Below are 63,926 nucleotides of genomic sequence, written 5' to 3'. Positions count from 1 at the left end.
ACAGACACTTTCCAAGATGGTGACCCCCTGTGACAAGTTTGAAGTCCTGGATCATTGCTGCTATTGACAAGCTCAACCTTTAGCCTCGTGCAATAAGTTCACTCCTAACTCGCGTCTCCTCCTGCCTGTCCGCTATCTCTACCTGGATGTCTCAACACTACCTTAAATTAAACCTCTCTAAAACTGAAATGGTTCTCTTTCCTCCAACTAACACCAGCAACGTCCCGTAAGTATCCATCATAGTTAACAATTCCACTATCACCCCCTCTCCCCAGGCCCGGTGCCTTGGGGTTATCCTAGATTCTGCCCTGTCATTCACTCCTCATATCCAGTCACTTATTAAATCATGTCACTTCTACCTAAGGAACATCTCCAAAATACCATCATTTATCACCCAAGATGCTGCCAAAATTCTTATTCACTCTCTCATCATATCGCGTCTAGACTACTGTAACTCTCTTTTAATTGGCCTCCCCCTCCAGAGACTGTCACCTCTCCAGTCCATAATAAACACTGCTGCGAGGCTCATACACCTCAGCAACCGCTCCTCCTCTGCCTCGCCATTCTGTCAATCCCTGCAGTGGCTTCCAGTACCTTTCAGAATCAAATTCAAATGAATGACACTGACTTTCAAAGCACTTCATAACTCTGCCCCACCCTACATCTCTGAACTCATCTCTATATACTCACCCACTCGCTTACTTCGCTCCTCTACTCACCTGCTACTCAACTCTTCTCTCATTACCTCCTCACACGCTCGCATTCAAGACTTTGCAAGGGCTGCACCCCTCCTCTCGAACTCTCTCCCACGGTCAGTCCGACTTTCTCCCAACCTTTCTGCTTTCAAGAAAGCTCTGAAAACGCACTTCTTTCGAGAAGCCTCCCCTCACTCTGCTTAACTACCAAACACAACACCACATACAGTACCACATTTCTCACCCACTTCATTCGATCTTGCCCACTCCCACACCTTGTGTATCACTCCCTTCCCTTTAGAGTGTAAGCTCTTTTGCATAGGGCCTTCCTCACCTTTTGTACTGGTATTGATAGTGATGTATGTAACTCCATATGTTCTATGTATAGAATTCATGTGATTTAGTTGTATAATCACATTTACTTTACAGTGCTACGCAATATGTTGGCGCTATATAAATACATGTTAATAATAATAAATAATAAAGTTATTTTTGTAAGGCAATGATATTTGTGCTAAGATGTTGGTGCACTTGTCCTATGTCGTGAGGTAAACACAGTCCAGTCTTTGTCCTTGTGCCAAATATAATTTCGCATGGACTGAACTTTGGCTGAGCTTTCGTAGGTGCAATTCGGATGCTGTGCAATACCAGTGGCAGTAGTCTCGGCCATGATCTGTTTTTTTGTTCTTTCTGATGACATAAGTTTGACAAGTCTACTCTTAATTATCCCACTGTACTTTGTGAGTGATATGGGGAATGGAAAGCTTGTTCTAGTCCTAACTCTTTGCATATTTCTTGCATTACTTGTCCTGTGAAGTTCGTACCTCTGTCACTCTCTATTGTTCCAGGAACCCCCATATCTTTATGTTACTTATTGTAGTATTTTCAGAGCTGTTGTCTTAGCATTGGCCATATGTTTGTGCGGCGTATGTATGATTTTACCCCGTTATGCATTATGCAGACTTGGCATTCTTTAATAAAATTCTGGCTTATGTTCACTATGCCCGGCATGTGACACTGGCTGTGGCCCAAGATGGCCTTGACCATGTGCCAGACTCATTAATCTTTACTCCCGTATAGGTGGCATAGCCCTTGCTTAGCCCATAAACCGTCTTTAACAACTGTAACGATCTCTCACTTCTTTATCTTATCTCTACATTCAGAAGCGGAGCCTTCCTGCAAGATTTTAACTCTTGGAGAAGCTCCAATATAGGCTTGGCTCCTATATCGTGTTGGGCTGCTAGCGAGGGACTAAAGCTGGCCATAGACGCAAAGATCTGATCATATGAATTGAGGATTCGTACGATTTTTGAACCGTGTGTGGAGAGTCCCGACATTTTTCGTCCGGCGGAGATCGGTCGTTTGGTCGATCGGACAGGTTAGAAAATTTCTGTCGGCTGCCGATAATATCTCTGTGTGTATTGCCGATCGTACGATTTTCAGTGGGAGACTGTCACTAGTGTTGTCAGACATAAGTATCGTACGATTGCTGTCAGGGGCAGAACATCGGCTGATCTTTTCTTTAACTACTTTATTTCATCTGAATGGTAAGACTTTGATCTGAATGGTTAGTGGCAGGTCGGGAGATGGCAAAGTCCGATCGTACGATGATTCGTACGATTGGATCTTTGCATCTATGGCCACAGGGGCGTAACTACAGAGGAAGCAGACCCTGCGGCTGCAGGGGGGCCCAAGAGGCATAGGGGGCCCCATAAGGCTCTAATTAATTAGGAATTTTAATATATATTGTTAATACAGGGCAACCACTGGATATTTTGGGAGCCCTAAAATTATTTTGCTGTGGGGCCCAGTAACATCTAGTTACGCCACTGTATGGCCAGCTTTAGTTCTGTAGCCGGGCAATTCTCTGTGTGTCTCAGCACTTTTCCCATAGGGGACGGGCGTTGTACTGTCTGTATTTCTCCCCTGTGTCCCAATTGCAGCTGCTTTTCTACCAATTCTTACCTTTTTTCCTCTAAGGTAATTACCTCTGGTGTGCACCTTACTTTTAATACTGCTACCTCAGACGGTAATTCGATTGATTCAAACAATTCCCTGACTTCCTTTCGATTTTTAATTGGAGTTCCCTGTGTAGTTTTAAACCCTCTATTCTTGCAGATCACCCCAAAATCAGTTAAAACCAAATAAGACAATCCGCTGACCCTGTGGATCACAGCATTTTTCTCTTTGGCAAGTTCACAAACCTTGGTTAGAGCTTCCAGTTCTGCCTGATGTGCTGAGTAGCCAGGGGGCAATTACACCTCTGTCTGGTTACAATGAAATAAAAGGTTCTAGTGGTTCCATCTTTGAACCATTCACCTTTAAGGTGGCCATGGACACACAGATCCGATTGTACGAATTCGGATCGTGTGTGGCGTGTGCCGACATCTTTCGTCCGGCGGAGATCGGTCGTTTGGTCGATCGGTCAGGTTTGATTTTGACCCGACCGATCTCGCCGGAGCCCACGGCACATCGTAATCGGATCGTTCGGCCATACGGCTGAACAATCTGATTACCCCCGATATAGCCATGCCTGTTAATGGCATATCGGGGAAAGATCCGCTCATTTGGCAACATCGCCAAACGAGCGGATCTTTGCATCTATGGCCACCTTTAAGATCCGCTCGTTTAGCGATGTCAACACCATGTCGTAACACCAAGTCAGGGTCAGGCATCTGCACCTCCAGGACAGGAGATAATTGACTCTCCCCTTCTATCAGTTGGAGACAATAATGGTCACCTACCCCCATCACGGAATTACCCTCCCCCTCCTCAGGAGGCAGGAAAGCAGTTGGGTTGAGAAAGGGACATCTTTGTATGATTATATCTCCAGATTCTATCAGGAAGGCTTCATACTTACCGAGCCTGGAGGAGGATAATTGCCGTGTTTGATACAGTGAGAGGTTGACCCATAAGGGCCACTTTTTCTGTTAACATTTCATGCCTCCCAACTGTCCCGTTTTTAGAGGGAAAGTCCCACTTTTGACAGTCCCTCGTAGTCTGTACAGAGAGATCCCATAAAACTATGGCAGCATAGGTATTCCACTGTACTAAGCACAATTCAGCAGGAACAGTCCCTAAGTTTGCTCATAGTCTGTACAGAGAGATCCCATAAAACTATGGCAGCATAGGTATTCCCTGTACTAAGCACAATTCAGCAGGAACAGTCCCCTAAGTTTGCTTATAGTCTGTACAGAGAGATCCCATATAACTATGGCAGCATAGGTATTCCCTGTACTAAGCACAATTCAGCAGGAACAGTCCCTAAGTTTGCTCATAGTCTGTACAGAGAGATCCCATAAAACTATGGCAGCATAGGTATTCCCTGTACTAAGCACAATTCAGCAGGAACAGTCCCTAAGTTTGCTCATAGTCTGTACAGAGAGATCCATAAACTATGGCAGCATAGGTATTCCCTGTACTAAGCACAATTCAGCAGGAACAGTCCCTAAGTTTGCTCATAGTCTGTACAGAGAGATCCCATAAAACTATGGCAGCATAGGTATTCCCCTGTACTAAGCACAATTCAGCAGGAACAGCCCTAAGTTTGCTTCATAGTCTGTACAGAGAGATCCCATAAAACTATGGCAGCATAGGTATTCCCTGTACTAAGCACAATTCAGCAGGAACAGTCCCTAAGTTTGCTCATAGTCTGTACAGAGAGATCCCATAAACTATGGCAGCATAGGTATTCCCTGTACTAAGCACAATTCAGCAGGAACAGTCCCTAAGTTTGCTCATAGTCTGTACAGAGAGATCCCATAAACTATGGCAGCATAGGTATTCCCTGTACTAAGCACAATTCAGCAGGAACAGTCCCTAAGTTTGCTCATAGTCTGTACAGAGAGATCCCATAAAACTATGGCAGCATAGGTATTCCCTGTACTAAGCACAATTCAGCAGGAACAGTCCCCTAAGTTTGCTCATAGTCTGTACAGAGAGATCCCATAAAACTATGGCAGCATAGGTATTCCCCTGTACTAAGCACAATTCAGCAGGAACAGCCCCTAAGTTTGCTCATATCTGTACAGAGAGATCCATAAAACTATGGCAACATAGGTATTCCCTGTACTAAGCACAATTCAGCAGGAACAGCCCTAAGTTTGCTTATAGTCTGTACAGAGAGATCCCATAAAACTATGGCAGCATAGGTATTCCCCTGTACTAAGCACAATTCAGCAGGAACAGTCCCTAAGTTTGCTCATAGTCTGTACAGAGAGATCCCATAAAACTATGGCACATAGGTATTCCCTGTACTAAGCACAATTCAGCAGGAACAGTCCCCTAAGTTTGCTCATAGTCTGTACAGAGAGATCCCATAAAACTATGGCAGCATAGGTATTCCCTGTACTAAGCACAATTCAGCAGGAACAGTCCCTAAGTTTGCTCATAGTCTGTACAGAGAGATCCATAAAACTATGGCAGCATAGGTATTCCCTGTACTAAGCACAATTCAGCAGGAACAGCCCCTAAGTTTGCTCATAGTCTTCGAAGTCATACACTATGGCAGGAATAGGTATTCCTTGACTAAACACAATCAGCAGAACATCCTAGTTTGCTAGTCTACGAGATCATCTGCACATAGATTCCCTTACTAAGCACAATTCAGCAGGAACAGCCCCTAAGTTTGCTTATAGTCTGTACAGAGAGATCCATAAACTATGGCAGCATTATAATCACATTCAGTAGACAGCCCCAATTTTCGAACTTACAGAGATCCATACTGGACAATATACTTACTAAGATTCGCGAACAATCCTAATTCCTCATAGCTGTACAGAGAGATCCCATAAACTATGGCAGCATAGTATTCCCTGTACTAAGCACAATTCAGCAGGAACAGCCCTAAGTTTGCTATATCGTACAGAAATCCATAAACTATGGCGCATAGTTTCCCTGTACTAACACAATTCAGCAGAACAGCCTAAGTTTGCTCATAGTCTGTACAGAGAGATCCATAAACTATGCAGCATAGGTATTCCGTACTAAGCACAATTCAGCAGAACAGTCCCTTAGTTTGCTCATGTGCTACAGAGAGATTAAATTCAGCAGGCATTCTGAAACACCAATTACGAACAAAGTCATCCAAGTTTGCTCACTATCCTGATTCCATAAACTTGTGAAGCAATTATTCGAGCCATGCCAATTGCAAACAGTTTAATGTCGTGTCCTGTAAGAATTCCAATGCAATCCGGATACTGGGATTAATACCAAGAAAGGGGGTGACAGTAATATAGCCGAATCCCTATTTGCATCTTTTCATAGATTGATAAAGAAAATCAGAATTCCTTCTCATATAGTCTGATTCTCTCATTTGAATCTAGTACTTATGTTCATTCAATATCCTTGTTCTTCCCCGAGTGCAACAAATTAAGAGAAAATCCACATTAACATTAAGGGGGTTATTTATTAAAGTCTGAATGTCAAAAACTTGAAAATTTTTAGTAGAAATTTTTTTTTTCGAGATTTATTATACCCCGAGGATGGAAAAAGTCAGAATCCGAAAATCCAGCATCTGAGACCTGCCGAGGTTGTATGTAAGTCAATGGGAGAGGTGCCTAACCTTTTTGGAAGTTTCTGAGGTCTGCGCTGGAATTAGCCTGAAAATCTGACTTTTTTGGACTTTAAGGGCAAAGATCCAAAAAATTAAGGCTTTTTGGGAAAAAGCCTGAAGAAATTGAGCGATTTGGAAAAATATATGGAAAAAATCCTACAATTCTTATTTTATAGAGTCTTTCCCAGATCCAATAGGATTGTGCTTTTTAAATAACAAATAAGGTCAAATTGTGGATTGTAGACTTTTTAAAATAAAATGATTCAGAAAAATTTGGATTTTGATAAATAAGGTCCCCATATTTCTAATAAATCCTCATTCAGAAACCGTGGCATGCAGAGCACCAGGGCGGCCACTAGAGGGCATTGAAGTGAGATGGAAAAGAATTCTAAACAACAGGTGGATGTGAGAATGACTCCAAGGCTTCATTCATGTATGTATCCATAACTTTATATAGTGCTCTTATGATACACAGCTCTGTACAAGTTTACAATGCAGAAAAATATGAACAGGGAGGACACATTATAATAAATAAGTATAAATACACCAAGATTAGGAGCTATATGATAAGAGGTACATTAGGAACAACATCCCTACTCCATAGAGCTTACAGCCTCCACCCAAAATCCTTCATCAGAGTTGCCCTCTGTCCCTATTGCTGGCACTTGGATTATGCACTGTAATTAATTCCAACTTTAAAGGAGAATTCAACCATTTAAAAAAAAAACCCAACCCCCACCCCACGTAGACCCCTCCTTCCACCTAACCACCAGCATAGCTGCCCCCGGGGAAATGTCCCTAAGTTTATACTTACCCCTCGGCGCAGATTCATGCTTCAGAGTTCCACTCAGCCATCTTGTCGGTCTTCGGTAAGCTGAGTAGGAGATCGGCGAAATGGCGCATGCGCAGTTGGAGCAATTTGCCAATGTGACAACTGCGCGTGCACCAAAACTTACGAAAATTGTCAAGCACCAGAAGAAGACACGAAGACCCGGAAGATGGCTGCGTGCAGCTACATGTGAGCAGTAACAGAGCAAGTAGTAGCCCCACTCCAGATGCATTTTTTTCTAGCGGCTTTGTGCCCGACGGCCTCTGAGGGGGTGCGATCCCTGGTGCTATTGCCCCCCCTGCACCTCCGGTAGTTCCACCCCTGCTTGTGAGAGATGCTGTATTGCTACACCACTACACCTGATGGCACTATACCAAGCCAACTTCAGCTCCTAAAGTTACCAGTTTCTCAACTTGTCTTATGGCAGCAGCACCCCTGTTACTAAGAGAGATTTGAATGCAAATATTATTATTAGATATCATTATGTTACATGTAGTAGAGCAAAGAGTTTAACTGAGCTCTGTCGCCACCTACTGCTTAGCTGCAGGTATAACACATTTGTTTGCAAAGCAGGAATCCTTGATCAAAGTTCCTTTCAGAAGCGACAGTTGTCTTTAAGGTTTTAAAACCCAGTGGGTTGAACTTAATCCTATCCTAAGTGTTGCATGAAAACAAAAATATGTATTACCAAAAAAATTGGACATTTAGCAAGATTTATCCAAAATTAAATTGGAAAGAGTTCATGATCATGATTGTCCTTCTTCAGGATCCCAATACATTCAAGCCAAGAGCAGTAATAGCAAACTATCTAGATTACAGAGAAAAGTCACTATTATTTCAAGCATATAAGAAAAGTACAATATGTTCCTTTGAATTTAAAAATAATTCCAAGTCAAGATTAGTAATTTTTTCTTTGCCAGATAACCATTCAATAATATACCTTGTATTTGCTGCCAGATTAAATTTCCTGAAGTTTGGAATATTTAGCCCACCTACTGTATATCTCAGATCTTGTTCTTTGATACACTGAATATTTGTGTTTCTCTTCAGTGCCAAAATTCTCCTTCTTTAAATGAAACTAAACTGATTATTTCTCCAGGTCTGATCTTGGTGGTCATGTTTTTTTCCTCAGTTACCTATCCCAGTGAGAGGGAGTAACTTTCATTCTCCTCTGGAAAAAACTGAGGTCAATTGACTGTTGTTAATTTTCTAGTTGAAAATGTTACATAAAAGCAGGTCAAACCAATCGATGGAGATTAAAAATAATCCTTTTAATACCATTTCTACCTGGAAAATTTTATGCAAACAAAATAGATTACAATTTTAAAATTTCTCCATTTTCCTCACTCTTTAAAGGATAAGTAAACGTTTAAAATAAGTGAATGTAAAATTGATGAAGGGGCTGTTCTAAGCACTTTTGTCATTTGAATTCGTTATTTATTTTGTTTTTATTCCAAGATATTAAGGGATACATGTACTGTTAATATGAATGAATTTAGTTACAACAGCGCCACCTGCTGGTCAGTTTCCCACCAGTCTGACCAGCAAGTAGTCAAGGAAGTTGTCAGGAGAAAGAAAGAGGCTGATGTTCTTCTGCTTAGGAAAGATTTGATAAAGGTTTCCAATTGTTTTCCTAAGCAGAAGAACATCAGAGCAGCCTCTTTCTTTCTCCTGACAACTTCCTTGACTACTTGGTGGTCAGACTGGTGGGAAACTGACCAGCAGGTGGCGCTGTTGTAACAAAATCCATTCATATTAACAGCACATATATCCTTTAAGATCTTGGACTAAAAACTAAATAAATAATGAATGTAAATGACAAAGGTGCTTAGAATAGCCCCCTCATCAATTTTACATTCACTTGTTTTAAACGTTTACTTATCCTTTAATATGGAAATATTCCCTAAGTCCTCTCTTATAGAACTAAAAGGTATTTCACAAAGAAGACAAATTGTGGATCCAAACACTGGTGAATTACTTCCTTGGGATTGAATATAATCTCATTTTCTGAAGTGCATAATTTAAATTTTTACCATTCAACATATTGGTTAGAAGAAGTTTACCAGGATAAAATTTCTCTAGCCACCAATAAACGTTTCTCAAAGCCTACATTATAAATAAGTGATTTTAATTAAATCATTTTATTTTTTAAATTATTTAATTTATCTTTAATAAACAGAATATAAATTTAAACCCTCAATTTGTGTTTTTAGCTACCATTCTAATTTCCAACGTGTCAAGAGAACCTTATGTTTATCAAAGGAGATTGAGATTTATCTCTCTATGGTTATGGCCTTTGCTCTAAAAGCTCTTTTTCAACATTGGAATGCGGATTAAGGTCCATCCTTAGATGAAATTCAGTTCCAATTACAACATGTACATCTTCTAGAGGCGATTAGATGTAGAACTGGGGGTCAAAATATTAGAATTAATTTCACAAAGAACTAGGACTTTTATTTAAATTCAGAGGATGAAATGTCAGTCAATTCATAATTAAATTTATTGGTAAAAGTGTGATATGAATTTTTCCTTTCTGTATTTTGTATTATATTCACATTTCGGGGCAGGTTTACATATGGTCGAATATCGAGGGTTAATTAACCCTCCATATTTGACTGCTGAATGTAAATCCTTCAACTTCGAATATCGAAGTCGAAGGATTTACCGCAAATAATTTGATCGAATGATCGAACGAAAAATGGTTCGGCCGAACGATTAAATCCTTCGAATCGTTCGATTCGAAGGATTTTAATCCATCGATCAAACAATTATTCTTCAACCAAAAAATTGTTAGAAAGCCTATGGGGACCTTCCCCATAGGCTAACATTGCACCTCGGTAGGTTTTAGGTGGCGAAGTAGGGAGTAGTTTTTTTTTAAAGAGACAGTACTTCGACTATCGATTGGTCAAATATTGCAACGATTTTTAGTTCGAATCATTCGATTCGAAGGCGAAGTCGTAGTCGAAGGTCGAAGTAGCCAATTCGATGGTCAAAGTAGCCAAAAAAAAAAAACATTCGAAATTTGAAGTTTTTTTTATTCTATTCCTTCATTCGAGCAAAGTAAATGGGCCCCTTCATGTCAGACCGTTTTATGTGATACTTTCTTTATTGAGCAGAGAGACTTTAAAGGTATTTAAAGGTATGATTTTTATGTTGTAGTTTTTATTCCTAAATTAAATTCATTCCTGAACCAGCAAGTGTATTTAGTTGTAATATTGGTGTGTAGGTGCATCTCAGGTCATTTTGCCTGGTCATGTGCTTTCAGAAAGAGCCAGCACTTTAGGATGGAACTGCTTTCTGGCAGCCTGTTGTTTCTCCTACTCAATGTAACTGAATGTGTCTCAGTGGGACCTGGATTTTACTATTGAGTGCTGTTCTTAGATCTACCAGGCAGCTGTTATCTTGTGTTATCGAGCTGCTATCTGGTTACCTTCCCATTGTTCTGTTGTTAGGCTGCAGGGGGAGGGGAGGTAAGGGGTGATATCTCTCCAACTTGAAGTGCAGCAGTAAAGAGTGACTGAAGTTTATCAGAGCACATCACATGACGGGGGGCACCTGGGAAACTGACAATATGTCTGTCCCCTATGTCAGATTTCAAAATTAAATATAAAAAAAAAATCAGTTTGCTCTTTTGAAAAATGTATTTCAGTCTGCTGGAGCAGCAATATTAATTGATGCATTTTGAAAAAATCATGTTTTCCCATGACAGTATCCCTATAATACTTTTAGTATTTGTTGGATTTATATTTACTATATTTATCTTGTTTATCATGGATGATCTACTGTATATATTGCAATGTTGGCATTGTGATTTTGGCTAGTTTATTCTAAAATTAATACAAATATTTGAAAAAGAAACGTGGTTTTGTTTCCCCTGGCAGCTCTTAGGGATGCAAGTGGTTGTATCCCAAACTAGTTTTCAGGATCTAAATGTTTCCACAGGTAGCTTTTGACATTCTTTATATCCAACTGGGTTCTGGCAGGGACAACCGCTGTCATCAATATATCCCATTCACTTTAAAGGGATACTGTCATGGGGATTTTTTTTTCTTCCAAAATGAATCAGTTAATAGTGCTCCTCCAGCACCATTCAATTTTGAAATCTGACATGGGGCTAGAAATATTGTCCGTTTCCCAGCTGCCCCAAGTCATGTCACTTGTGCTCTGATAAACTTCAATCACTCTTTACTGCTGTACTGCAAGTTGAAGTGATATCACCCCCTCCCTTTTCCCCCCCAGCAGCCAAACAAAAGAACAATGGGAAGGTAACCAGATAACAGCTCCCTAACACAAGATAACAGCTGCCTGGTAGATCTAAGAACAACACTCAATAGTAAAAACCCATGTCTCACTGAGACACATTCAGTTACATTGAGAAGGAAAAACAGCAGCCTGCCAGAAAGCATTTCTCTCCTAAAGTGCAGGCACAAGTCACATGACCAGGGGCAGCTGGGAAATTGACAAAATGTCTAGCCCCATGTCAGATTTCAAAATTGAATATAAAAAAATCTGTTTGCTCTTTTGAGAAATAGATTTCAGTGCAGAATTCTGCTGGGGCAGCACTATTAACTGATTCATTTCAGAATTTTTTTTTTTCCCATGACAGTATCCCTTTAATGTTACTCATGCTACATTTACAAAGAGGGGAAATATGGGCAGCTACCAGCACTGTGTATAAAAGTAGTGCCATATATATTAATATACATGAATTCTACAGCTTCACTTACCCAACATCAGCAGCTGCTCAAGAACAATTGGGCTTTCCAGAAGCTCAACAGATAGATGGCTGGATTCAGGCAACTGATAACCCTGGTAAAGTCCTGCCTGACCCAAGGTTCTCATCTTCTCTCATGGGAAACGTTCCCCTGGAGAAATGATGCCTCTGTGGAGGGGATACTGTTTTATTTTAGGGCACAGTGTGTGGAGCTCCCAGCCCTTTGTTCTACATGAACCCTAGGCAAATTAATAATAGGTATTATTTAGATAAGGAACCTTGTTTCCCATTTATGCACCCGTATAAAGGGGTCTGTTGGGAGTTATTAGGGGCTGCAGAGATTTCAGCACAACCTTAAAGGGTTGAAGGGGTTCAGGGGTTTAGAATCTGTGGTTTTTGAGTTATTTAGCTTTTCATTCAGCAGTTTTCCAGTTTGCAGTTTCAGCCATCTGGTTGCTAGGGTCCAAATTACCTTAGCAACCATGCATTGATTTGAATAAGAGACTGGAATATGAATAGGAGAAGACTTGAAAAGAAAGATGAGTAATAAAAAGTAGCAGTAACAATATGTTTGTAGCCTTACAGAGTATTTGATTTTAGATGGGATCAGTGACCCCCATTTGAAAACAGGAATGAGTCAGAAATAATAAAAAATAATTTAAAAAATGACAACCAATTTAAAAGTTACTTAGAACTGGCCATGCTAAACATACTAAAAGGTTAAGTTCAAGGTGACCACCCCTTTAAACAAAGGTGCTTTTATTAGTGCCTTTAAATCGGCCATTTTCCAAGGGGAAATGAGAGTCTAATATAGTTATAGGATCCGTTAACCGGAAGCTTGCTCTCCTGAATTACAGCAAGGTCATCTGCTATAGACTGCATTCTCTTGAAATAATTCAAATTTAAAGAATTTTTATATATTGAATTTTTATATATTGTACCTCTGTAATAATAAAACAGTCACTTGTACTTGATCCAAACTAAGATATAATTAATCCTTATTGGAAGCAAAATCAGCCGATTGGGTTTAATTCATGTTTACATGATTTTTTTTTTTTTATAGCTTTATGGTATGGAAATCCAAAGTATGGAAAGATCCCTTATCTGGAAACACAGAGGTCCCGAGCATTCTGGATAACAGGTCCATGTCTGTGCAAACACAGTTAAAGAGTATCAATAGGAGGTGCCATAATGCCTAATTCTCATGTGCAGAATAAAACTGTGGCTCTGAGATCAATGGGTCAAACACAGGAATAAAGCAGGGTCTGTGTGCTGAATAGCAGTGACAGATACTTATAAACAGAGTATTCTTTCACTATTATTTGCAAAATCTTGTGCTGCTGCTGCTGTAATAAGGGACAGTGTTACTCAACTATCTGTACTTACTTTTGCTTGCCCTTTAAATATCTCTCCCCCCTCCTGCAGTGTAAAAATAGCCCATAACACAGGCCCCACACATCAACCAGCCTGACAGATTCCAGCAAGAATCCCTCTGCCCGTTACTGTCAGCATGAGAAAAACCTTGATATTCACTTTCCTCCTGAATCTCACAACTTGCTGTAAGTCTCCTGCTCTTCCTGCTGCTCATTAATAACAAGAAATATCTGAATATTATTCTGCAATCTGTTTACTAAAAACTCCTGCCAGGGGAGAATCGGGAGGAGGCAACGCCAATGTCTTCTCTGTCTGTTACTAATTAAACTAATTGGTTAAATACTTCTTTCATTATCCAAAACTGGCATGTATATAACTTTTGTATACAGGACTGGTTTAAAGGAGAACTAAAGCCTAAAAATGAATGTGGCTAAAAATGTCCTATTTTATATAGTGAACTTATTGCACGAGGCTAAAGTTTGAGCTTGTCAATAGCAGCAATGATCCAGGACTTCAAACTTGTCACAGGGGGTCACCATCTTGGAAAGTATCTGTGACACTCACATGCTCAGTGGGCTCTGATTGGCTGTTGAGAAGCTAAGCTTAGGGCTCGTCACTAATTATCCAGCAGAAAATGAGCTTCCCTGGCTGTAATATAAGCTGATGCTACAGGTTTGCTGATTATTCAATTCTGATGTTAATTGCACTGGTTTCTGTGCTGCCATGTAGTAATTATGTGTATTAATTACTAATCAGCCTTATATTGTGACATTTCTATTCTATGTGTACTGTATATTGTGAGTGGGTCCCTAAGATCAGTAAGTGACAGCAGCACAGAGCATGTGCAGTGAATCAGCAGAAAAGAAGATGGGGAGCTACTGGGGCATCTTTGGAGACACAGATCTTTACTGCTAAAGGGCTGTGGTTGCCTTGGGCTGGTACAGAAGCACAAAACATCATGTACAACATTTCTAGCTACTTCTTTAGTTAGGCTTTAGTTCTCCTTTAAAGGGATGCTATCATGGGAAAACATGTTTATTTTCAAAATGCTTAATAATGCTAATAATAAACAAGGGGAGAGGGCTGGAAGGGTTACTGTCTGCTCTCTCTCATTTCCCTACAGAAATAGGGATTGGTAACACTAGATAGGTACCTAATATATAGAGACAAGAGGAAAGTGTTGGAAGGGTTACTGTCTGCTCTCTCTCATTTCCCTACAGAAATAGGGATTGGTAACACTAGATAGGTACCTAATATATAGAGACAAGAGGAAAGTGTTGGAAGGGTTACTGTCTGCTCTCTCTCATTTCCCTACAGAAATAGGGATTGGTAGCACTAGATAGGTACCTAATATATAGAGACAAGAGGAAAGTGTTGGAAGGGTTACTGTCTGCTCTCTCTTATTTTCCTACAGAAATAGGGATTGGTAACACTAGATAGGTACCTAATATATAGAGACAAGAGGAAAGTGTTGGAAGGGTTACTGTCTGCTCTCTCTCATTTCCCTACAGAAATAGGGATTGGTAGCACTAGATAGGTACCTAATATATAGAGACAGAGACAATTGAATAGCCAGTTTACTGAATGATAGATTGGGGCGGGGGGGTGAGTTCCTTTTCTTGCATCAGATCTAGTGAATACAGCAAATTCCTATCTGTAATACAATGGCAACTGTATCTCTTTAAAACCTCCCCCTGCTCGTGATGTCACTACATGTAAAGGCTGCAGGGCTGGTGCCGAGGAAAGTCTGAGTCTGCGAGAGTCCGAGTTGTTCCCTGCTCTCCATTACTTTGTGCATCTCCCCGACTATGGAAACCCTATTAACCTTCTCTTTCTTCATCTCCTTTATTTCTACAGGTAAGTGGGTTTCTCTGCACTGGCACTTTGCATTCAGGCAACAATTGTGCATGTTAAAGAGATACTGACATCAGAAAATAACCTTTTTATTATCTATCATAACATTGTGTTTGAATGCTATTTATAATTTTGCCATAAAAGTATTTGCCTGATGCTTTTACATTACCTTTCTTATCCCCATGTTCCTATATGAGGGGGCTGCCATATTTGTGCAGCAGGAGTCCGTTAGCATTAGAAACTTTAACTGACAGTTTGAGAAGAGACAGTCAGATTGGCAAAACAGTCAGGTTAAGGAACTTCAAGTGACAATTATTTCCAAAAGCAGAACTATGAGTAAAAAACGATCAACGTGACCTATAGGTAACTTTTATTGTAGATTCATATTTTCAAAAGAAAATTTTTAGTGTCGGTATCACTTTAATGATTAGTGATGGGCGAATAAATTCATTATTTCTTTTTTTTTTATAGTTTTTAAACTGGTCTGTGCCGAACTGGGTGCGGTCTGGTCAAAATTGGGTGTGGTCTGGTCAGAACTGGGTGTGGTTTGGTCAGAACTGGGTGTGGTCTGTGCAGAACTGGGTGTGGTCTGTGCAGAACTGGGTGTGGTCTGTGCAGAACTAGGTGTGGTTTGGGCAGGGCACAGATGTATCCATAAAATTATCAGTTGATGTGAATCAGGAAATCCTCTCCTATTTTTATAATTAATAAAGTTCCAATCAGTGTTTGTTCTGAGGTTGTTAAAGTTATAGTGCCACCACCAGTTTCTGCTTCCATTGTCCTTCATTATTTATTTATTTATTTATTTTTTATTGTTTTTTAATCTGCTTCTTCTTCTGACTCTTTCCAGCTTTCAAAGGGGGGTCACTGACCCCCATCTAAAAACAAATGCTCTGTAAGGCTACAAAGCTATTGTAATTGCTTATTTTTATTCCTCATCATTCTATTCAGGCCTCTCCTATTCATATTCCAGTCTCTAATTCAAATCAATGCATGGTTGCTAGGGGAATTTGGACCCTAGCAACCAGATTGCTGAAATTGCAAACTAGAAAGTTGCTGAATAAAAAACTAAATAATAAATACCACAAATAACAAAAAATGAAAACCAATTACAAATTATCTCAGAATATCACTCTCTACATCATACTAAACGTTAACTCAAAGGCCTCCCATAGACTCCATTATAATCAAATAATTCACATTTTTAAAAAAGATTTCCTTTTTCTCTGTAATAATAAAACAGAACCTTGTACTTGATCCAGACAAAGATAATTAATCATTATTGGTGGTAAAACAATTATTTTGGGCCTTGTTAATGTTTATTTTTTAGTAGACTTAATCCAAGTAACAGAACGATCCCTTATCCAGAAACCCACAGGTCCCAAGTATTCTGGGTTATAGGTCCCATACAATAAAGAGTTGTTGGTTTGGTTTCTGAACTGAAGTGAAGAGCTGGCTGCATTATGTAATTCCATGGCCACCAATAAGAGTTTGCCTTTATTACAGAGAGACAATGGGCTGTCATAATAGTATAATGGACAAGGGCAGCCATTGATGATCTCCCTATTAATTTCTCGTCTTTCTCTCCTGGTCTAGTAAATGAATAAAAAGATTGGAAATCAAAGAATGATTGTTTCTTGGGTATTAATTGACCTTTTAAACATTTAAATAATGGCCCTGCCGCAAGAGTATAAGATATAAGGGCAAACAGGCCTAAATGTACCAATTTCAATTGATGTTGAACCTACAACCTTCATGTTTCAGAGCTGCATTCATGGGATCAGCAGCCACTTTAAAGGGATAGTTCAGTGCAGTAGGCATTTGCATTCAAAAGGTTTGTGTAGTTTCCACTAAGGCAAGATGGAGTCAGGGTAAATAATAAAGATATACATGCGTTCGTTGTACAACACGGTGGAATAAGTTGACATTTTATAAATACATGCAAACACTCATTAATTTCACTACATATTTTTTATTACTAAATGACATCGTATACATTGCAAATAATTTATTATACCATTGAAAATGTTATTCTTGAACCAATACATTTCTTTTTTAACTTGCAATATTGGTTTGTAGGCAGCCATTTCAGGTCATTGTGCCTGATCCTGTACTTTTAGTACCAGCACTTCACAATAGAACTGCTTTCAGATAAGCTATTGTTATTCCTACTCCTTCTCCTAGTCATGGTCGGAATTGGGTGTTTTACTATTGAGGGCTAGTCTCCTATCTACCACTAGGTGGCATATGGGAGCATTTTAGCAATGCAAGCTGTTGTTTCTCCTACTCAATGTAACTGAAGGAGTCACAGTGGGACATGATTTTTTACTACTGAGTGCTGTTCTTATATCTACCTGGGAGCTGTTATCTGGTTACCTTCCCATTGTTCTGCGTCAAAATTATTTTGACGTCCATTGACTTCAAAGCGTTTTGTGAATTTTGCGCCCATTACTAACCACTTCATAGTTATACTTTTTTTTTGGATGGTTGTTAGCACGGCATCTTCCCTGCCCCAGGCTTAAATCTTGAGGCAATTTAGGCAGAGGAAGGAATCCATTGTCAGGCAGAGGGTGCATGGAGCTCATTCCCATGGTTTTGTTTAGCTACTAAAGACAAGGTCAGTCTAATGCAGTAAAGAATGAAATGACTTAACCAGTGTCTATTTCTTCTCAATACCCCAAGGTACCCATATCTCTCTGTGGTTTGGCTGTATTTGCATAACTCCTGCACCTACAAATAATATATATGAAACAGTATTTCTCTTTTTCTTTTTCAGGTTATTGTCTGTCCTGTGTTCAATGCAAAGTAGAAGGGGAGAACTTCTGCCAAGGGCCGGAATATCAATGTCCCAAAACGGGAGATTTTGCGTGCGGCTCTACTAGCACAGTCACCATTATAGGTACCGTATTGTCTGGGGATCCCAAATTTACTTGGGGAAACACCATATATTCACTATTGCCTGCTCCTCATCTATATGTGATTGTTCATTTACTGGGAACAGACCTGCCAGCTGGATTGTAAATGACAAGGCCCCATGCAGTGTATTTTACCCCTATTTCTAAATACAGTGCCCTGTACCAGCCTGTAAGGAGGCAAAATGTGAATGGTTAAATAGTTAATGTATAATTATTTTGGCCACTAGGTGGCAGTGCTTCCTAAATTGAACTGTGAAAGTTGTTGGTACTGAAGAGTGAATACAGCAAACAGGAACAGGAAATCCGGTGGCCATTTTGGCAGTGATAGAGGAAGGAACAGCAGTCTTCGTTAGGGAAGGGTGAGGAGAAAAGGTTGTGCCGATGTCTACCTGTTATGAAGGAGTCACAGCAATAAACTTCAACTGTTTAAGAGAAAGTTTTCCATACCTCGTGCCTTAAGGTTACAAGCCAATCACCCTGCTGTACTCAACCAGGATCAATCAGCATGCCCCATACAAAGTCAGTGTAATGTATTTATAATATTTTATTACACAGCTGTGTCTTTGCTTTATTCCCAGAGGGAATAGCCAGTAAAACATTCAGCCGTTCATGTGAGAGACGCGCTAACTGTGGGATATCAGGGAGCATGAGTTACCTGCGGGGCAGAATGAAAACCGCAACAACATGCTGTTTCAATGATGGCTGCTCTCCCCCCCCTCCCAAGTGTAAGTAGGACCGTTTGCGTTACGCTCCAGTTTTATATACGGTTTGCACTGTAGACAGCCATAGCTTCCTATTTAAATGTACTGTCTTAGATGTAGACTGAAGGAAATCGTATTTCTCTCCTGAATAAAGAACCCCACAAGGCTCTCTGATATGTGGATAGTGTGTGGGTTTCACAGATCAGAGCATGTCTTAATGATAAGTGGGTCAGAAATTTTCCAGCCTATGTCTGACCACAACCTGCTTCCTCTCAAGCCCAATCAAGTTCTCCAATGACATCACCAGAGGGAACGTTTGGTGCAATGACATCATTAACATTGCACTTTGCATCTCATTCACAAAGGCCTTGAGGATAAAATCACTCTTTCCAACTAGAAGCCACTTGCACTTCTACTTCCTACTAAATTGCTATTTAGCAAGTATTAATTCTAAAGCCTGACCTCCATGATTCCACGGCATTAAGAAGCACATTTCTTACTCAGTCGTATGGGAAGTGACTGGTGGTGGAGAAGACCATGGAAGTGATAGAGAAGTACGGAGAGGTATGATGCAGGCTGGATTTACTGGAGGTCAGGACCAATTTCCCTCTTGGTGTCCCTAGCCTTCCCCTGAAAAGGACCCCACCTTTTTTGGGTAGGTTAAAATGAGGGTGCATGTCTAGTAAGTGAAACCAGGTCCATAATCCACATTCATGGTCTGTGACCATCAAAGTTCAATGTACTATTTGCCCAAGATCTTTACCATAGAACATTCTGTAGATGCCTGTAGGGTAATTTGTTAGAAGATTGTCAAGAAGTAATGAACAATGTTTTATTAACCTAAAGTGCCCTTGGAGAACATGCAGAGGATTGGACTAACATGTCGAAGCTGCACTTCCCTGGATTCCAAATGGTGCAACACCGAAGACACCATAGATTGCTTTGGAGAAGAGAGGAAGTGTATTCTTCAAACCACCACAACATCAGGTACTGACTGCTCAGCTAGTATCATCACCATCATCATCATCATCATTTATTTATATAGCACCAACAGGTTACGCAGTGCCACCTGCTGGTCAGTTTCAACAGCGTCACCTGCTGGTCAGTTTCCAACCAGTCTGACCACCAAGTAGTCAAGGAAGTTGTCAGGAGAAAGAAAGAGGCTGCTCTGATGTTCTTCTGCTTAGGAAAGATTTGAGAAAGGTTTCTAATGTTTTTCCCTATGCAGAAGAACATCAGCCTCTTTCTTTCTCCTGACAACTTCCTTGACTACTTGCTGGTCAGACTGGTGGGAAACTGACCAGCAGGTGGCGCTGTTGTAACACAATTCATTCATATTAACAGTACATGTATCCCTTAATATTTTGGAATTAAAAAACATAATTAATAAATGTAAATGACAAAAGTACTTAGCATAGCACCCTCATCAATTTTACATTCACTTATTTTAAAGGTTTACTTATCTTTTAATGGAAATGTAACAATAAACTGTTATAAAGACAAACATCTAGTGAACATAAGTAAAGTGATAGAAGTTATAGCATATCTCTAACCATTCTGCAATGGATTATGAAGATGGGAGCAGTTGGTGATGGTAGGGAGAGAGCTGGAGGAGTAGGGGGAAAATATTCTGGGGCTATATATTTGACAGTTGGGGTGCCTGTGTAGAGATTTCAGTTGTGCTCAGGCACCAGTAGTAGGGGGAGAAGGAGTATGTAGGGAGCTGTAGCACTGCATTGGGTTAAATCCACCTGGAGCTCAGAGAATGTACATTAACCCTGTGATGGAGAGGAGCACCTGCTGGGCTGGTGGTTGGTGCACCATGTTATAGAGGACTGAAGACTAGAGATTCTCTGCTCCCCTATCCATATCAGGTAACAATCAACACTGTATGTACATGGTAGACTGTTTAAGTTTGACCCCATGAATAATCCTGTACCTTCCTCCCTCTTCAGGGTTTAAGAGTGGCCAGAGAGCGATACGAGGCTGTGCCACCAATGACCTGTGTGCTATGGGCAGCCAGTACCACGACTATGGAGACATAACGGAGTGGACAGAAGTCACCTGCACCAATAGCACAAGTCCTCTGCAGCAGAGCCTTCTCCTCCTGGCACTGGCTGCTCTGCTTTGTATTAAACTAATGTAACCGCCAATCTCTCCCCTCTCGCCCATTCCAGTAACAATCGGCTTCCCAGCAGTAGAGTTGCTCCTATATGGACTGTTGCTTCTCAAGCATTTGACTGCATGGATTCTTGCATCTTCACCTGCTGCATGAAACAAGCCCCCCGACACCTTCCCAATATCCCTTGCATTTGCCATTGCTGTGAATCTAACAGCAGAGAATGGATGGAAAGGCCGGATACTGGGGGGCACACCTTTAATTGGACTGAACTCTCTCCAAACTGAATTCAGCACTGCCAGGAGAAAGTAAAAATGAAAGCAAAAAATATGTTTTTTATTTAGCATGTTAGTGTGATTGTGTCAGTTTAGTTCTGCTGGTTCACACACAGCCAACGTGCAATGCCAATTCATCATATTATTTTTTTTAAAGGACCACTATAGACTAACAATAATTCTGCTGAACCCAAGAGTTATCTCTCTCTCTCTCTCTACAGGGGATAAACAAGCTTAAAGGGGTACTGTCATGGGAAAAAAATTTTTTTTCAAAATGAATCAGTTAATAGTGCTGCTCCACCAGAATTCTGCACTGAAATCCATTTCTCAAAAGAGCAAACAGATTTTTTTATATTCAATTTTGAAATCTGACATGGGGCTAGACATATTGTCAATTTCCCAGCTGCCCCAAGTCATGTGACAATATGTCTAGCTCCATGTCAGATTTCAAAATTGAATATAAAAAAATCTGTTTGCTCTTTTGAGAAATGGATTTCAGTGCAGAATTCTGCTGGAACAGCACTATTAACAGATTCATTTTGGAATTTGAATTTTTTTTCCCATGACAATATCCCTTTAAGGGGCTGTTCCAGCTTAATTGTGCTTAGTACAGGGGACATACCTGAGAGGTGATAGTAAGGACTGTGGATAAAACTTAAAGGACAAGCTAAGCTAATTGCTATCTGAATTGGTTACATAGAGTGGCTTAACAAAAGAGGAAAAAGGCCCTGCAATTGCAGGGGTACCAGGAGTGTAGAGGACCCAGTGAGGCCCTAATTAATTTTAATATATCTTGGTAGAATAGGCCGACTTATCAGTATATTGGGGACCTAAATTGAATTTGCTGTGGGGCCCAGTAACATCTAGTTACACCACTGGCTGCATAAATCAAGAGGAAAATCAATTTAAATTGACAACTTAAAAAACCTAAAAAAGTTTAAAAAATTAAGTTATAGTGGCCCTTTAATTGCTTGGTGTATGGTTTGTTTTCATATTCTAACAACATAATGTCACTTATTCACTGCATTCTAGTAAAGCAACTCCTGCACATGTATAAATACAAATAAATATTCTATGTATACAGTCAGACGTGGTGCCTAAGGGTAACACCATGGCAGCTTTCAGCTCTGCTAATACATAATGTATAACCATTTTATAAAGGGATGGGATTATTTATTGTCCATTCTTATTATTATTTTTTTTTTACACCTGCCTTTTGACTCATCTGATTGGCTGCCCATAACCAAGTCACTTGTAACAAAGGCAGCACAAGAGAAAAGGATTTTTCCATGGGATGATGTTACTGGGGTACTGGGGACAGACTCAGTACAATTACTTATATATATATATAATTACTTATATAGATATTGCTGGCTGCTTTGCCCGCAGCTGGTTTGCATTCATAGTGGACTAATTCTGACTCTCACTGTTACTATTAAACCCACTGTTTACATGATAAAACTGCCAATATTCTCTAAATAAACTACCACTAATAACAGCCTCTCTAGGTATTTCTGTATGATTTTAAGATTCTGGACGGGGAAGGTGCCAGCGTCTCTGCACAAACTGCAACAATTGCACCTTTTTCCAATATAGATGAAAAGTGCTGTGCCCTTTATTTATAAATCCAATTGTTATTTTACTAGTGAGCCTTATTCAAATGTAAAAAGAGTTGGGGAGGAACATAAGCATGAAAAAGCTCATGGGGAGTGCCATATATAGGCTGTTTCCACTTCAGAAAGATACAAAATACATCACTTTTCTATGCACTTTTGTCATCTGCATTGTTTTTTTTTCAGTTTCAGAGCTATTTAAGTTTTGACTAACTGCCACTTTAATGAATTTTGTAACAATACTGCCACCGGCTGGTCAATTCCAATGGCCTTACAGTCAAATAGCTATATCTTCAGAAGGAAAACAGAGAAGTGTTCTTATGTTGATCTGCTCAGGAAAGAGATCAGAAGCCTCAGGAACCCTTTCCCACCTGAGCAGAGCAACATCAGAACAATTCTCTGTTTTCCTTCTGAAGATATAGCTCTTTGACTGTAAGGCCATTGGAATTGACCAGCAGGTGGCAGTATTGTTACAAAATCCATTATATTGGCAGTTAAAGGGATACTGTCATGGGAAAAAATGAATCAGTTAATAGTGCTGCTCCAGCAGAATTCTGCACTGAAATCCATTTCTCAAAAGAGCAAACAGATTTTTTTATATTCAATTTTGAAATCTGACATGGGGCTAGACATATTGGCAATTTCCCAGCTGCCCCAAGTCATGTGACTTGTGCTCTGATAAACTTCAATCACTCTTTACTGCTGTACTGCAAGTTGGAGTGATATCAACCCCCTCCCTTTCCCCCCAGTAGCCAAACAAAAGAACAATGGGAAGGTAAACAGATAGTTTCCTAACACAAGATAACAGCTGCCTGGTAGATCTAAGAACAACACTCAATAGTAAAAACCCATGTCCCACTGAGACACATTCAGTTACATTGAGAAGGAAAAACAGCAGCCTGCCAGAAAGCATTTCTCTCCTAAAGTGCAGGCACAAGTCACATGACCAGGGGCAGCTGGGAAATTGACAAAATGTCTAGCCCCATGTCAGATTTCAAAATTGAATATAAAAAAATCTGTTTGCTCTTTTGAGAAATGGATTTCAGTGCAGAATTCTGCTGGAGTAGCACTATTAACTGCTGCCTTTTGAAAAAAACATGTTTTCTGATGACAGGATCCCTTTAATAAAAACTTAAATAAACTAAAAAACATAAATAATGAATGTGAATGTCAAAAGTGCTTCGAAAAGCACGTGACCGTTTTTACGTAAAATATAGAACAGACATAACAGCAGGGAAGTAAAGCAAACATGATACATCATTATACCTGCCAAATACTTCTCTTATAAAGTTTGGGGCTGATTTAGTAACGGTTGTATTTTTTTTTTCATTTCACCAGATCAAACTTTTTATCTCTAAAAATCATGTTAATTACACTAAACCATGAAAAAGTCATTATTTATTATATATTTATTCAATATTTTTTCAATTTTTTTCAAAACGTATCCATCAAAGTCATGTAGACATCAACAGGGGCGCTCCTTTGAAAATTGTAAAATCTTTCTTTGGTTTGAGTTGTAGACATTTTCAGGTTTTTTTTCCATTTGTAATAGCACAAAAATTCTTACAAAAATTTGGATTTTAAGCCATCCGTATTCTTATTTTTTCTTTTTATTCATTCACGTGTTTTATATACGGATAATAAACAAGTAGATATTTGCGCTTTTTGAAATGTGAGTTTAGTCATGGTGGAATAAAACTCTACTACGGCATAAAGAATTTTGGATGAAATTTATTACAATTTAAGATCATGTTTGTTTTCTTAATTCACACAGAATTAGAGTGCTCACCTGAACGTAATTACCCTCTCGGGTGCCGGGTGCTAAACAGTCCACAGGACCTCCTGCTCAAGGTCCAAATAACTCGAACATCCAAAGAAAACTGTAGCACACCGATCAAACTTGTCTTGTGAAGAAAAGTGTTTTTATTGGCTCACGGCAACGTTTCGGGCCACGCAGGGCCCTTTATCAAGCCTAAACTTACATTCAAAGTACTGTGTTAAATACCAAAGAAAAAGAGGGAGGAGTGGAGAAACAATGGTAGTGATCCTTCACGGATTGGTTAAGATTCAATGCTAATATACATAATTAATTGATAAATTTATTCAAATTTATCAATTAATTATGTATATTAGCATTGAATCTTAACCAATCCGTGAAGGATCACTACCATTGTTTCTCCACTCCTCCCTCTTTTTCTTTGGTATTTAACACAGTACTTTGAATGTAAGTTTAGGCTTGATAAAGGGCCCTGCGTGGCCCGAAACGTTGCCAAACTTTATGTCTGCCGTGAGCCAATAAAAACACTTTTCTTCACAAGACAAGTTTGATCGGTGTGCTACAGTTTTCTTTGGATGTTTTCTTAATTCAAGCAAAAACAACATGATCCCTATAAGTTTTGAATTTACATAAACTATCAATCAAAGATTAGAATGAAATAAATATAGAGACTAAAACCTGTCAAGCTTTTATAAGAGTCTTTTCAACAAGTAAAGAATTTTCTTCAGTTTTTCCTCCTGTAGGTAGAGCTCTTACTCTTTGATGTCGATTTAGAACCAAATCAATGGCAATGATGTTCTCTCTCTCTCTCTCTCTCTAATGAGTAAATCCCACTGATTTTTTTTATCCATTGCCTTATGCATCTGTGAAAATACAAACCACCGATTCCTTAAATCTTTCAGCCGTTTCCTGGATCCTTTACCTGCAAATTTCATAGTTCCATAAATCCTACTGACCTTTAGGTATTGACTATCAAGGAAACCTTATTTAAGGCTTCTGGAGTGAAAAAAAATAAACATATATGTGGTATAAAGTAAATCAAGGACTATGTCAGTATGGTTTTCTGAAACTTCCATTAGAACCAGATACATTTGGCATAGTCGGCAGGATGGAAGAATCTGAAAGCAAAGCCTCAGGGACCACATCAGTGAAGTGGCCAGTATTTATTTGTAGCTTAAAAGAAAACTATATTCCTGAACAATGTAGGTCTCCATAATTAATATGACAAATGAAAAAATGCCTACTGAATCCTGAGACTACAAGGCGCCACCTAGCTGTATTATCTACTGGTGGAATTAAAGGGAGACTAAGCTTGGTGCTTGCTATACAATGGATCAGAGGTAACCACAATAATTGCAGCCTTCTATGAGCAAGATAGATTCCAAGGAATTGAGCAAGAGACTCATAATTACACTTTGGCTGCTAGTAATTTTGCCATTTCAGTGGTGAGGATCACCCTGGTAGACATTGTGCTTTTTCTGGACAGTGCTTACCATGCAAGGAGGTGGTGTACAATTGCTAGTATACACGGAGAAGACAAATCACATAATAAATATATACAGAATCATATCAGGACAAAGAGCTTAAAGGAGAACTAAACCGTTAATTAAAAAATACCCTACCCCCTACCCTACATAGACCCCCTCCCTACTCCCCTCCAGCCTAGCTGTTACCCCTGGTAAATGCCCCTAAGTCTTTACTTACCCCTCTGTGCAGATTTAGGGCATCGGAGTTCATGGGTGCCATCTTCTTTTCTTTGGGAAAAGAGCGGAGTATAGGAGCATGTGCAGTTGGAGCAATCTTCCGTGTCATGACAACTGCGCATGCGCCGAAAGTCACAGAAAGTGAAGGAAGAAAATCTGAAGATTACCGAAGTGCCGGATGATGGTACCCATGAACTCCGATGCCCTGAATCTGCCCTGAGGGGTAAGTAAAAAGTTAGGGGCATTTACCAGGGGGAGCAGAGAGGGAGGTCTATGTAGGGTAGGGGGTAGGGTTTTTTTCATTAAGAGTTTAGTTCTCCTTTAAGTGCTAAGAGACAAAGTAGGAAGGAGGTCCCTGCTCCGTAGAGCTTACAGTCTAAGTGGATGGGAGGCTGACATACAGGCATAAATTGGAGATGAAAAAGTGCACAAGGTAATGCATAGTCAGTAGACACAGGACTAGGCTTATGTTCTAGTGTTCCAAAAGGTAGGATCTTAATGTTTTCTTGAAGATATTGAGAGATGATTCAGGGATGGAATTCCAGAGATAAGGAGCAGCAAGATAGAAGGGTTTGAGACGAGAGGTGGCAGTGGATGTGGATGATGTGAAGAGAAGGTGCTCTGAGAGGAGAAGACGACCAGTAACGTATAGTGAGACAAATGTAATGGGGAGAAGAGGAGTGAAGGGCTTTGAATGTTAGTAGAAGGGTTTTATATGCTTTACTTTGCTGAACAGACAGCCACGCTATATTGCAGAGGAAGACACAACAAGTTTTGGCAGTATTATTTGTGCAGCATAATTGCATCTCATTACAATAACTGGAGATCACTGGCCATCTCTGTACTCCAGGTCCCTCTATACAACTCTTCCTCCCCCTGCTTTCATGTTGTTATGCCCTTTAGTTTACTAAAGACTTCATTTTATATACAGTTCACTTTGTAAACAAGTACAAGTGTTTCCTATGAGAGCTTATGCCAAGCCTTATGAAATAGTTATGTTGAAACATGTCGGAGTAACGTGCCGCTTACTTGTTGTCTATCATTTATTCAATGATGCAAAAAACATCCAGCATGGAATGAAACAAATAAATAATCCTTCAACATTTGAAAAACTTACTTACAATACCCTCCCTTAAGTTATTAATTAACAAGTTCAGCATCGGACTGGGCCGGGGGTAAACCAGGAAAAAACCCAGTGGGCCCCAGCCCTCATGGATCTGGCCGGCCCAGAGTGTGACCTCCTCCCCCTCTGCTCCTGACCTCCGTCCCCTTGCCCGCCATGCTTCACACCTCTGCCCACTTGCCCTGCCTGCTCCACCCACTTGCCCCGCTCAATCCACCCATTTGCTCTGGGAGGAAAGCCTGCAACTGGGGAGGGGGGCCCTTGGGGGGGCCCTGATGTGGCAGCCCCAGGGGGCCCCTCTGACCCCCCCCCAGTTGGGGGCCCTGAGGGACCACACTAAGAACCTTACACCAAGTAAAACTGCAGAGGATTGTGAGCTCAGTAGCTCAGTGGTGAAAACTAGGTCTCCGTGTGGTTGGTAACCTGACTTTCCTTGTATTGCTGCTAATGGCTCTTGTCTGGATAAGGGACCACAAAGTGCCCACATTCTGAAAGTACCTACAGTTTTTCAGTACAGTGCACTACATGACATGTATCATTTATCACTACAAAGGATTGAAACTCTGATTCAACTCTATTCTGTAGTGAATGTTAATGTTGCAATGAATAGGTCTGAGGGAGCATATTGCTAATTATTTAATATCTCTAATTAATTTGTAAAAGCAAAACATACTAACATGTTGTTTCTCTCTCCAGCTGTTGTGGCTATGTTTGCTCCTACTCTCCTTTTTCAGCTTCAATGGCTTCCCCCATGGCTACACAGCAGCTTGTTTCTATAAACTATAGTAGTACTTATCTGTTATCTACTGTGTATCCTGTGCTTGAATGGCTGCCCCCATGGCTTCACAGCAGCTTGTTTATATAAACTATAATAGTAGTACTTATCTGTTACCTACTGTGTATCCTGTGCTTGAATGGCTGCCCCCATGGCTGCAGAGCATCTTCATTATTTAAACTATAGTAGTACTTATCTGTTATCTACTGTGTATAGTTTGCTTGAATGGCTGCCCCCGTGGCTACACAGCAGTTTGTTTATATAAACTATAGTAGTACTTATCTGTCATCTACTGTGTATCCTGTGCTTGAATGGCTGCCCCCATGGCTACACAGCAGCTTGTTTATATAAACTATAGTAGTACTTATCTGTTATCTACTGTGTATCCTGTGCTTGAATGGCTGCCCCCATGGCTACACAACTATAGTAGTGTTTCTGAAACAAACACACTAGTTTTACCAGTGCAGGGCAACACTACATTACATTGTCATTCCTTTAAAACAATTAAATTTTTTGGTGTTACTCTTCCTTTAGGTAAATTACAAGTTTATGATTTATTTGAATTAGGAACAAATCATTGCTTGAGCAATCTCCCGAAGTTACAGTTAATATTAGCTTCAGAGGCACAGTAGAAAAACAAACGGACTAAATAAAATAAGAAATCAAAGATTATCAAAGTTTTCCCAACAGGCCCCTACACTATGTATCATCTTGGAGTACTAACTCCACATTACCACTTCTTGGTGGAGTCAAGTGCTGCTATATGGATAGGTTAACCTGACCGTCTTATACTGCTTTGGTGAAATATGACAGGATATTATTGTCACTACCTAAACCTTGGTTTTGGGATCAGGGTTGGACTGTTGCAAAGCCCCCTCTAGGCCCTTGGACCTGCTGCAACGCGCCTCCATCCCCCTCATCTTGCAGGGCGGGGCAAGAGAGGGAGTTTGAAAGCAGCGGTGACAGATTTGGGCAGGGAGCGCGTCTGAGCCAGCAGGGCTCATGAGAGATCTGGTGCCCACTGGATTTTTTCTCTGTGTCCCGCCGGCCTAGTCCGACCCTGTTTGGGGTCCCTGCTCCCAGCTTCCACTAAGGAATTAGTTTCCTAGGACACAAATCTTTTTACTTGGTCTTCTGCTCCAGGCTCCTCAGTATTAATTTCAGATCTAGGGATTGGTATGTAACTCACGTGCCTTGGGTTCTATAGGGGTGTCCTTGCCTGTCTCATCTATCCTGTAGCATAAAAATTAACTGGAAGAAAATTATTTTCTATTACAAGTGAGAGAGAATCATGTAAAGGAGGAGGATAACTATAGATTTTTACTATGTTGGCTTGCTGTTCAGTTTTACCACCAGGTATTAACATGTCCCCTGCAGTCACACCCTCTCAATGGCAGGGGACCATCAAGACCTGAGGACCATCCCACACGTGGGGTCTGCCGGGGGCCTTTATTAAACCACTGCCTTTGTCATATTTAGGTTTGGGGTCATCCCAAAGTTCTAGTGATCCTCCTGCAGGGTTATGGAGAGCCTATGGGGCAAATTCACTAAGCGCCGAAGCGCCTAACGCTAGCGTGAATTCGCTAGCGTTGGGCATTTTCGTTACTTCGCAAATTCACTAACGGAGGCTGGCGTAACTTCGCTAGTGTTACTTCGCACCCTTACGCCTGGCGAATTTGCGCAACGGACGTAACTACACAAATGCACTAACGCGCACATTGTACTGAACGCTACTTTTTACGCTAGACTTCGCCACCTCAGACCAGGCGAAGCGCAATAGAGTAGATAGGGATCGCTTCAAAAAAAGTTAAAATTTTTTCGAAGTCCCAAAAAACGCTGGTGTTTTTTCTATATTATAGGTGATAGGCTGAAAACGATCAAAAAAATTTTTTGGGCTCCCCTCCTTCCCCCCTACATTTCCTGACTCATGGCAACTTAACTATACAGTGGGCACATGTGTAGGGCAAAATAAAAATTTTATTCGATGTTTTGAAGGTTTCCCAGGCTTGTGTAGTGCTGCTACGTATTCCTCCATTGAAATTTGGCGCCGTATGCAAATTAACGATCGCTAACGTAACTTCGCTTTGCTTGGCGAATCAACTTCGCAACCTTACGCTACCCCTGAGCGCAACTTCGGATTTTAGTGAATTTGCAACCACGATTTTTAGTGAATGTCCCACTATGGGGCAAATTCACTAAGCGCAGAAGCGCCGAACGCTAGCGTTAATTCGCTAGCGTTTGGCATTTTCGTTACTGCGCAAATTCACTAACGAACGCTGGCGTAGTTTCGCTAGTGTTACTTCGCACCCTTACGCCTGGCGAATTTTCGCTAGCGACGTAACTACGCAAATTCACTAACTTGCGCAGTGTACTGAACGCTACCTTTTACGCTAGACTTCCTTCGCCACCTCAGACCTGGCGAAGCGCAATAGAGTAGATAGGGATTGTTTGAAAAAAAGTCAAAATTTTCCCAAAAAAGTCCCAAAAAACGCTGGCGTGTTTTCTACATTATGGGTGATAAGCTGAAAAAGATTGTAATTTTTTTTGGAGTTCCCCTCCTTCCCCCCTACATTTCCTGACTCATGGCAACTTAACTATACAGTGGGCACATGTGTAGGGCAAAATAAAATATTTATTTGCTGATTTGAAGGTTTTCTAGGCATTTGTAGTGCTGATATGTATTCCTCCATTGAAATTTGAATTTCGCGCCGTATGCAAATTAGCCTTCGCTAGCGTAACTTCGCTTTATATAGCGAATCAACGCTAGCGCAACTTCGCAACCTTACGCTACCCCTGAGCGCAACTTCGGATTTTAGTGAATTTGCAGAGCGCTGGAAAAACTACGCCTGGCGAAGTGCGGCGAAGCGCGGCAAAGTTGCGCCTGGCGAAACTACGAATGTTAGTGAATTTGCCCCTATGTGTCCATTGAACTCTCATACCATAAGAAAGATATTTTCAAGTTCTTGCCAAATTTGTTGTCACACAACTATAAATAGAGGAATTCACTTCTCTTACAATGTTCAGTCTCACAGAAAGTATATCATGGCTTTCAAATACAGGTACATTTTTATTTATGGTGCATACAATCTTAATAATTCCTTACAGAATCTCCTGTGTAGGAAAGAATTCCAGGCAGAACTAAACCTAAAGTCGTTTTTTTGGTATGAGATGGACAAAAGAAATTGAAACAGAAACACTAGAGTAAATGAATCAATATATTTTTTATTTTGTACGATTAATATTTCAGAGTAATTGTTATTTTTCCTATTCATCTGTCTTTAAATAAACATAATGGGACAGAAATAAAAAAAAAAAATAGATTGCAAGGTACCATAAACCAATCAATAAATAAATAAAATCTAACCTTTTAATTTAACCGAAATCTTTTTATACTCACAACTTTATCCTAACTCCTCATCAGTACAGGTCAACTCCCTCACTATGGTGGCTCAGAGGTGCCAGTAGGGTTCAGATCGTCTGCATTGCAGGAGGCAAAGCCAATTTCTTGGGGGAAGGGAAGATTCCAGCTAGACATTTTTTTAGCTTGCTTCCTACAAGATTGCTCTACATTGTGGGAGTAATGAATAGGTAGGAACCCCCTGCCAACATGCAAGCCCTATACACTCGCTGGCCAGACCCACCCCCGATCGGCCATCCCTCCTGATAAAAACATGATGTATCACAATGTGGGGTGGACCAGCGTTCGCGCATGCGCTCGGTGGTCCGGTCTTTGCACATGCTTGCGACAGTCTGGCATTCGCGCATGCACGCAGAGGGGGGCCCCTGGGGACTGCTATGAGGGCCCTTGGTGTTGCAGCCCTGGTGGGCCCCCAATGCTCCGACCCTGCTTACTTGAACTGCACACGAGACACACCCAGTACACAGAAACAGTGGAGGGGGATGCGCCGAATCACTATTTGGGATTCGGCCAAATTCTTCAATCCTTACTGAAAGATTTGGCCGAATACCGAACCGAAAATGAATTTGCAGATGCAAATTAGGGTCTGGAAAGGAAAAAGTTTAAAAATATGTTTTACTTCCTTGTTTTGTGCAGAAAAGTCATGTGATCTCCCTTCCCACCCCCAATCTAAATATGCAAATTATGATTCGGATTCGGTTCATCCATGCACAAGGATTCTGCCAAATCCGAATCCTGCTGAAAAAGGCAGAATCCCAAGTGAATCCTGGATTCAGCGCATCCCTAGCTGGAACTAGGGGTAGGCAGAGTAGGCATCTTCCTAGGGTGCAAAGTTGGGGGGCACCAGGCACCTACTTTCTCTGCCTCCTACCCCTAGTCCGGTCCCCTCTCCCCTCTCTGCCCAACAGTGTGTTGATTCGCTTGTGCTTGTCTATTCGTGTTGCTTAGGGCTACTGGCCGGCCTGGCCCGGCTCTGGTTGGAGGAAAGTCGGAATATACAGTAACTGAGCTAAAAGTTGACCTATGTGTTCTGCTATAATATTTTATAACTTTCAAGTGTTGCTGCTTAGATTGTTTAGACATACAGGAGGGATTTGGAACTACTAATTACAATTTGTATACACAAATCTATTTTAGGTGTAGGTCATTTTTAAGAAATAACAAAAACCATTGTCCTGAAGATGGCTTATAGTACACAACACATATATAAAATAAAGAAAACACCAACTGAGGTACCGATACATCTGCTGGATATCTCTGCACTGCCACTTGTTGCTGACACAGTGGTGGTCTTTGTAGTTCCTGTGCTACTTCCAGTAGTTCTTCCTGTGCTGCCCAGATTTGCACTGGTATTTGTAATGTGTACAGTTACCACACTTGCACTTGTATTCCCAGTAGGTACAGATCCGACACTTGCAGTTGGGTCCCCAGTAGGTACAGATCTGGCACTTGCAGTTGGGTCCCCAGTAGGTACAGATCTGGCACTTGCAGTTGGGTCCCCAGTAGGTACAGATCTGGCACTTGCAGTTGGGTCCCCAGCAGGTACAGATCTGGCACTTGCAGTTGGGTCCCCAGTAGGTACAGATCTGGCACTTGCAGTTGGGTCTCCAGTAGGTACAGATCTGGCACTTGCAGTAGGGTCCCCAGTAGGTACAGATCTGGCACTTGCAGTTGGGTCCCCAGTAGGTACAGATCTGGCACTTGCAGTTGGGTCCCCAGTAGGTACAGATCTGGCACTTGCAGTTGGATCCCCAGTAGGTACAGATCTGGCACTTGCAGTTGGGTCTCCAGTAGGTACAGATCTGGCACTTGCAGTAGGGTCCCCAGTAGGTACAGATCCGGCACTTGCAGTTGGATTCCCAGTAGGTACAGATCCGTGACTTGCAGTTGGGTCCCCAGTAGGTACAGATCCGGCACTTGCAGTTGGATTCCCAGTAGGTACAGATCCGGCACTTGCAGTTGGATTCCCAGTAGGTACAGATCCAGCACTTGCAGTTGGATTCCCAGTAGGTACAGATCCGGCAGTTGCAGTTGGGTCCCCAGTAGGTACAGATCCACGACTTGCAGTTGGGTCCCCAGTAGGTACAGATCTACGACTTGCAGTTGGGTCCCCAGTAGGTACAGATCCACGACTTGCAGTTGGGTCCCCAGTAGGTACAGATCCACGACTTGCAGTTGGGTCCCCAGTAGGTACAGATCTACGACTTGCAGTTGGGTCCCCAGTAGGTACAGATCTACGACTTGCAGTTGGGTCCCCAGTAGGTACAGATCCAGGACTTGCAGTTGGGTCCCCAGTAGGTACAGATCCACGACTTGCAGTTGGGTCCCCAGTAGGTACAAATCCACGACTTGCAGTTGGGTCCCCAGTAGGTACAGATCCACGACTTGCAGTTGGGTCCCCAGTAGGTACAGATCCACGACTTGCAGTTGGGTCCCCAGTAGGTACAGATCTACGACTTGCAGTTGGGTCCCCAGTAGGTACAGATCCACGACTTGCAGTTGGGTCCCCAGTAGGTACAGATCCACGACTTGCAGTTGGGTCCCCAGTAGGTACAGATCCAACACTTGCAGTTGGGTCCCCAGTAGGTACAGATCCACGACTTGCAGTTGGGTCCCCAGTAGGTACAGATCCACGACTTGCAGTTGGGTCCCCAGTAGGTACAGATCCACGACTTGCAGTTGGGTCCCCAGTAGGTACAGATCTACGACTTGCAGTTGGGTCCCCAGTAGGTACAGATCCAGGACTTGCAGTTGGGTCCCCAGTAGGTACAGATCTACGACTTGCAGTTGGGTTCCCAGTAGGTACAGATCCAGGACTTGCAGTTGGGTCCCCAGTAGGTACAGATCCAGGACTTGCAGTTGGGTCCCCAGTAGGTACAGATCTACGACTTGCAGTTGGGTCCCCAGTAGGTACAGATCTACGACTTGCAGTTGGGTCCCCAGTAGGTACATTTCTCACACTTGTACTTCCAAGTGCACTATTTGCTGCTCTTGGAATCTGGCAGGTATAACTAACTGTTTCATTCCCAGAAAAATCTACTCTTTCACAAATACTTTTAGTCGCACAACCATATACATATTTCAAGTCTGTAGGGAAAAGAAATAACACACTGATGTTTACTCAATACTAATGTAACATTAAAAGGACAATTCAAATGGGTTTGTTATGATGGAGTTGAATAACAGCAAAAATGGGCATCAGAATTAAGATTGACAATTTTCCATTCATTTGTATGCAAACGGATAAATAGATTTTTTTTCTTTTGCAAATTCGCATTGCGCAAAAATATTCACAAACTAATGTGGTGTTTGCGTGAGTTCAGGCACGGTGCCAGGTCATTGTGTGCAAAAATAGCCTTAACAGCAATAAATTTACAACTTGCAAAAACTGTTTTGAGAAAATATTCTTGGCCAACAAAGTCATGGCATAAATATTCGTGATTTGCGATACAAGCCCGTATGGATATTCGCAGAGCAAATAAAAATTCACAATTCTGTTTGCAAATTAAATACACCACTCTTTTGCAGGTATAACCATGTGCATGGAAAATCTATTTACCGTATATACTCGAGTATAAGCCGTCCCGCGTATAAGCCGAGGTACCTAATTTTACCTCCAAAAACTGGGAAAGCTTATTGACTCGAGTATAAGCCTAGGGTGAGAAATGCAGCAGCTTCTGGTAAGTTTCAATCAAAAAATTGAGGGTTTCTGCTCCCATTGGAGGTGCTGGCGTCTCGTTTTTGGATGTCGGCCACTATTCTTGGACGCCGGCAACTATTCTTAGGTGCCGGTGACCGTTTTTGCGTTTGACCCGAGTATAAGCCGAGGTAGAGTTTTTCAGCATATTTTGGGGGCCGAAAAACTCTGCTTATACTCAAGTATATACGGTACTGTGCGAATCATTCTGCGCTGCACAAACATTATAAATGAATCCCACTGTAGTCTACTCAGGGTCTTCACCTCTAACTACTGTGCATGTCAATAACATTTTAAAGGAGAAGGAAAGTCGTCTTGCACTTGGGGGTGCCAAATGTTAGGCACCCCCAAGTGATTGTATTGACTTACCTGAAACCCTGGGTCGGTGCTCCTATCAGCAGAAAACTGCACCGGCCCGGGGTTATACCAGTGAGCACCACGGAGCGATCCTCTTCTGTCCTCTTCTTTCTTCAAATTTCCCGGGGCAGACGCATGCGCAGTAGAACAAAATAGTGACTTTTTATTTAAAGTTCGGCCTCCTGCTCTACTGTACATGCTCAGCCGCGCGAAGAAAGAAGAAGCCGGACGTGGATCTCTCCGTGGTGCTCACTGGAATAACCCCGGGCCGGTGCAGTTTTCTGCTGATAGGAGCACAGAACCATTTGGCTCCCCCAAGTGCAAGATGACTTTCCTTCTCCTTTAAAGCAATAAAACCAAACATTTATTTTTGTTTACCTGTAAACACTGTTAATTCCTCAAAACACACATTTTCATCCCCACTGCATTCCATAGTTTCCTCCTTCTCACAAGTATTTGGATTTTCAGCAGTGCAACTATCGCATATCAGTCCATTGGTTTGGTTGCTATGTGCTGGGAAAGCAAAGAAGATGATAGAGTGTCACACCCGGGGAGAAAATAAAGGTCAAGTAGTAAATGTATTTTTTTGTTCTTTTATACTTACAAACAACTTGCAAACATTGAAGCTGCCCAGTCGTGCCCCTGATTAAAACATTTTTTAATACACAAGGTTTTTATCCTGTTTCCTTAATTGTGCAGGTTACTAGGACATTATTAGAACTTGTGGAGTTTTGTATGTGGGTTTTCTTGACAACAGTTCCCAATAGCAGAGTCAGAGAGGGGCAGTTTTAAGGTGGCTGGTTGATGTGCAATGCTTTGGTGAAGTAAGGGACAAGTTTATACGGGAGTAGAACCACTGGTGATAGAGAGATGGTAAGAAATGGGGAACATTTTCCTGTAATGGAACGAGTAGCCTAAATATTAGGCAACGTATCTGGTTAGTGTGGTTGCTACAAATAGAGGGGAAAGGCAATCTGTTGGCTTATATTCACATTGTTGTTGTGTTAAACTGGCTAAATCAGATAAGTCAAGACCTATAAGCACCACACCTGAGTTTTAGTGGGCAGTGTAGGGGGGCATTAGTCAGATGAATGGTCAAACAGATCAGGGTCAAGGCAGGTTCAAAGTCGGTCATCAGGTACAAGGTCACAACTGACAGCTTTAAATACTTCAGGGACACTAGGACCTTAATAACCAAACACTTTCTAAAGATTGTTTGGTCCTTAAAGAAGAACTAAAGCGTTTGATACTGTGCCCCACAAACGACTGCTTTCTAAACTAAGGTCTGTTGGGCTTAATGAAGTCGTTTGCACATGGATAGGAAACTGGCTACAGGATCGGGTACAGAGGGTGGTTGTTAATGGGACATTCTCTACTTGGAGTAAGGTTCTTAGTGGGGTCCCCCAGGGCTCAGTATTGGGTCCACTTTTATTTAACTTGTTCATTAATGACTTAGGGGAGGGTATTGTAAGTAATGTATCAGTGTTTGCAGATGACACAAAACTATCAGCCCAATTAATTCCATCCAGGATGTGGCACTTGCAACAGAATCTTGACTAACTGGCAATCTGGGCAGCTAAGTGGCAAATGAGATTCAATGTTGATAAATGTAAAGTCCTGCACCTGGGATGTAACAATATCCACTTATACCCTTAATGGGACTGCACTAGGCAAATCCATTATGGAGACGGAGCTTGGAGTCCTTGTAGATAATAAACTTGTCTGTAGCAAGCAATGCCAGTCAGCAGCATCAAGGGCAAATAAGGTCTTGAGTTGTATTAAAAGGGGCAAAAAAGGGGGTCATTCTTCCATTTTATAGCGCACGGGTAAGGCCTCAGTTTTGGTCTTCATCACTCAAACAGGACATTATTGTAATAGAGAAGGTACAGAGAAGGGCGACTAAGCTGGTAAAGGGAAAATCTTAGCTATGAGGAAAGACTGGCCAAATTGGGGATGTTCACGCTGGAGAAGAGGCGCTTAAGGGGTGATATGATAACTATGTATAAATATAAACTATGTTACTATGTGACTAAAGAAGTAGGTAGAAATGTTGTAAATGATGTTTTGTGCTTCTGTACCAGCCCAAGGCAACCACAGCCCATTAGCAGTAAAGATCTGTGCCTCCAAAGATGCCCCAGTAGCTCCTCATCTTCTTTTCTGCTGATTCACTGCACATGCTCTGTGCTGCTGTCACTTACTGAGTTTAGGGACCCACTCACAATATACAGTACACATAGAATAGAAATGTCACAATATAAGGCTGATTAGTAATTAATACACATAATTACTACATGGCAGCACAGAAACCAGTGCAATTAGCATCAGAATTGAATAATCAGCAAACCTGTAGCATCAGCTTATATTACAGCCAGGGAAGCTCATTTTCTGCTGGATAATTAGTGACGAGCCCTAAGCTTAGCTTCTCAACAGCCAATCAGAGCCCACTGAGCATGTGAGTGTCACAGACACTTTCCAAGATGGTGACCCCCTGTGACAAGTTTGAAGTCCTGGATCATTGCTGCTATTGACAAGCTGAACCTTTAGCCTCGTGCAATAAGTTCACTATATAAAATATGGTATTTTTAGCCACACTTAGTTCTCCTTTAAGATGTCAGAGAAGGGTAAACATGGTGACCAACTTGTGTGTAAAATTGTCAAAATGACCTTTGCTTTCCATAGAAACGGCAAGATTTGTGAATGTGCTCAAGCATCGCCCCCCAGTAAGGCACCTTTCATTTTGCTTATTCTCTATGGGAGCTATGTAATAAAAGTCTCTGCCCAGGGGCAGTAACCCATAGCAACCGATCAGCAGGTAGCATTTACTGGTCACCTGTTTAAAAGTAAGCATCTTATTGGTTGTCATAGGCTACTGCTACTGGGCAAACTTTATTACATATGGGGGTATTTCTGTTGACTCCATTTGAGATATCACACAAATGCCCAGCCCCTCCAACAACATACAGTTTAGTATTTCTTTGCTCAACAAGCTGCACTCAGTGGGATATTGCCCATGACTTACATTTGATGGCTGGTGTACAATTGTTGGTGTAACAACAGGTGGTGCTTTCAGTTGTTGTTTTTCCAGGACGGCTTTTTCTTACTAAACCATCACAGTGTCTTTGCATTCCACACGTCCTGACTATGCTTTCCATCTTGACTCCACCTATTTATATTGTGGGAAGAACAAGAATCATAAAACATAACAATTTACCAATATTAGTCTTTTATACGATTACTGAGAAAATGGTTATTTGCCATACAAGGTGTAATGTTCTCTGGGAACGCACTCAATTACATGAATCATCCCCTTGGCCCTTTGGTAGAAAGTGGTTTACATTGAAGGATGAGTGCCAAAGATGCCTTTTGTCTCCATGCAGTCAACTATTATTTTCCAACTAACACTTTGGGGTTATTTATTAAAGTCCCAATGCTAAAAACTCAAAAAATTCGATTTTAACCATAAAATCTGAATTTTTTAGAGAAATAAAAACTTGAAAAAAGTCAGAATTCGAAAATACTCCATCTTCAACCTGTCGAGGTCCTGTAGAAGTCAATGGCAGAGGTCCTATATGCAATTTGAAGATATTATTGTCAGCGCTGGGCTTCGTACAATAATCTGAACATATTGGACTTTTCCACTGATCTAGAGAAAAATTCAGACTTTTCCGGAAAAGTCTCAGTTTTCGTGCGACAATTAAAAAACGTCGTGGTTTTTCCCAATCTGATTTTTTCATGGTTTTTAATGATAAATAAGGGTGGATTCTAGTTTCGTAGGACTTTTTTTATTTCAAACATCAGAAAAATTGGGATTTCGATAAATAACCCCCTTTATAGAGAATAGTACCTCTGTGAAATACATGGTTTACAACAATGGTTCCTAAACTGTGAGGCTGGTTCGCCTTGGGAATCTCGGAGCCTTGGCTGTGGGCCGGTGGGGGATCAGCTGAAGGGTCAGTTGGGGACATTTTCATTAGAAAATCTATTAGAATTTTTCTCCATAGATTGTTCTGAACCACATGTTGAAGGCCAGATAGAGGAAAGTTTGGCTTGAGTTCTTATTTGATGTCCTGTATATATCTCGGGATAGATAGTTACGTTTGGTTGAAAAAAGACCAAAGTCCATCAAAATCAACCCCTCCAAATGAAACCCAGCATCCATACATTCACCCAATGAAACTATATATACCAATACAAGTAGAAGACCTGTTATCCAGAATGCTCGGGACCGTGCAGATCTTTCTGTAATTTGGATCTTCATACCTTGGGGCAAATTCACTAAGCGCCGAAGCGCCGAACGCTAGCGTTAATTCGCTATCGTTTGTCATTTTCGTTACTGCGCAAATTCACTAACGAACGCTGGCGTAGTTTCGCTAGTGTTACTTCGCACCCTTATGCCAGGCGAATTTTCGCTAGCGACGTCGCAAATTCACTAACTTGCGCAGTGTACTGAACGCTACCTTTTACGCTAGACTTCCTTCGCCACCTCAGACCTGGCGAAGCGCAATAGAGTAGATAGGGATTGTTTCAAAAAAAGTAAATTTTTTTTCTAAGTCCCAAAAAACACTGGCGTGTTTTCTACATGATGGCTGATAGGCTGAAAAAGATCAAAATTTTTTTTGGGGCTCCCCTCCTTCCCCCCTACATTTCCTGACTCATGGCAACTTACCTAGACAGTGGGCACATGTGTAGGGCAAAATAAAATTTTTATTTGCTGATTTGAAGGTTTCCCAGGCATTTGTAGTGCTGATACGTATTCCTCCATTGAAATTTGAATTTCGCGCCGTATGCAAATTAGCATTCGCTAGCGTAACTTCGCTTTACATAGCGAATCAACGCTAGTGCAACTTCGCAACCTTACGCTACCCCTGAGCGCAACTTCGGAGTTTAGTGAATTTGCGGAGCACTGGCGAAACTACGCCTGGCGAAGTGCGGCGAAGCACGGCGAAGTTGCGCCTGGCGCAACTTCGCATCTTAGTGAATTTGCCCCCTTAAGTCTACTAGAAAATCATGTAAACATTAAATAAAGCCAATAGGCTGGTTTTGCCTCCAATAAGGATTAATTATATTTTGGTTGGGATCAAGTACAAGCTATGAAAATGGATCCCATACCTGTCTATAGTAACTGTATATTTTGGATGTTCTGCTTGTCCAAGAAATACTATCTAAGGCAATAGTGATTCAGCTGGGTTTCATTTGGAGGGGCTGAACTTGATGTTGTTTCTTTTCAGGGTCAGTTATTAAATTGCCTCATTTATATGGGGTCTCAGTAGAGGTATCAGTAAATCACAGCTTGTGTTATAGGTTGGCATAGTTGCCATTCGGATTCAATCTGCTCAAACCCCGTGTGGACAAAGGACTGCTGTAGATGTTTAGCACCCTATACATTCATTGTTAATGCTGGAATGTATAACTATATGGAGAATATCATTGCAATTGGTCTGCTTTTGTCTGGTTAGGTGAATGCTATCTGAAAACATATTGTATGATGGTTTTTGCTGACACCTGCTAATTTAATTTTGGAGTTCAGGTAAAAGTAATACTTTTTTTTTTAGCTTTTTTTTCCCTTGAGAGAAAGAGAAACACTATAATTACTGTAATTCTTCACAATCAGCCTCAGCAAGCCAAATATCTTACCTTGAATTTCTACTTTGTGACGTGTTGTACACACATCCCCCGAGGAACAAGTCACGCTATTGCCTGTGCACGAGGAACCCGAAGATTTGCACTCTGTGCAGGAAGTGGAAGAGTCTAAACAATAAAAGAACAGAATTGAAACTCATTTGACTTGTTTTTTAATAATTATGTGAAATTATTAATTTCTGTTGATTTTTAGGGCAATGGGGTAATTTCCAACTCTGTGAGTTGATGGCAGAAAACTGGGAATTGTCCCTCAATTGACTTTAATGGTGATCACCTGGACCCGGTGTAGACATCATTTAGGCCAATCACCTCTCAGAATTTATGAACAAAAGTTGACTAAACCAGGAGCCCACACTGGCAGGGTCCAGACGATTAGCCTTAAAAATCTCCCATTGCCCTTAAATATTCCATAAAATCTTGCAAATACTTTTTTCATGAGATGAGCTAGACTAAACCCAAGTTACAATTGTTTCTTTAAGGTTCTTCGGGCTGTGGGGAGGGGGTGAGTCAATTGACGGTTTCATGGTGCAAATACAAATCAATAGAAATTCAGTACATTTTAGAATTGTGGAATTATATATATTATATAACCTATACTGTACGTATCACTCAATTCTGTCCAATGGCATGGCTCTTGTTGCCTACCCTGTAACTAAAGCACCTTTATTTGATTTTATCACAAGGCAAAAAAAAAACACCAACCATATCATACAAAAAGCAACTTCAAGTACCAGTTATTTTAGCATTGCTGCATTTAAATGTAAGATTAAACCCTCCAATGTTCACAAACAGGGGCTCGAGACCATCAAGGCCACCAGGACCGCAGGAACTTCTGGTGGCGCAACCACGGACTGCCTTTGTGCTGTTTCCTGTATAATATAAAAGTCTTTATTAATGAGTGTGCTGATGGAGACCACATTTATTAACAAAAAAATATTAAAAAAACAGCTGTTAATCAGCTGGTTTGTGTAAAGTTGTAGGGGGTTATTTATTAAAGTCCGAATGCCAAAAACTTGAAAAATCCAATTTTTTTTAATATAAAATCTGAATTTATAGTGAAACAAAAATCGAAATTTTCAGGATTTATTATACCCAGAGGATGGAAAAAGTCAGAATCCGAATATCTGGCATCTGAGACCTGCCGAGGTTGAATATAAGTCAATGGGAGAAGTTCTGAAGATATCCTGATCTGCTCTGGGTTTCTTGAAATAATCCAAAAATGTAGTGGTTTTCGGGCAAAAATCTCCAAAAAATCTGAGATTTTGGGGGCGGAAAGTCCGAAAAATTCATACGATTCAACATTTTCACCGTTTTTTCCCGCACAGGAAATTTTCAGGAAAATGTATTGATAAATAAGGGGAAATAACCCGTTCGGATTTGGTCTATATATTTCAGAAAAGAATGTGATAAATTCAGATTTTGATAAATAACCCCTGTAAAGTTGCTTATACTTATATTTTCTTTCACTGGAAAACATCTCATTCTTGCATGCATTGGCAAACATCTCATTTTTGGGTTTAAGTCCAAGAATCAAAGTATTAATGATATTGTCCTTCCAACCCCAAAGAAAACTCACTCCCTCAATCCTCCAGGAATGCTTTGGAGGTCTTTCTTTAGGGCTCAGTACATTAAGCATTCTGATTGCAATTACTTGAAGATCACAAGGACGAGGATCACCTTGTTGATGGCAGAGGACATGTTGGCTGTAGAAGACACAATACACCCAATTTATAGCATCAGGATGCATTTTGGCCTGTCTTGCCATAAAAAGGTGGATACCACAGGAGAGATAAACATGCAGGGGGTGCAGATGTTGGTTCTGACTATTGAAACAATGGAGGAAAAGCCATATTGCCTTAATAAAATACACCATTTCTGGCAATACCTTACATGTTTCTTCACAGGTCTGTTAATCAGCTGGTTTGTGTAAAGTTGTAAAGTTGCTTAGGCTTATATTTTCTTTCACTGGAAAATGACTCATTCTTGGGTTTACATCCAAAAATCAAAGTATTAATGATATTGTCCTTCTAACCCCCAAGAAAGCTCACTCCCTAAATCCTCCAGGAATGATTTGCTTTCATCGTTGTGCTTTTATTGGTGAAGGAAATATTGTTTGTCTATAGGCACAGTAGATAAAGAGGAGAAGAAGACAATGGCTGGAATCTTATTGGAGTTACCTGATATGCTTGAGTACTCAATGCACGTACTCTCCTTGTCGATGCATTGTATTGTATCCTCGCTGTTACAGGCAGTGAAATCAGAATCTGTGCAGGTCGGGCATGAAATTTCAATCAACTCGGAGCTGTCAGAGGGCACTTTCAACAAAAGAGAAGACAAATGAAGGCATATCTGTTATTGTTGAGGCACACTACAGATCTGATGCTCTGCTGGCTAAAATGGCCTAGCACTGGAGAAATTCAGGATAGAAGTGCTACTTTCTAACAAAAAGCAAAATAGATCACTTCATTATATTAGTGCAAGAATTGACATTGGATAATCCTATCACAACTACACAGTATCTTCAGATGTGACCTCTTTGAAGAGTTACAATGTGCCATTGTGATTGGATTAGTGGAAGAGTTTATATGCCGAGAACTTCCCACAACAGTCAGTTGAACTGAAGAAGCTGCTCGGATGAGTAGTGAAACGTCTTCATTGATTACTCAGCAAGTCCAGTTGTTTTTAGATTGACCTATACTAGATAAGAATTGACTAGTGACAAAGTTACAGTAAATCATCTTTTCCCAAAATTTGTTTACTAGATATTAAGGGTCATTTATAGCTGCAGGTGAATGCAGGTAAGTTACACTTATTGACAGCATTCAGGTACTTACGCCCAAACAGACATTTTGCATTTACATATAGTTTCCCCAAACTCGTTGTGTCTGATCTGCCCCTTCTACTGAATGATGTGCAAGTGAACCTATTGCTGCTGAGGAACCCTGGAGCTGATGCCACCCTGGAGGTTTTTGTGTTTAGAGACACAGAAGAAATAAAGTTCCTGCCCCATAGAGTAAATAGTTGGCCAATGAGTAGTTGGCTGCTATTCACAATAATAGGGGCACTGACTCATATGTGCAAGAATGGACAATGTACTTGTCTAGTTCTTAAAAAGGTAGGATCTGAGTTTAGTTGTGACATCTCAATGACAAAGTTTACATAGATAACAGCTGAAAGACGAGTATAGAACTCTTAATGCGACCCCATACTAAGCTGAATCAGAACAAAGGTTTTGTTAGCATAAGGGACAGAGCAGGGGGCCCAGCCAGGGGGGAGGGGTGATCTGCTGTATTTTGCTGCTGAAGTTTAGTGCCCACTGTAAGCAAGCAGATGGAGGATGGGTGGCCCAGGCAATGAGGGGACAGCCCCCCCCTGAAGATTTTTTTTTGGGGGGGGGGTCACTTGTATTTAAGCCACTGGGACAGAGAAGGATGAGTTAGAAGAGTCAGATGAGAACCAGGTAGAAGCTTAATTGTGGATACCAAGGGATACCAACCAAGTATGGAGCATAAATCCAGGTTAGATGAATCATTTCCATCTCAAATTGAACATATTAATCTTGCCTCATCTCAATACAACCTTTTGTGTCTCCGTATGTTCTGGGACATTTCATCCATCCCACTCAAAGCCATTGCCACCAATATCCAATACCATCCACTGCCTTAAAATGTTCTTTCTTGTTTCTTCTTATCTTTGGATTTCCATTCTGACATTTGTCTGTATTCTCACTCTTCAAAAGTAAACTCATATCTTATGCTTTGCAGCTCCAGTGCTGAATGTAACACAATCTTGGTATTTATGGCCAGTGCCCTTGCTGTTGTAAATAGCAACACACAGGACCGCCTACTTAGATTGTAAAGTCTATGGGACACTTACCGCCTATCTTGTGCTTCTATTAAAGGGATCCTGTCATCGGAAAACACGTTTTTTTTCAAAACACATCAGTTAATAGTGCTACTCCAGCAGAATTCTGCACTGAAATCCATTTCTCAAAAGAGCAAACAGATTTTTTTATATTCAATTTTGAAATCTGACATGGGGCTAGACATTTTGTCAATTTCCCAGCTGCCCCTGGTCATGTGACTTGTGCCTGCACTTTAGGAGAGAAATGCTTTCTGGCAGGCTGCTGTTTTTCCTTCTCTATGTAACTGAATGTGTCTCAGTGAGACATGGGTTTTTACTATTGAGTGTTGTTCTTAGATCTACCAGGCAGCTGTTATCTTGTGTTAGGAGCTGTTATCTGGTTACCTTCCAATCACTCTTTACTGCTGTACTGCAAGTTGGAGTGATATCAGCCCCTCCCTTTCCCCCCCCCCCAGCAGCCTAACAACAAAAAATCTGTTGTTAGGCTGCTGGGGGGGAAAGGGAGGGGGTGATATCACTCCAACTCGCAGTACAGCAGTAAAGAGTGATTGAAGTTTATCAGAGCACAAGTCACATGACTTGGGGCAGCTGGGAAATTGACAATATGTCTAGCCCCATGTCAGATTTCAAAATTGAATATAAAAAAACCTGTTTGCTCTTTTGAGAAATGGATTTCAGTGCAGAATTCTGGTGGAGCAGCACTATTAACTGATTCATTTTGAAAAAAATTTTTTTTTCCCGTGACAGTATCCCTTTAAGTTTCATGTGACATTATTTATAGGCAGTATGTGACTTTTGAGAGATATTATACATATTATAAAGCAAATCAAACTTCCCACTGACGAAAAGCAGACATTGATATTATTTTTGTCCAATCAATAGTCCATAGGATATCTCCCTCGTTCCTCAAAAAAGTCCACATTAAGCCATGTGTTCTGTCTTGCACTGTAATATCTATCCTACACATCCTCAAACAACTGCGTGGACTTGTACAAAAAAAGCCACCGAATACAGTTTTGAATGACAATGTTCCCATTACACACCTGCTGAATCCTCAGTTAGGGTATATAGGGTTGCCACCTTTTCCCATAAAGAAGACTCCTATATTTTATTTATCTTTCCTAATAATAATATCAGCCAGGTGGAACCTTTAAGTGGACCTGTCACCCAGACACAAAAATCTGTATAATAAAAGTCCTTTTCAAATTAAACATGAAATCCAATTTCTAATTTTTATTAAAGCATTCATAGCTGTTGTAAGCTCATTTAAAAATCTCAGCTGTCAATCAAATATTGTCTGCCCCTCCTCTATGCCCGGGGCATAGAGGCGGGGCAGACAATTACTTTCACTTTCCATTCAGCACTTCTTAGATGTCACTGCGCTCCCCACATTCCCCCGTTCTCTTCACCATATAATTGTGTAACCAGGACATGGGGACGGACATCAGGTCCCCCATTCTGGTGCACAAACAAGATTCTGAGATGATACAAGTCTTGTCTTAATAACAGTGTCCACAAAATGGCTCCTGCCTGCTTGTTATAATTATGAATTCCCAGACTAAAGGAAACAAGATTCAAATAATTTATATAGTGCAATTAAAGTTCATTTTGCTTGACTTATGTGATAAAATAGGATTTTCAATAATTTTTTTGGGTGACGGGTCCCCTTTAAGGGTGGCCACTTTGATACCAAAGATGTAGAACATATGAGAAATCTTGGCCAAGGGTTTTCTAAGGAAACTAAGAGGAAAGAAAATGGGTAAGCCTAGGACAGGGATCCCCAACCTTTTGAAGCTGTGAGCAACATTCAGAAGTAAAAGGAGTTGGGGAGTAACACAAGCATGAAAAATGTTCTTGGGGTACCAAATAAGGGCTGTGATTGGCCATTTAGTAGCCCCTATGTGGATTGTCAGCCTACATTGAGTCTCTGTTTGGCAGTGCACCTGTTTTTTATACAACTAAAACTTGCCTCCAAGCCCAGAATACAAAAATAAGCTCCTGCTTTGAGGACACTGAGAGCAACATCCAAGGGGTTGGAGAGTAACATGTTGCTCGCAAGCTACTGGTTGGGGATCACTGGCCTAGGAGTTTGTTTCTGAAAAAATATTGTAAAGCTGACAGAGGGAGTTGCTGAGTTAATTCAGTAAGTATTATTCATTTGGTATTAACTGTGGATATCAGGATTTTAGATTAAAATTATATACATATGGGTTAGGTATTGTATAAAATGCAATGATTATAGAATAGGACACTGCCACAGAACAGCTGTGTTAGACTCTACACTTCAAGGTTAGAGGCCTTTCTACTAATTAGGGTTGTAGAATGTTTACATAGAACTAAGAATACATCTGTTGTCTCATGTCACAAGTATTCCTAGTGCAAGGTTAAGAAAGACACTTATAGCCCCAAAAACACACCCACTGCACAGATACCATTCTGGACACTGTGCTAGCACAGCAAATGTACTTATTTGGACTGTACTTAGGTCAGGAAGAATTGTACTAAAATGGACATAGAGGCATAGTTATATTAAACCAAGGACGATGATTGGATGTCAAGGGATCAGCCCCATGGAAGAAGAAATGGTTAAATAATCATCTGTTGTATTGCTTATTGTCCCCCAACGTCCTCACGAGCTTTCAGGGCGTGTGAGCTATTATTTAATACTCTGTATTGTAATACTCTGTATTAATGTATACCGTATATACTCGTGTATAAGCCGAGTTTTTCAGCACCCAAAATGTGCTGAAAAACTCGACCTCGGCTTATACGCGGGTCATACCGTAGCCAATCCCTCACCGGCCGCAGATACGCTCCTTCCGCGGCCCTAACACCTCCCTCTCCCATAGCGCAGGACTGTCTGTGTGATCGCCGCCCGGAGCAGGTCCAGGAGCTCCGGGCGGCGCGTCCTTCCCTGCCGGCGTTCGCTCTCAAAATGGCGGCGCCCATGGCCGCCACGTGGGTAGCGGCCGGCGCCGCTACCCACGTGGCGGCCATGGGCGCCGCCATTTTGAGAGCGAACGCCGGCAGGGAAGGACGCGCCGCCCGGAGCTCCTGGACCTGCTCCGGGCGGCGATCGTTACAGTGTTAGAGTTTACAAGGTAATGAATGGAGCCTGTGACATCAGCAATACAGTCACTCTTGTTAAGGCTGCAGAAGATTCTGCATTGTGTCAGTTGTGCGTTGCATGGTGTCGGGCCATCCATTCTTTAATAGCTTAATGAAAAACTCAACATCAGAAAATGTTTATGGATCAGCATGGAACTGATGGAAGGAGCGTATCTGCTCCTGGACCTGCACTGGACCTGCACAGACAGTCCTGCGCTATGGGAGAGGCACAGACAGTCCTGCGCTATGGGAGAGGGAGGTGTGTTGGGGCCGCGGAAGGAGCGTACGGTATGGTACCTTTTTTCTGCTTTCCTAGGTGCAGCACCTCATTGATCTTCTGAGCAGCCATGACAGGTGGGAGGTCACAGGGAAAACAAGTGGCAATTGTCCAGCTAATAGTTCTGACTCTTTTAAATCGTTTTAGATAGATTTCTATGCCATAAAACATGATTACACATTTACACATTCACATTTTGAAATCTGACATGGGGCCCCTAGGCTTATACACGAGTCAATACATTTTTCCAGTTTTCTTAGGTAAATTAGGTACCTCGGCTTATACACGGGTCGGCTTATACACGAGTATATACGGTACCTCAAATAAAGCTGTCTGGTTAATATCCTGAGAGAATCTGTTTGGTTCAAGTCAGGCCCAGGGGGAACTTCGGGGCCAGGCTCGATTTGAGTAAGTATTTATTTAAATCCAAGAGAGACTTACTCATCGTGGCTGAGAATCTTATATCCCTGGAGGACTATAGGAGCATAAATCCGACATTAACAAATTACCAAAGTGTTTCAACACATAAGGAGGTTAAGAAAGTAGCTTCCAGAAAGCTAAAGTTTAACTATAAAAGAGGTAAAAACTTGGATGGGATGTGGTCTATGTATTAGAGACCACAAACAATAACAAGACACATACAATATAGCTATATGTCATTATGGGATCTGTTATATAGAAACCTGTTATCCAGAAAGCCATGAATTAAGGGAAGTCCATCTCCCATAAACTCCCATTTTATCCAAATGTTTAAAAATGATTTTCTTTCTCACGATTATAATAATAAAACAGTCGCTTGTACTTGATCCCAACGAAGATATAATTAATCCTTATTGGAAACAATGTATTTATTTCTTTATGGTTAAATTACATTTTTAGTAGATCCAATTTAAAGAATGGTTTATCCCTGAATGGCATTCTCGCTCAGAAACCTTCTCCCAAAGCAAAGTTAAAATAAAATTCAGAGCACTTTCACTACTTTTAATTACGTTTAACCCCCTCACATAAAATAGCAGGTACTTATCCATTGTAACACACAAGTAAACTGTACTTACATGGGGGTAATTGAGGAGTACAGTTGTCAGTGTTACAACAAGAGCTGACCATCTTGATACTTCCCCCGGCGAAACCGATGCTTGCAGAGAAATCACATTGCTCTATTGGCGCACACGATCGGATCAGAGTCTTTGTTTCATTTACATCTTTGCATCAAAATATGGAACAAAATACAGATCATTTGATAAAATACGAAATTCTGTGGCACAAGAGCATACTTTGTAATAAATGAGGTGTCATGGGTTAGTACACATATTAATTTTAATATATGGTATTTTTTTTTTGCCTTCCACTATCTGCAACCATCAGCCCCATAAAACCATTGTCAGTATCATGTGTTCAAGTGGAGCACTCCTGCATGCTATACTAAGGGGCAGATTTACTAAGCTCGAGTGAATAGTTCAAATACAAAAATATTCGAATTTCAAAGTAATTTTTGGGTACTTCGACCATCGAATTGGTCAAATTCAATTGAATTCGATCAAATCGAACGATTTGAACAATTCGTCGTTCGACCATTTGACTATTCGATAATCAAAGTACTGTCTCTTTAAAAAAAACTTTGACTTCATACAAATTAAAGCTACCAAAGTGCAATGTTAGCCTATGGGGACCTTCCACAGCACTTTTCTAAGTTTTTTTTGATTGACTAGAAATCCTTCAACCGATCGATTAAAATCATTCGAATCGTTTTTTATTCGATCCTTTTGCACTAAAATCCTTCGAATTCGATATTCAAATTCGAAGGATTTTACTTGGGTTTTTTAACCCTCGAAATTCGACCCTTAGTAAATCTGCCCCTAAGTATCGACATGACATTTTTGAAGACTAAAGATTTGGTTGGATTTGAGTTTTGTAAAAAGTGGTTCTATTTAACCAATTTAAAGGAACAGTAACACCAAAAAATGTAAGTGTTTTAAAGTAATGAAAATAAAATGTAGTGTTGCCCTGAACTGGTAAAACTGGTGTGTTTGCTTCAAAAACTCTACTATAGTTTATATAAACAAGCTGCTGTGTAGCCATGGGGGCAGCCATTCAAGCACAGGATACACAGTAAATAACAGATAAGTACTACTATAGTTTATATAAACAAGCTGCTGTGTAGCCATGGGAGCAGCCATTCAAGCACAGGATACACCGCAGATAACAGATAAGTACTACTATAGTTTATATAAATAAGCTGCTGTGTAGCCATGGGGGCAGCCATTCAAGCACAGGATACACAGTAGATAACAGATAAGTACTACTATAGTTTATATAAACAAGCTGCTGTGTAGCCATGGGGGCAGCCATTCAAGCACAGGATACACAGTAGATAACAGATAAGTACTACTATAGTTTATATAAACAAGCTGCTGTGTAGCCATGGGGGCAGCCATTCAAGCACAGGATACACAGTAGATAACAGATAAGTACTACTATAGTTTATATAAACAAGCTGCTGTGTAGCCATGGGGGCAGAAATCCTTAAACATATGAATATTATAATTTCTCTCTCTCTCTCATTTAGAGTTAAAAGGCCTTAGATAGCGGAGAGCTAAAGAAGCTTCTGCTGAGCTTGGGGCCCTGGGACCTTCCAATCAAACTCTGAGAAGTCTGGGTTGAATTCCTGTGTTGTTCCTTCTGGCCTAATCTTGTGGATCAGTTAAGGAATCTCACTTAGTTAGGAATATAGGGCAGGTACATTTCATTCATAAAACATTTTAATACAACAAACAAAAAAAATGATCATCTTTAGTGTTTCATAGAAGAAAAATGTTTTGTCCATCTAAAATTATTTCGGGTAAACAGAATCTGTGTTGGGTTTAGACTTGACCAAACCAAATCTGAACACTAATTCTAATTTAGAATTATGAAATTATCACGTGTCTTTAGACTGGAAGTTGATGATTTTTTTGCAGATTATTCTGTGAGTTTAATGCTTTGTAAATGCAAATTAGCGTTCACATTCAGTTATGAATTTTGGCCAAATTTTACAGTGGAGTCTGTATCTTATCGAATCCTAAAATTGGGCATTTTAGTGCCTCCCTAAAGATTTTCGTCTGTCGATGTGAATTCTTGGGACTGTGGGGAGTGAAGAGAAGCCGTACGGTGAACAACATTCAGTGGAGAAGTGGAAGAAGCAGAATCGGAGCGTTGGACATGGAAGATTTATCGTGAAAGCACCGTGAGAGCTTAGAGACCTCGGAGGGGGGGCGAAAGGAAAGAATCATAAGTGGAAGAAATAGTGGATGTTTATTAGAATTGTGGAGAACAGCTCTTGGAGAATGAATAAAAATGGAAAAGTGTTTGCTTTGTGATTAGGAAAGTCAGGGATGTTCTGTATAGACATACACATTTAAAGGAGAAGGAAAGGTTAAAACTAAGTAAGCCTTATCAGAAAGGTCCATCTAAATATACCAGTAAGCCCCCAATGTAATGTTGCTCTGAGTCCCCTGTCAAAAGAAATACTGCATTTCTTTCCTTCTATTGTGTACACATGGGCTTCTGTATCAGACTTCCTGCCTTCAGCTTAAACCTCATTGCCCTGGGCTTGAGCATGCTCAGTTTGCTCCTCTCCCCCCCTCCCTTCTCTACTGTAATCTGAGCCCAGAGCAGGGAGAGACTCAGGCAGGAAGTGATGTCACACCACATTAATACTGCAGCTCCTATCCTAGAGAGTTTCTAGAGCTTTTTACTCAGGTATGGTAAAACATTCTACAGAATAAATATAGCATTCTAGATTGCACTATTGCAGCTAATCTATTGGCAATAAAATGCCTCTGTAGGTTTCCTTCTCCTTTAAAGGAAGGCTGAATACATGGCAAGAGCCAATACCTGGAGATCATGTAAAACTGAGATTTGAATGAACTCAATGACAAGGGTTAAACTCAACCTAGTTATTATAACATTTGCGGTGTCACAATAAATATTCTTTACTTAATAAGGTTTTCTATTTCTTTGCATTATTAGAACTTACCATTGGTTTCTTCAATGTACCAACTGATACAATATTCTCCACTCGCGCATTTTGTGTCTGTGCAGTTAGTTCCCCCTATACACTCAGTGCATAACAGCGGAGAGGCTAAAGGGAAAAAAAAAATCAACATCAAAATATCTGTTCTGGAAAAGTCCCAATACCTTGGTGGTATCTTCTGGTACCCATTCTCTCAAATCTAAATTTTAGAGGATAAGTAGCAATGAGAGAATTTTTTCAGCAGCAAAATTCCGCTACCAAAAAAATTTCACAGTGGCAAAAAAGTCACCAAAAAAGACGCCGATTGACTTTAACGAATTTGGACAAAAAAGCTGCCGAGACAAAAAACTCGTTGAGACAAAAAAGTTGTCACAAGAGAAACACCCATTGACTTTAATGCATTGAGAAAAAAATTGTTGCATGTAAAAATCTGTCACACATCATAAAAATATTTGACGCCCATTGACTTCAATGCAGTTCGTAAATTTGTTGCTGTTTTGCAATTTTTTTGGGGCGAAACGGGACAGATTTGCTCATCACGATGGGGGTTATTTACTAAACTCTGAATTTTTCTTAATTTATTAAACCCAGAGGATGGAAAAGTCTGAATCAGAAAATCCGCCATCTCAGACTTGCCGAGGTTGCATTTAAGTCAATGGGGTAAATTTATCAAAGAGTGAAGTTCCGCCACTAGAGTGAAATTCCGCAGCTCTCAATTCATTTCTATGGGATTTTGAAAGGCGTATTTATCAATGGGTGAAAGGGAAAGTTCACCCTTTGATAAATACGCCTATAAAAGTCCCATAGAAATGAATGGAGAGTGGCGGTATTTCACTCTAGTGGCGAAACTTCACTCTTTGATAAATATACCCCATTGGGAGAAGTCCAAATGATGTTTTTATGTGCGTTGGGTTTAGTGCAATACCCCAAAGTATTCAGAGTTTAAGGAGAAGTACATTAGAGAAAGGCTTAATAATAGTAACTTGTATTCCAGTTTCATATGGGCACATATAAGCTATAGGTATAATGGGTAAATAACAAATACAACTATTGCATACAGACTAATGGAATGGGAACCAAGGTAAAGATGTACAATAAACTACAAATACACAATATAAAAAGTATGTAACATTTTCTGTAGTCAACCAAAGATAAGAAGCTAGATGAAGAAATATGGAGAAATACTGTACAGTGAGTACAGGTTTGCTAATAATTTAAACTCCAGCTTTTCCATAAAGTATATATAAAATGTACAAATAATAAATACTAATTTACACGGACGAATGCAATAATACCCGAGGTTAAGCTCTATTATATATATATGTGTATGAATGTGACTGTAAGCTCCACTGGGGCCTCAAGTTGACTGGGAAAATTCTGGGATTCTCAAGTGTGTCCAGCGGAGCCACATGCAGCCCCAAGGCCTTCTAAGGGGAATGTGTCCTTTGTGACTTTCAACATTTTTGATGTGGCCACAAGTTTCTTTATTACTGAGTTCTGGCTGAGGTTTAGTGACTGAAATTAATAATGTTCTAGACTGTCTATGCTATGATGGGATGCACCAAATCCAGGATTCGGTTTGGGATGCGGCCAGGATTTGGACTTTTTCAGCAAGATTTGGCTGAATCCTTGTGTCTGGCCAAACCGAATCCGAGTCCTAATATGCAAATTAGGATTCGGATTTGGTTTGGTATTCGGCCAAATCTTTCATGAAGGATTTGGGTATTCAGCCGAATCCCAAATAATGGATTCGATGCATCCCTAATACTATGTAATATTAACAACTAAACTGCCCCTCGCTGATTTCATTTGTGCACTGTATCTTTAAATTCCTTAATTTTTTATAGTGCCAATATATTCAGCAGTGCTTATTTATACATATGCAACACTGTTGTAATTCTGACTTCCACTGGACCCTCCACACTCCCATCTGCTACACAGTTGGAGCACCAAAAGCCTAGTACATGGCAATCCTTCCTCTTTTATCAACTAGGGGACAGGACCAGTGGCGGAACTACCAGGCGGGCCAGGGCCCGCACCCCCTCAGGGCCCCCCGGCAGTCCGCGAGCCTCTGTTGCGGCGCATATTCCTGGCCAGTTTCCGGGTGTACGGAGGGGGGCGGGGCCCGGCTGTGCGTCCTGCGCCAGGGCCCGCACCCTCTAGTTACGCTCCTGGACAGGACATCCTACAACATCCTTCCACCAATGGGTGGGATACTTCCCATAATGCACAGGTCACCCCTATGTAACAACTCTAACAAAGAAAAACATTTTCACATCCCCTTCACATAAGTCCCTGCCCAAATGGAACTTACAATCTAAAGTCCTTATCACATTTATTGTGGTCAATTTCACCAATTAACTTGGCTGTTTTTGGAGCGTGGAAGGAAACCAGAGTATCCAAGGAAACCCAGGCAAGCACAGGAATAAAAATACAAACTAGCAGACGTGTTTGGGCTGGAAATAAACTGTAGACATCAGCACCGCAAGGCAGCATTGCTAACCACTATGCCACCATATTGCCTATATATCTGCTATCTGTGGCTCACTAGCAATCAAAGGCAAATTCTGGTAACCACTGATCTAGAGAGTTCATGATGAAGAGAACCTTGTTTCTACTGGTTGAAATCACTTGCCAATTTTAACTTTCAATGGACCATGGCCTACTGTCTCCTCAATTAAAGATACACATTACTATATCACTATATATTACATAGAAATCCAGAGACTTACCTGGAACAGCAAATACAGTGGCAAAATAAATCAGTACCAGAGGAAATCTCATCATCCTAGTTCTCCTCATCTCCTTTGTATCAGCAGCTCCTACGTCCAACAGCTGCTGATACAAAGAGCAAAGCTTATATAGAAAATAGAGCTTGTGGGTTGTGAAATACCCAGCAAAAGAAGAGGCTAAATAATGCCAATCAAAATGAAGTCACGCCTTCAGCCAGGCATCAGTGGAGAGAACACATAGGAAACTATCACACCTACAGGAGGTGCCAAGGACACACCCAACAATATTCTATGGCATCAGAGAGAGATCAAATAATCTTCTCTAACCTGCCATTGTTTAGAGAATTTAATAAATGCCAAATTACAGAAAGCCTACTTGACATCTACAGTACATCTTAATAGGAGCAGATTTGTTGAGGGAAATAGAGGCGTTTGGGAACTCCATGGTCTTTCAAATTCAGTCCATAGTTGGTTTTTGATAGAAAGGTTCCATTCACCGTATGCTCATTTTTTTAAAATCAGGGCATCAGGTTTCACAGGTCTTTTGGCAGATATTTGAAAGACTTAAGGTGGCCATACACGGGCAGATTAAAGCTGCCAATATCGATACTTTAGAACCCCCAACCTTTATTACTTGTGAGCAACATTCTGATGTAAAAAGAGTTGGGGAGCAACGCAAGTATGAAAAATGTTCCTGGGGTGCCAAGTAAGGGCTGTGATTGGTTATTTACATGTGAGCAAAATTCTGATGTAAAAAGAGTTGGGGAGCAAAGCAAGTATGAAAAATGCTCTTGGGGTGCCAAATAAGAGCTGTGATTGGTTATTTAGTAGCCCCTATGTGGACTGGAAGCCTACAGGAGGTTCTGTTTGGCAGTGCACTTCGTTTTTATGCAACCAAAACTTGCCACCTGCTTTGGGGCCACTGGGAGCAACATACAAGGGGTTGGAGAGCAACACATTGCTCACGAGCTACTGGTTGGGGATCACTGCTTTAGACCAATTCGGCAGCTTATCTGCCCATATGTGGGGGCTTCCGTCGGGTCCCCTGAACTGATCGGCAAGTTTGATTTTTCCCTGCGATCGAGGACCCCATTGGTTAGTTGATGTGGTCCTACGCCCTGTCGGCGCCCATTTTCTTTGTATAATTTGATTGTTTGTCCCTAGGGGATTAACCCAATATTGCCCTGCCGTTGGTGGGCATATCAGGGAAAAATCTGCTCGTTTGGCCACCTTTACAACTAAACAAAGACTTGATAAAAAGAAAACATTAATACAGAGAGAATGTTTCTGGATTTGGCTTTTACAAGCCGGGCACCCTAAAGGGTTGATTGAAGAGTTCAATATGGCATCTTTTTTATAATATGTGGTCTGCCTTTTTACAGATAAACAAGATGCCTGAATTATGCCTCAGGGACAGGTATCGTTCCCTTCTCCTTCCCTCCTTCGTGTAGGGTAAGATAATAAACCTTAAACTATTTTCTTTTTATTGTTATACGTCGTATCTTTATGTTGGCAATTTTTTCATCCCAAAAGTCATTTTCTATACAGTTTTTCACGTAAAATGTCGCAGTTTTTCTGGAAGCTTGGATGGAACCATTGCTGCTAGTTAATTCCTCTCAATGAGTTTAAATGAACTTACACGTCTAGCGGCCCATAATGATGGTGTACAATTTGTTCAATTACAATTGTTTATTATATGGTGTTTTGTGTGTTGAGTACTTTTGTACTGTAGTCAGTAACAACCAGTGCTATATTTAACCTTTGGTCCCTGGTTTGCAAACGGTTAATTATGTGTTTGTCAATAATAATTAATTATGGTAATTACTGGTTTGGTGTTATTAGCCAACAAACTCACTGATCTGTAGGCTTGACAAAGGGGCTCACCACCAAAACGTTGCATTTCCTCAATAAACTTTGCATGGGCTTGTTCCTACTTGTATCTGCCTTGAGTGCCAGTGATTCTTCTTTTTATTCATGTAAAGGGAGGTTCCTTCAATATTCAACGCTTGGGGGCACATTTACAAAGCTCGAGTGAAGGATTCGAATTAAAAAAACTTCGAATTTCGAAGTGTTTTTCGGGCCACTTCGACCATCGAATGGGCTACTTCGACCTTCGACTACGACTTCGACTACGAATCGAACGATTCGAACTAAAAATCGTTCGACTATTCGACCATTCGATAGTCGAAGTACTGTCTCTTTAAGAAAAACTTCGACCCCCTAGTTCGGCAGCTAAAAGCTACCGAAGTCAATGTTAGCCTATGGGGAAGGTCCCCATAGGCTTGCCTGAGTTTTTTTGATCGAAGGATATTCCTTCGATCGTTGGATTAAAATCCTTCGAATCGTTCGATTCGAAGGATTTAATCGTTCGATCGAACGAATAATCCTTCGATCGTTCGATCGTAGGATTTGCGCTAAATCGTTCGACTTCGATATTCGAAGTCGAACGATTTTAGTTCCTAGTCGAATATCGAGGGTTAATTAACCCTCGATATTCGACTCTTGATGAATCGGCCCCTTGATGTGTCTGTGCCAGTCCAGGTCCATAAGGAAGAACAGGCTGCATTTTGTTAATTAAACCCAAGATGAAATTCTCATGTTTAAGAGTCCTTAGTATACCGATCAAAACGAATTGCCAATTGGTTGCCATTATCTGTGCAATTTATCACCGGTATTAATAATTCAGCCCCATAATAGCATTTTTTCTTCCATCACATTTCTTTCAGTGTGTGCAGAAAGTTCAAATTCTTACTGTTGGAGCGGGTTTTTTTTGGCATCAGTCCCCATCACACAGACAACTCAGGTGCTGACTAATCACAAAGACAAAAAAAATCCCATATATTTTACGCAGTTAGATATACAATCAGCCCATGGATCTCGGATTAGATTCTCCAATCACACAGCTGCATGATGAAAGTTCCCCATATTTTACCTCCTAGTCCAAACATTAGCGCAAGATCATTTAAAGATTGTCAGTAGTGATGGGCAAATTTGTCCCATTTTGCGTTGCCGAAAAATTTGCGAATTTCCTTCGGAATTTGCAAACCTGCGCCAACTTTGTGAAGTGCAAATTTTACAATTTGCGGATGGCAAAATTGGCGCTGGCAACAATTTGGACATCGGCGACAATTTGATGCGCGCCTACTTTGTCCAATTGCATTAAAGTCAATGGCCGTGCGTTAAATTGTTGCCGGTGTCGGAATTGTCGCCGGCGTCAAAAAGCGTTGATACCGGAAAAAAAATTTCATGCCAGTTTCATGAATTTATTTGGCAGCGGTGAACCACAAATTTGCACCTGTCGAATAAATTCGCCCATCACTAGTTGTCAGGTTAACTATAAGTAAAGTTAGAGAGAGGCCTCACTTTACTTTTTTTTCAATAGATCTTAATTTTTCATTGTTTTTGAATAGTGCACCTTCATTTCTGCTTTTTTTCCATGTCACGGTTTGGTTTAGAAAAGTAATCCGGTAGTCATTGACCCTTGCGACCTAAAACCTCCTCTACAAGGCTACAGTTTTGTTACTTTTTATAGCTACTCTTTCTATAGATGTCCACTCCTTCAACGTTTTCATCTTCCAACCCCTATGTGGCTGCTAGAGTAAGGGAAATCCTAGCGAATACAATGTACAACACACATGGACAACAGGAAAATAATATATTTTGAAACTAGTACAGGAGAAGAAAATAGTGGTAAAAAGAAGAGCTTGTGAGACCAGTTTAGCTACAAGTAGAATTTACTCATCACTAGGAAATGTTACACACAATTAAGTATGAAACCAAAGGGCACCTGCATTCAACACCCCAGACTGCAAGGGAGAGATTATTAGATAATTAAGAGATAATTAAGTCATTATGAAGTCATACATTCCTGTTTAATTACACAGCTATGGCTCCTACAACCTCTTCTACATGGATTTGACCGCTCAAGTTCCAGCTATAATCTCATATGTAGGTAACTTGCTATATATATCTTCACTGGAACTGCTTGATGTCACCTAAACAATTTACTAGATTTGCACTGGTTTCTGTGCTGCCATGTAGTAATTATGTGTATTAATTACTAATCAGTCTTATATTGTGACATTTCTATTCTATGTGTACTGTATATTGTGAGTGGGTCCCTAAGCTCAGTAAGTGACAGCAGCACAGAGCATGTGCAGTGAATCAGCAGAAAAGAAGATGGGGAGCTACTGGGGCATCTTTGGAGACACAGATCTTTACTGCTAAAGGGCTGTGGTTGCCTTGGGCTGGTACAGAAGCACAAAATATAATCTGCAATATTTCTTTAGTTAGGCTTTAGTTCTCCTTTAAATGTGAGACTCAAAAACTTCTCCAAGGTTAACCATACCCTGCATACAGTGTGAAATAAGTCTACTTTTTGTTGTTTACATTTCGGACAGAAGGGATGGGAGCCCAAGCTCGATGTCCTTTTATACAATTTTCCATAGCCCAAGTGGACAATTTAAAGTGTTTTAAGCTCCCCATAGACGCAAAGATCTCTCTTGCCGAACGACCGATTTTAGCAAAGTCTGACAATCCTTCGAAATTATCGTGCGGTTAATGGGATTCGAACATCTTACAATTTTTCGGCCGACATCTGTCAGGAAATTGATCGGCCAGGTTAAAAGATCTTTGTCGGCCCCAGTGCAATGTATCTATGTTTGCAGGACAAGCAGGCAGCTCCCCTTTGTTTTCCTGCCAAATTGGTCTTTTTAGTTGATGGACAATTCGTACGATCGTTTCGAGATAATCGTGGTCTCACGATGACGATCGGATCTTTTAAAAATCTTTACATCTATGGCCAGCTTTACTCTCCAGTTTTTTAGACACCGGGTACTTACTAATAATTACTTATGGAATGTGAGAGTTGGGAAGGAGTTATTTCTGTGATTGTAAAGGATCTGGTCTTTGGTTTCAGAGGAGAACTAATATTAGTCAAATCTGTTTGCTGGTATACAATTGAAAAAAGTCTCATATGAAGTCTGCAAAGTCTCCGATACATTGCAAAAGTCATACATTGGGCCCCACCACTGGACCTGCCCTTATACTCCTTACAACTCAGATGCCTTCCTTGGCCTATGAGGGTTCCTGTCTAGTAACATTGCAGCACAGAGGACCTCTCTGATGGCTTATAGGGGACAGGCCCTGGTGTAGTCTCGCCTCCTCTGACCTGCCAATTCCATTTCTGGATCCAGTGTTATCCAGTGCTATGTTAGAAGACACAGAAGACATGCAAATTGTGACCACAGAAGGGAACAAATGCTTTATAATGGGGTTGGTTGAGGTATATACAGTAGTATGCAAAGCTGACCCACAACTTTGGTCTTACTAATCACACAAACTCAGTACAGAAAATGTAAAGTTCAAGGACTTCAAGGAAGCAAATGGCATCAGGAAGAAAATAAGGGAGTGACAGCAGCTGTCATGAGTATGGCTAATAATATGCATCATTTAATCAGATGATAATTAGGCTAATTCTCAGAAACTCTATTAGGCAAATTACACAGGATTTTATGAGTTATGAATATGATCATTTGTGGAACAATTAATACAGGCACATGAGATTTCCCTTTAGTAATTTGCACATTCTTCCTACGGTAAGCTTTATACAAGTGCAAAAAAAGCCTAGAATACCAACATTGTAGACCTGCTGATGTTTAGTAGAAAATACTTTTGTACCTATCTAGAATCTCTTGTAAAATATGTTTAAATATTACTATATCCTTACATTTTAAATGTTCCTGCTCCGTTCCTGCTGAATTGCTGCCATAGTTTTATGGGATCTCTCTGTACAGACTATGAGCAAACTTAGGGGACTGTTCCTGCTGAATTGTGCTTAGTACAGGGAATACCTATGCTGTCATAGTTTTATGGGATCTCTCTGTACAGACTATGAGCAAACTTAGGGGACTGTTCCTGCTGAATTGTGCTTAGTACAGGGAATACCTATGCTGCCATAGTTTTATGGGATCTCTCTGTACAACATATACAGTAAGACAGCTTTAGCCTTTAATATATTCAAACATTTAGAAGAGTTAGTAGAGTTCCTCTTAAATAGTGTTTAGAACATTTAAATATATATGGCTGCATACTTTTATGGTATCAGTCCGGTCTTGAAACATGTCTGTGGAAAACCATATATGACTATTCATGAATGTTCATATAAAAGAACATTCCTTAACTGTTTTGAGACAACAATAAAAATTCTATAGGGTTATTTGCATTTATTATTGTAATTACCCCGTATGGAAAGGTCCTGGATAGCTTCAAATGAATCACTCCCAGTCATTGGTTCTGATAGTTGGATGACACATGGGTTAAAATACGCACACAATAGGTACAGACTTTCACCGAACACATCAACACAGTGGAGCACAACATCAGGTTTACACGAGAAGAAGTATATAACACACTGGCTTTTTTGGACTGTTTGGTAAAAGTCAGAGAGGGTGAAAAGCCTGAAATCTATAGGAAACCAACCCACAGACACAGACCAGTAACTACTGTTTAACTTCCGCCATCCACAAACTGGGGGTCATCAAAACTCTAGATCAGAAAGCAGACGAGATCCCCACCAGCACAGAGGCTAAGTTGAAAGAGATGGAACATCTCAGAGGGGCCCTGAAGACGTGTGGGTATCCAGACTGGGCCTTTATTAAAACCAGTAGAAAAAGAAGCAATAACTCCAAGACTACCTGTGAAGGTAGAAAACAGGACAGGCGAAAGAACTTGGTTCTTCCATATGTAGGTCGGAAAAAGAAGGATTTCTAATAAACACCACATCCCTATCTGCTTTAAAACCAGCAACACACTGAGGCAACAACTGTTTCACCCAAAAGACCCAACCCCAAAGCACAAGAAGAATAACATTGTGTATGCGGTGCAGTGTGGAGTGTTCTGATTTGTATGTGGGAGAAACCAAACAACAGTTACACCAGCATATGGTGCAGCACAGAAGAGTCAGCTCCTATGGTCAGAACTCAGCCGCGTACCTACATCTAAAGGAAAAAGGACACACGTTTGAAGACTGCCAATCCAGATTCTAGACCGGGAGAGCGACTGGTACAAAAGAACTGTTAAAGAAGTCATATACGTAAAAACTGATAAGCCAAGGGGGGGGGTTCCATGTATTGTCTGCCACATACAATGCTGTTTTGGCACCTCTCCTTGGAAGGTTTAATAACACCTCAAAACTCCAATCATGATAATATAATCAATACCTAATGTAATGACATCATTGTGGCTTATGATAAACAAATTATGCTGATTGGAGCAACATTCCAGAGTATTTATTCCAGAAAGATCTTTTTTACAAGTCATTCTGAATTGAGAAAGCCAGTTGGGTGACTGTTCATATATATTCAAGAAAACAAAACACAGCAAGTCCAGTTGATTTGACTTATTTCTACAGATACAGGGCTAGTAATATTAACAAACATGTGAAAGGGTGCTTCCAATGATCCTAATGTCAGAATAACAGTATCTCCTAGGCAGAAAAACGAGTCAGAAGCAAATCAAAATATTCTCTCTAATGCCTTATTGCTCTATACTCGTACCGACATAATGGGGACCTGTTTATTAAGCTGCGGGAAACAAAATTCCCCATGAAAATGGTGTAAAAAGCTGTGTACCTGTAGAATTAATGGTGAATTTATCAAGGTGTATGTTATTTTGCTTCTGTTATTTTACACTGCTTCAGACCTGCATATATAAGTTCTGGCAGAAGCTGCTCAAAGAAAATGCGCATAAAAAAGTTACATACCTTATATACTCGAGTATAAGTTTTTCAGCCCCCAAAATATGCTGAAAAAGTCTACCTCGGCTTATACTCGAGTCAGTGCTGATAGTATACTGCACTTTTTCACTTTACTTTTTCATGAGTTTAGAATACCAGAAATGCCTGTTTTTAACTTTAACATATCTGGTTAAAACCCCGTTGGGCCCTGGCGCTTCTTGGGCCCCGCTGACCCAGACTCGCACTCGCCTATGGCCATCGTTGCCCCTGATTACGCCCCTGGCCCTAACTGCAGTCGCAACTGCCGCACAGGTACGAGCGGGTTTGTGGCTGGGGTAGGGGGGCCTCTAGGGGGTGGCGCAGGGTCGGACTTTCACAGGGCCCCCCTCTCAGCACTCCCCGGGCCTCCTGCCTGGCTCCACGAATGAGCTGTGTGCCCACAGAAGACGCGATTCATATGCATGCGCAGAAGAAACACTGCATCGTTAATGGTCTTTTCTAGGAGAGCAGGTCTGGGCCAGGTAGGGGGCTAGAAGTGAGGGTACAGGGGCCCTCTGGTGGAAGCCCCAGGTCTCCAGTCTGACGCTGTTCCCTGAAGATGGCTGCGCTTCTTACCTGCACCTGCTCTTCTGACCTGCATCTGCACCAGACCAGGTCTGGGCCAGGTAGGGGGCTAGAAGTGAGCACCTGCGCTTCTGACCTGCACCTGTCTGGGCCAGGTAGGGGGCTAGAAGTGAGGGGGTTTTTATAGGTAAAATTAGGTACCTCGGCTTATACTCGGGTCGGCTTATACTCGAGTATACACTGGGTTTTTTTTTTTTTTACACGGTGATGCCTGGTCAATTACGCTGACATTTTTTACACCACATAATACATTTATATGTATGGGGGGAGGGGGGAGATTGTGATGGGCCAGCAAAATTCATATTTGAAGAAGCTTGAAAAGAAATGGATACATCAAATTGGTACTTTCCTACTTGGTACAGTCACTCCTGGGGGATTATACTCCAATGTTATTTATTTGACTATGATTGAACTGTTTTCCATGTTTTTTATGAAAACAAA

The 63,926-nt window shown here is 40.8% G+C and overlaps 2 protein-coding genes across 3 annotated transcripts; one reads left to right on the top strand and one right to left on the bottom strand.

Moving 5' to 3' along the window:
* The first annotated feature begins 13,241 nt into the window (after positions 1–13,241).
* LOC121396610 (phospholipase A2 inhibitor subunit gamma B-like) lies at positions 13,242–21,302 on the top strand. Of its 2 annotated transcripts, XM_041571716.1 has the most exons (6): positions 13,242–13,351; positions 14,888–15,023; positions 17,797–17,919; positions 18,514–18,660; positions 19,483–19,623; positions 20,592–21,302. In XM_041571716.1, the coding sequence occupies exons 2-6, from the start codon at positions 14,975–14,977 to the stop codon at positions 20,780–20,782; spliced, it is 651 nt and encodes a 216-aa protein (XP_041427650.1). In that variant the 5' UTR covers positions 13,242–13,351; positions 14,888–14,974; the 3' UTR covers positions 20,783–21,302. The 2 variants fall into 2 exon arrangements, with proteins under 2 accessions (XP_041427650.1, XP_041427651.1); XM_041571717.1 differs by lacking the exon at positions 14,888–15,023.
* Positions 21,303–32,504: 11,202 nt separating this feature from the next.
* On the bottom strand, positions 32,505–55,216 carry LOC121396609 (cell surface glycoprotein 1-like). Its single transcript, XM_041571715.1, has 9 exons — positions 55,127–55,216; positions 52,398–52,502; positions 49,438–49,584; positions 43,311–43,448; positions 41,865–42,002; positions 41,128–41,241; positions 38,513–38,656; positions 35,872–36,006; positions 32,505–34,526 (listed from the first exon to the last, which is right to left on the bottom strand). The coding sequence occupies exons 1-9, from the start codon at positions 55,194–55,196 to the stop codon at positions 32,626–32,628; spliced, it is 2,892 nt and encodes a 963-aa protein (XP_041427649.1). The 5' UTR covers positions 55,197–55,216; the 3' UTR covers positions 32,505–32,625.
* Positions 55,217–63,926: the final 8,710 nt, after the last annotated feature.

The sequence above is a fragment of the Xenopus laevis genome, chromosome 7S (genome assembly GCF_017654675.1).
Source record: "Xenopus laevis strain J_2021 chromosome 7S, Xenopus_laevis_v10.1, whole genome shotgun sequence".
Classification (NCBI taxonomy): Eukaryota; Metazoa; Chordata; class Amphibia; order Anura; family Pipidae; genus Xenopus; species Xenopus laevis.
The sequence above is the reverse complement of the archived record's forward strand: the minus strand, read 5'-3'. Positions and strand labels throughout refer to the sequence as shown.

Excerpts from the sequence above, each read along its gene's own strand:
- LOC121396610 (XM_041571717.1), top strand. The coding sequence starts at position 13,303 with ATGAGAAAAACCTTGATATTCACTTTCCTCCTGAATCTCACAACTTGC. Across the intron at positions 18,661-19,482 it reads CTCTCCCCCCCCTCCCAAGT|TGCCCTTGGAGAACATGCAG; the intron begins GTAAGTAGGACC and ends ATTAACCTAAAG. Across the intron at positions 19,624-20,591 it reads TCAAACCACCACAACATCAG|GGTTTAAGAGTGGCCAGAGA; the intron begins GTACTGACTGCT and ends CTCCCTCTTCAG.
- LOC121396609 (XM_041571715.1), bottom strand. The coding sequence starts at position 55,196 with ATGAGGAGAACTAGGATGATGAGATTTCCTCTGGTACTGATTTATTTT. Across the intron at positions 52,503-55,126 it reads CACTGTATTTGCTGTTCCAG|CCTCTCCGCTGTTATGCACT; the intron begins GTAAGTCTCTGG and ends TTTTCCCTTTAG. Across the intron at positions 36,007-38,512 it reads TTGTACACCAGCCATCAAAT|CACATAGCAACCAAACCAAT; the intron begins GTAAGTCATGGG and ends TTGCTTTCCCAG.